Source organism: Zingiber officinale, chromosome 10A (genome assembly GCF_018446385.1).
Source record: "Zingiber officinale cultivar Zhangliang chromosome 10A, Zo_v1.1, whole genome shotgun sequence".
Lineage (NCBI taxonomy): Eukaryota > Viridiplantae > Streptophyta > Magnoliopsida > Zingiberales > Zingiberaceae > Zingiber > Zingiber officinale.
The window spans coordinates 96,158,370-96,219,317 of record NC_056004.1 but is presented as its reverse complement, the minus strand read 5'-3'; the positions used below and the strand labels follow the sequence as shown (position 1 = coordinate 96,219,317).

The 60,948-nt window shown below is 39.0% G+C and overlaps 6 protein-coding genes across 12 annotated transcripts in view; 4 read left to right on the top strand and 2 right to left on the bottom strand.

Moving 5' to 3' along the window:
- Positions 1–435: 435 nt before the first annotated feature.
- On the bottom strand, positions 436–2,486 carry LOC122028235 (transmembrane protein 230-like). 2 transcript variants are annotated; one of them, XM_042587262.1, is made up of 3 exons: positions 2,136–2,486; positions 1,877–2,047; positions 436–1,393 (listed from the first exon to the last, which is right to left on the bottom strand). In XM_042587262.1, the coding sequence occupies exons 1-2, from the start codon at positions 2,326–2,328 to the stop codon at positions 1,926–1,928; spliced, it is 315 nt and encodes a 104-aa protein (XP_042443196.1). In that variant the 5' UTR covers positions 2,329–2,486; the 3' UTR covers positions 436–1,393; positions 1,877–1,925. The 2 variants fall into 2 exon arrangements, with proteins under 2 accessions (XP_042443196.1, XP_042443195.1); XM_042587261.1 differs by lacking the exon at positions 436–1,393 and having other exon boundaries at positions 1,644–2,047; positions 2,136–2,485.
- A 2,955-nt stretch (positions 2,487–5,441) lies between these two features.
- LOC122026430 (B-box zinc finger protein 32-like) lies at positions 5,442–6,385 on the top strand. The gene has a single exon (XM_042585169.1). It carries the CDS (start codon positions 5,579–5,581, stop codon positions 6,278–6,280), a length of 702 nt encoding a protein of 233 aa, XP_042441103.1. The 5' UTR covers positions 5,442–5,578; the 3' UTR covers positions 6,281–6,385.
- On the bottom strand, positions 6,282–14,040 carry LOC122026429 (F-box/kelch-repeat protein At1g51550-like). Of its 2 annotated transcripts, XR_006124145.1 has the most exons (3): positions 13,502–14,040; positions 9,897–11,825; positions 6,282–6,333 (listed from the first exon to the last, which is right to left on the bottom strand). XR_006124145.1 is itself a non-coding variant. In XM_042585167.1 (2 exons), exons 1-2 carry the CDS (start codon positions 13,995–13,997, stop codon positions 10,867–10,869), a joined length of 1,455 nt encoding a protein of 484 aa, XP_042441101.1. In that variant the 5' UTR covers positions 13,998–14,040; the 3' UTR covers positions 9,792–10,866. The 2 variants fall into 2 exon arrangements, 1 of the variants encoding a protein (XP_042441101.1); XM_042585167.1 differs by lacking the exon at positions 6,282–6,333 and having other exon boundaries at positions 9,792–11,825.
- On the top strand, positions 6,724–8,214 carry LOC122026431 (probable plastid-lipid-associated protein 8, chloroplastic). Its single transcript, XM_042585170.1, has 4 exons — positions 6,724–6,969; positions 7,291–7,414; positions 7,585–7,764; positions 7,850–8,214. The coding sequence occupies exons 1-4, from the start codon at positions 6,802–6,804 to the stop codon at positions 8,038–8,040; spliced, it is 663 nt and encodes a 220-aa protein (XP_042441104.1). The 5' UTR covers positions 6,724–6,801; the 3' UTR covers positions 8,041–8,214.
- Positions 14,041–41,191: 27,151 nt separating the features above from the next.
- On the top strand, positions 41,192–42,310 carry LOC122027854 (proteasome subunit alpha type-5-like). The gene is made up of 3 exons (XM_042586865.1): positions 41,192–41,332; positions 41,495–41,560; positions 41,934–42,310. Exons 1-3 carry the CDS (start codon positions 41,207–41,209, stop codon positions 42,024–42,026), a joined length of 285 nt encoding a protein of 94 aa, XP_042442799.1. The 5' UTR covers positions 41,192–41,206; the 3' UTR covers positions 42,027–42,310.
- Positions 42,311–60,430: 18,120 nt separating this feature from the next.
- Positions 60,431–60,948, top strand: part of LOC122026242 (pumilio homolog 5-like) — a 9,919-nt gene continuing 9,401 nt past the window's right edge. For 3 of the 5 annotated variants that reach the window (XM_042584901.1, XM_042584904.1, XM_042584902.1), the window contains exon 1: positions 60,431–60,646. The gene's annotated coding sequence lies outside the window, so the exon portion shown is untranslated. Of the gene's footprint in view, positions 60,647–60,914 lie in introns of all 5 variants that reach the window. The other 2 variants (XM_042584903.1, XM_042584905.1) reach the window with 2 other exon arrangements.

Below are 60,948 nucleotides of genomic sequence, written 5' to 3'. Positions count from 1 at the left end.
TTTATGTGAGATCGGACAGGCCAATTAAAAATAATAATAATAAATAAATAAATAAACCCACAGAGTTATACTAGTTATTGACTTATCGTATGAAATTCCTCAAACAGATTCAATTACAAGGTTCAAAAAAGAATGTACATGTTTGAATCTCTCAATGAATATTCGGTGGGTTAACTTTTGAGTGTCCATAAATTATAATTCAAATTTATTCGATAAACGAACTAAGAAAAGATTATCTACCTGGAGAATTAGTTGGACAAAGCCTGGTGTACACTTAGATTACTAAAAAAACACGAGTGTCGATTCTCTGACCAAACTTTTTGCATACTAACAATTGCATTGTAAAGTTGCATAAACTCAATCCATTCATAAGACATGAATGTGTACCATGGATAATGGATGCAAACAGGAATAGCAATTTCAAGAGAGAGAAAAAGAAAAAAAAAACCATCAACAATGATTTGCAATTTTGCATACAAGTTGAGATGAAGAGGTTGATTGACAATTATACAGAATCATAAAGCCTAATGACTGATGTCTTTTAACAAGTGACTTGTATGAACTCTGTCCAAGTTTGCTAGATGTTGAAACCCACGTAGAAGTAATGCAACAGTCATCAAAATATGTTTAGCTTGATATCATAGAACCACTTTAAAGTAACACAGTTTAACATAGAAGAAGCATGAAGTTGAAAAAAAAATCATAAATACATAAATAAAAATGAAAATAAGGACAAACACAATCGAATATGTACTCTGAAGTTGGAACCATGGATCAATTCTACTATGTTGTTCTTAAGCAACATTATATAGGCTGTGTGGGTGACAGACAATACAAAAAATTTTGGAACTGAAGCATTTAAGTCATATTGATTGGCAACAATGAGAATGAGAAACCATTTGTTGGTAGGCATACAAGGTTGTTTTGATTCATCGAATGAACATTATATGCCTAAGAATAATGTGGAAGTTTATTGATATATCCACCAAAATGGTCTGGTCTGATTAAACACAAAAATCCAAGGTGTGAAAAAACTAAAAGTGGAAATAAGTCCGGAAAAAAACATGTTAAAACCAGGACCCATGAGAAATTTCAGTGTTTGTTAGTGTGATTCAGAAAAACGCAAAGAAAATGATGAATTAGATCAGTAATTGGCTATGATGAAACAACTCAAACAGTTCAAATTTGTGCGAGAAATAAGAATGAACCCAAATACGTTAAAAAAGTGTTATCTCTGCTAAAATACTGTGAAAACGTAAAATGATCGGCATTAATGCAGTGAAGCACATTCTTTAATCTTGGATGTTCATTTACAGTAGTTAAATCTCAGCAAGTACTGAGAATATATCTACTAGATTACCATAAGATTGAACCTCATATATATGCCAGTTTCCTGAAAAAAAATACAAACTATTTGAGAGATGCAAAATCAAGCAACGAGCTAAAAATGAGATTAACAAGGGGGCATCTCTTAGATATCTGGAAAAAAAAGGTAACTGTAAACACAGAACAGTTTGTCAACAAACAACAGAAATAATGCAGTTTGCGAGGTTCTTCTAAACTCAATTGTGTGATGTATGTTATACTACTTGTTCTATTTAGGGGGAAAGGGTAATTCTAACAAAAAAATATATATAGAACAGTTTGTCAAACAACAGAATAATGCAGTTCGTGAGGTTCTTCTAAACTCAATTGTTCACAATGTATATTACACTAATTTATCAACTAGCAAGCACACGTAGACAATTTAACTTCAAGACTTCACATAACACAGTTTATTATCATTATTTCAACGAGAAATTACATGCAAGTTGTCCAAGAAGAAGAAAGAGACCAAGAGATAAAGAAACCCTAGTAAAGTGTTGTCGAAGCATACTATACAGAAGGGATCATCCATGGCGAGCCAAGAAATGCATCCATAGTTCTCAGACAGCAGGAATATTGTCAAAGGAAAAGCCTTTATACCCCTTGTACGCATAATAAGCTATCCTCGTGTAGTAGAACCCTGGCAGGAAAAGCACGGACCCCAAAATCGCGAAGAAAATCCCTAATTCGTAAAATCCCAACAATAGGGTGTGAAGAAGGACCGGCATAAAGAGTTGGGACTGGACTAAATTGAGAGGGAAATCAGGTACCGTGGGCGCGGTCGCCGCCGACGCGGTTGGCGGCCATGATGGAGCCGACGACGATGGCGAGGGAGCCGAATACGAGGAGGGCGACGGCGAAGGCGATCTCTTTGATGGGGGGCCGGCTGCGGATGGCGTAGCTGGAGTCGCCCATCATGATGTCCTCGTCGGAGATGGAGAAGGCGTGGTCGACGTACGCCATCGGAGGGCGAAAGAGGGAGATCTGCAGCCCGACGAGAGAGGGATGTGGAAGGACAAGGTAAAAAGAGATCGAAGAAGAAACCCTAGACAGGAAGGAAGGAAGGAGCACGCTGCTCGGCGTTGGTTCGCGGTCTCTTTTCCCAGCTGACACGCTACTTATGTCGCGAACGACAACTGATGCACGAGGAACAACTTTTGTCGCGAATTGGTTTACGAGATGTCGAATCCTTGGTCGTGCTTTGAGTCGTGACTTTAAAAACTATGTACGAAATTTCATTTTAGTCCTCCAAAATTTCATTATTGGATAACTTATATATGAATGTTGAGATGCAACAGTTGAATGAGGCTTGTCTTGCTGCACTTGGGACCATATGGATATTTTTTCCAATACATTGTAAAATTAATTTTTAACTGGTATAAAATATCATATTAGTTATCTGATGTTACTAAGTACAAAGATCATTATATTAAGATAAAAAATATTTTTTTATGATTTATTTATCTATATTTTATTATAGGACTGATAATATTAAATCGTTTGAGATGAGTAATATCTTTTTTTATTCAATTAAATAGATTTCTAGTCACTTTTAATTTCATATTATTCTAGTCGATTGAAACAATTGGTCAACACTCTAACTCACCTTATGTTCACCAATAAACTTGATTCGGTTGACAAATATGATTTGGATAGCTTTGGAAGCTATTAAGATTTTAATAATCAAACCTCAACCTTCAATTCTATCAAACTTTCTCAATTAAATAAAGTAAAAAAAGGTAATTTTTATCACCCGAGTGTCCATGGTCAGCCCCACAATGAAATAAATAAAAATAAATCAGCTATTAAATGGCCTCTTCAGTGGGAAAATATTTAATCCTTAAGGAAATATACTTTGTGAAAATCAATCCTTATCCAATGAAATAATTCTACCACTCGAATACTTAGTTATACGCAGAGACAACTCTTTATCAATTAAAGCTTCTAGGACTCAAGTACTTCGAAAATACCCAAACACTAAACACGTATGTCCAAGTAAAATCCCTATTCTACGTATAACTTAAATATAATCTTAAATTGTAAACTATTTTACAAATCAAAATGTTATTTAAAATAAAGCTATAAATGAATCAAACGTCCGTGAATAAATTTGGTGTTAGACTCGATAAGAACTTGTTTATGTTCGTTCAATATACACAAGATTAATTAAACAAACAAGCTTGAACAGCTAGTTAAACTAAATAAATAAGTTTGAACACATATGTATTCAGTTCGTTAATATTTACGAACAATGTTCATGAACAACATTCACAAATCATATTCATTAATAAAACTCTTTTCAATATACTAAATAAATAGTAAAATAAAATAAAATATATTTAAATTATAAAGTTCAACAACCAATCAAATAACTAAAAGTTCTAAATAATCAAACTTGAATTATAATAACTATGGACTCATAATTGTTACGATATACACACTTCAATTATATCATTTATAACATTATAATATAGATATTTAATTTCTTATATTGAGATTATCTTATAGAAGCTACAAACTTATAATAATTAAGTGAACATAACAATCAGCAGAACAAATAGTATTAAAATAAAAAATAAATTAAGATATGAGAAGAGGTTATTTTAATATAATAATATTCAAATTTTATCTCATTAGCTTAGATCGATTATATAGATCATTTCACGTCACGATTTTATTTTTTATTATATTATCATTTATATTTAAATAAATTTTATCTTATTTTATCATTATTATTATATTTTTATTTCTCTTTCTTAAGGTATACATTTGTTAGAGCGTCCACAATAAGAGATATTTAGAAGGAATATTTCTCTAAATATCTCCATCTCAAATATCTTTCATTGGAAGGGAATAGTAAGAAGGAAATTTGAAATCACCAGCATAGTTATGCTCGTTGTTTTTAACAATTTGAGATGTGATATATATTTAATGGTGGAGTGTAGAATATTTGATAGTGGGTATTTAATAGATGGAACCCATAAATAATATTTAATTATAGAATTTGAAATATTTAAGAAATGAGATATTTGATTGATGATGTAGATGTGAGAACATAAATATTTTGAAGAAATATTCTATCTTATAATGGATGCTCTTATAATTTAAGATCGTTTAATTGTAACATTTAATAGTCGTTTATGTACATATTTATACCATTTAGAATTATCTCTTAAAAACATGTAGATCCGTTATTTTAATTGTCCCCCTAGTACCGACCTCACGGATATAGTTAGAAGTGTCTTTTAAAAATTTCTTTTAGTAGGTATAAATCCAACTATTTCTCTAATATTTTTATTTTTTATTATATTATCCTTATATATTCACATATCCCTCTTAAAAGTTTCTCTTAATGGGTATAACTCCAGGGCTATGATACAACAAAAAATATCAAATTATCATTCAGGTACCAACGATTTAATCATCAACTATGATATATTTATAATTTATTTTCTAAAAAAAATATATAATCATAAAATGCTGAAGGTTTGAACTATTCACTATAAATATTTTTTAATTTACGTAGACAGTCAATAAAAAAAAACTTCCATTCTACGAAATCAATCATCTCAAATTCAATATTATCCGTTCATCAATTTTTTTTCTTTATTTTCTTTAAATTCTTAAATTTGACTATTTCCATTCCTTCGACCAAACGACGACCAAAACATCTTCGGCTGCAAATCGTCGAGTTAACGCAACTGCCAACAAGTTAACAACCCCCATTAATGGCGCATTCCCATGCCCGAAACTGACACGTGTCCCTGCTCATTACCGAGGCGAATGGTTCAGGACTTGCTTACGCGCCCAAATTACACGACGCCGGCGAGTCGATTTAGACGTGGTCGTCCAATCACTCGATGGTCCACGTCATCGGCCATCCCTTGGACCGCCCTCCATAGAATTAAACTCCCTTTCCGTCGACCAGGTCAATTCAACCGAACCGGGTCCAACCGGCATCGACCACGACAGCGAGGTGCGCGTCCTCCGTTACTCCACGTCTCTCGACTGCACACTCTTTTAAATTCTTATTAAAAATTCTGGCCTTAAATTAATAATTAAATAAAAGAAAAAACTAATTAAATAATTTTGACCATCTTCTTCCTCTTCCGACCACAAAACCAGACCCGATTTACCTAAACCGGCAGCAGGTTTCTTCCGGTTCGCCGCCTTAAAAAGGAAGGCGCAACGGCGTATCCTTCCGACGGCACCGATGGAGAAGCAATGCGAGCTGTGCGGCGGCGGGGCCTCCCTCTATTGCGACTCCGACGACGCCTTCCTCTGCTGGTCCTGCGACGCCTCCGTCCACGGCGCTAACTTTCTCGTTGCCCGGCACGTCCGCCGCGTGGCCTGCGCGGAGTGCCGCGCCGTCGACGGTGGAGCCTGCGTCGTCTCCGGAGCCGTGGTTCGGCCCTTTCGCTCCCTCTGCAGCCACTGCGATGGAGCCGAGCACTCGAGCTCGTCTTGCCTGTCCGCCGCCGAGTCGAGGACTGCGTCTCGGCCGGAGAAGCAGCGAGGACCGTCGAAGCGGCGGGGTCGGCGGCGCCAGTTTGGAGACGAGAGGGCGGAGCGGGTGTTGAGTGTTTGGAGTGGCAAATTGGGGCTGAGGATCGCGCGCCGATGCGCGACCGCAGCAGCGCGATTACTCTCTTCTCGTTCGGTGGTCGTCGGCGCGAAGCCAGGACGGGTGGCTCTCGCGGCCGCGCTCTGGTTCGCCGTCAAGATCTTCGCACGGCATGACAAGGGCGACGACGGCGTCGAGAATGAGGATGGCAACGAGGAGCCTTCCAGTTCCGGAGATTTGGGGTGCGGCATGGGCGCGGTGCTCCGGCGTCTCGAAGCGTGCTCGGGGGTGCCGGCGAGGTTCATCGAGGTCGCCGAGTCCCGATTCCCCCGCGTCGCGTCCTGTCGCTGAGTCACTGAACTCGCTTCCAGAACGCTTACCCCCACGCACGTGAGCGACACATGCTGTCCATAATTTTTTTAAGGAAATTAATAAACTTTTAATTTTTTTTTTTCACTGAGTATTTTGAGTTATATACAAGTTTTTCATGACAACCAACCAGAATAATTAAAAATTTTAATAAGTTAGCGGTGAAATTTGCCCAGAAAAATCGATAATAATAATAATAATAATTATTATTATTGAACTCGTCCTTTTGACTCGGTGGCAGTGAGTTGAATCGGTGGTCGATCAATTTGGATTTCGGAAAACGGCCATTGGCCATAGCAATTCGCCACGTAGCCAGTGGGCCCACTATCTTTCCTCTTATCCGAAATCAAGAACCATCCAATCAAAAACGAGAAAATAGTTTCCAATAAATAAAATAAATAAATAAATACTTGAAAAAAAGATATAGTGAGGCGTAAGGCAAAGTTAGAAGGGAGGCACAGCCAAAGAAAACGTCGAGAACCTTCTTCCGCCGCCGGCCGGCCATGGCGTCCTCCGTAGGCCTTCCTCTCTTCTCCCCTACGGTCTCGCCGCCTCCCTCCTCTATCCCGCTGCCACGCCGCTGGAAAATCCCCACCGTCCGCGCCACCGTCTCGTCGCAGCCGCTCGTAGCGGCGGCGCCGGACGACCTCGTCGCCTCCATCCTATCCAAGGTTCTATCTTTTACACATCTAAAGAACAATAAATCGATGTAATCACACTGCTCCTAGGGTTTCTACAATTTATCAAAATTTGAATTTCTTTTCTTGGGAACTGGATTTCAACTTTATTTGGGAATTTTCCAATTTATCCTCTAGAATTAAAATAGTATATTTTACCCTTCCCTCCATTTTAACAATTCGAAGTTCCTCTTCTTCAACAACTTCTGTAAAAGCAAATTTTTGGGGGGGAGTTGGAATTCAAATTGCCTGTAGTTTTAGGGTTAGTTGCAAATAGATGGCTAACTGTGGCAGTAAGATTGGTTGGTGCTGTAGGTCAAAGGAACTGATGGAGGGATCGCGCTTAGTAGCGATGGACACAAAGAGGTGTCGAATGTGGCTGATCAGCTCGCGGGATATTGTGTCGATGAGCCGGTCAAGTCCCCTCTCATCTTTGGAGGTATGTTTCAAGCTTTGCCTATGAACAAATTCTCGATAACATACCTCACACAATTCTTATTAGTTTTCTCTACCAAATTTACCTATCACTAGTTTAGGAAACTATGAACATCCAGGATTGTTTGTGCTAACTATTAGTCTAACAAGCTCATGCCTGGATATGCACCTCAGAATGGGATGTAGTGTATTGTTCGAGGCCAACATCGCCGGGAGGAGGCTATAGAAGCGTAATTGGACGACTCATCTTCAAGACAAGCGAAATGGTACAGGCATTGGAAGCTCCTGATATCGTGAGGAACAAAGTTACTTTTTCTATTTTGGGGGTCCTCAATGGAGAAGTATCCTTGAAAGGTTAAACACCCGACACACGATGAACATGTTCGGAAATTCTTTGCGAGGATCATCTTCAGTTCTTTAACCTAAGAGCTATTTTCAGGTAAACTGATTGTGCTGGACAGTAAATGGGTCCAAGTCATATTCGAACCTCCGGTGCTGAAGGTGGGGCCGCTCGAGTTCCCGTACGGCCTTCAGAGTGAGGTCAAGCTACAAATCACATACATTGACGAGAAAATAAGGCTCGGGGTGGGATCCAAGGGTTCACTCTTTGTCTTTCTACGGCGAGGCTGAATGTGAAACTGAAGCTCTATCCTTCGTCAAAGGTGGAAAAGTTTCGCATAGCAATCGGTCGGGTGTTTAGGGTTGTAGGTCGGAAGAATGTGGAGAGTGTCGTTGTTGTTTGTAGAGTTTTGTATCTAGTTCCTTTAGAAATTGTTTAATCTTGAAACTAAGTTTGCTTCGTAATCCCTTTTTCCCTTTCCTAAATGAGAATTAAAATTAGGAACATTATCATTTATTTTGATATTTAACTCGATTACACCACATTTATATTTGTTTAATACTAAGAATATACAAATTAACAAGTTTAAAATGCATTTTAAAGACTTATGAAAAAGCTCAAAGTAAGGGAGTTTTGCCTTTATTCATGTTTATAAATAATTCATAAATAAATTACTTTAAATAAGTTTTATGATATCATTTTTTGTTTTTAAAATATATTAAAGGTATTACACATTTAGGCTCTCTACAAAATAATTTATTTGTAAAAATATATTTTTTAAAAATAAATTATTTGTTTTAAAAAATAACTTTTTCTATATTTTGCACATGTATAGAAATAGATTATTTTTTTATTGTTAGGATATGATACTAAAATTTATCTTAAAATTATTTTTATATATTTGGTATATATTGAGCAGGCTAGTTCGGTCATTACGTCTCAACTAGTGTGTCCATGTCAGTCATGATGCCTCCATGAGTACAGTGGAACAAATAAGAGAATCAAAATTTGAATCCCGATAAAAATGAATATTCTAAAGATCGATCTCTAAGTGTACATAAATTGTGCAAATTTATCTAATAGATAAACCATAGAGGAAGACCGTCTATTAGTGCCAAATTATTATGCCCTAATGTTAGCCCGCTGACTTGATTGCAAGGTTGGGCATAAAGATTGGTATGTTGCTCCTTTGATCTAGCTTATTGGATATATGCGCAAGGCATGCCAAGTAGCGATAGGATTTGCGACAGTGTGCGGAGGTTGTCCAAGTACAAGTCAAGCGGGAAGCCGACTTTGATTGTGATGAACAGATGCGAAGATTGAACTTGCAGAGTTTGAGCATTTAGTCAAGCAAGGCTAGTAGGAAATGTGCGACATGGCATGCGGCAAGCACATGCAATGCAACACGACGAATGGAGGAACAAGGGGGCTGTTCTGCCTAAGTTCATGGAACCAAGCTTAGGCCAAGCACAAGGATGTAGGCTGACCTTTGCATGGTATCAAAACAACAAATGATGTAGACAAACAGTTTGAGACATGTAGAATGATAGTTGACAAAACAGTCATGCAACCATTTATAACTGCCAAACCAACTTCTGCTTATGCATTATAAATAGGCAGCATTGGAGCAATGGCAAGGCAGAGAGAAAAGAATGTGTGAGCAAATACTAAAGAGTCCACTTTGTAGTCCTTTATCATTGTGAATATAAAGGTTGAGAGTTTTTCTACATTGTGTGTTTCTTGCTTATGACTTTGTTGTGCCTTTGGCTTGTGTATTCTCTTGCACTTTGGAGGTGCATTTATGGGTTGAATCAAGTGCGAAACTTGGTGTCAGCGCATGAAAATTTCCAAGGTAGAAATTGACTCTGTGACACCTAGCATAGTGCCGAATTCGAAGGACACATGCTATTTTATAAATGATTTTGTGTAGGCATGTAAAAATGAATTCAATCATCTACTATATAATTATCTATATTTAAATAAATTGTATATCGTTGTTAACAATCTACATTTTTATATTCATTGAGAATGAAAAACAAAATGAAGCCAAGAGAACTGACACAATGCATTAGAACATCAAGCTGAGACAATGAAGGCATGCAATTTTGTCCAGAGAGATATTTAACAGAGGGTTTAGTATTCTTACTTGAAGAGAACAACATTACTTCCTAGAGTTGGCACGCGCCCATGAGCCATGTCCCCTACATCACAAGGTGCTCAGTGGATTGAGATTGCAACCCTCCAGATGCAATATAATCAGCTGCAGGACCAGATTGTCTTGGCAAATTGTCGGTCCCCTCTTCTTGCTTAACCAGTGACCACAACATATGAGAGTCCAGACATAAAGACAAGCCGACTGGTGAAGCTCCATGCTCTATTATTGTCTGCAAGATCCATGTTTTGTGGCTTGGCAACGTCACAACTACTTCCAGATCTATCCATCATCTATCGCAAAAGAATAGAATCTACAGCATCCTCACTGGTTACAAACAACTACTTCCAGATCTTTATCGATAACCCTGTCACTTAAAAGTGGCCCGCGGCTGGAGAACAATAGACCTGGGTGAATGGTACCAGCTATTCTGTCAAGGACATGGATTAAGGTCAATCTCGGTTTCAAAATTGAAAGTTGGGACCATGAAAATCGCCTCTTCGAGACAGAAGAACCTGGTCATGCTACACTGTCAGAGTTGCGAGTATGGAGAATGTGTTCTTCCACAAACACTCTTTGGAGACAAAAATATCTTCTGGAAATCCAATATGAAGCACTGCAGTATTAATTGCTAAATTGAGCCTTCCAGCACAAACCCTAGCCCGTGGAAAATTCGGAAAAAATGCATCGGTGTTCAAAGTTCCTTACGTAACTTACCGGAACCTCCTGGTAGCCTTCATTTCGAGACTAGATCCTTAACAAATATCAGAAAGTCCTGAACTCTGTACAAACATGTGGTCGACAAACCAATATTACTATGGACTCTTACTTTCAAGGAGCATTATTCTTACAAGCAGGTCCATGTGTGAAGATTAATCATCAGACAGGTTTTTACAAGGTGCACCTGATTTTGTATCATATTACTTGTACGTGTGCTCCATATAGTGTCTAAAGCTTCACATGGCTATAACTGGAGAAGAAGCTCTATCTGATGCAATTCCGCGTTAAAAGTCAATCCAGAGGGCTCAGCAGGTTGAATGATGCTATCGACCATACCTCCAAAGATATAGACATAGCGTCCAGACTTGTCAGTGCAGGCGCCATGGAAAGACCTGTACAACGGGTGGTGACCTTCAACTTGCAGCTTTTTCCAAAAGTTTCTTGGCGATTTCTTTAATCCTACTGTTTGGAACCTCGGAAGAGCACCTACATCTAACACCCAAAAGTCGTCCTTCCTATGCCTCTGTGAATCTTCACCACCATATACGAGAATCTTTCTCCCTAATACAAGTGTTGCTGAATGTCCAACTCGTGGAAGGGGCATTTCACTTGGTAAACCATATAGCTCGTACTTGAGTTCCTTCCATTCGGAATTAGCGATACCGATGTCCAAGAGCCAAACATCATTAAGAACTTCATATCCTGATCCCCTCCCACCAAACAGAACCATATATGTTCCACCAATCCAAGTTAATGTGTGACCTGAGCGTGGCGGAGGTAGCGACTGAACATTATTTATCTGATGCCATCTGCCAGATCTGAAGTCGTCTGACAAATTCAGAATCCACGTATCATTAAGTCTGAGGCCGTGCAACCCAATTCCTCCATGCACCACCATCCTACAATCTGCAACACAACATGCAGCATGAGCTCCACGAGGAGATGGAACTACAGAATTCACATCCAGCAGCCTCCATGCAATTCTCATATCTTGTCCCTCATAAAAGGTCTCTCCGATCCATGTATCATTCAAACGGTCTCCATTATCACTGATGCCACCAAAAAGAACTAGATAGTTGCCGAGGACAGTGCATGTCTGTCCAAATCGTCCACTCGGGATGCCTGAATTAATGTGTTGCCAATTTAGTGCCCTGTTGCATCCATTTCCAACGTATGCTATCCATGTATCATCGAGATGGCGCCCTAATAATTAGAGGGAAAAAACACCTTAGCAACAAAAAGAATGGCATATTATTTAAGCAAAAACTATTTTTGCTAAGTTTCATGGTATCTGTTAATCTTGACGAATGGTTGTTCAATAGTTCTATAAATCAGACTAAATGATTATAAGACTTCGCAAATATTTGATGTAGGAACTTGTTAAAAAAATTTATTAGAACTACCTTAAATATTAACCCCGATGCAAATAGAAGATTCTGTCTGAAGAACATTGAATTTCTAGCATACGTTCTAGAATATTTTGGACTAATTCGAATAGGTATCTCGTAACTGACAAAGTTAGATGATATGGATCTACTCTTCTTAATTTGTTCAGATAATACAAGAATAGAACGAGATGAAGTTCAAAAAGTAAACAAAATAATATTCTCATGCTGACGAATTTTGATGAATTTTTTACTTTGGAGATCAATATCCAGGAGTGAAAATTCATGGTAAAGCTGCAAAGGGATAGTTTAAAATTTCAGAGCTACTCATTTTGTTAAACTATCTATACAGTTGTTCTAACATAATACTTCAAAATTTTCTATCTAATGTCCATCAAAACATGCAGTTGATACATTAACCACGATAACTACAATGAGGAAGAACACATTTCAATTTATGTATAGAAAATATTTAAAAAATTTTAAGTTGTATTACATAAAGTTTCATCCAATGATAGCAGTGAACAGTGAGCTTTCCTTAGATTTTGGCAGTGTATATCAAGTAACAAGGAAGTCGAAGTAAATAAGATCTGCTTATTTTTCAATAACAAGAATGTCAAACGATGAAATCTAAAAGAGAAAGATCTTCCTTGCAAACCATCATCTAAACATTCTGAAGTACAGAATGAGAAATAGGATCGACAACAGAGCATATCCTTCTGAACATGGATTGAAGGAAAAACAGTCGATTGCCATCTTTATTTACTTTGAGAAAGAATGCTAGCAGAGAATCTGTCAGGTTTCAGAATGCTAGGAATAGCAAGACTTGAGTTCATTTCCTAGAAACTTGCTAGGTTGCATTTAAGTGGCAAGACTGGTTACACTTTAAACTTAATTGGCTATTCCACCCTCATGTGATTGCTTCAATTTTTGAGATTTTCTAAAAAATAAGTCTTCCTAACTAGATCACCAATAATAGCAGGATTATCTAAGATCCATGAACTAAGCTGGCAAAGTAATGGAGGTCGGGGCCGTTCATATAAACCTTGTTGACTGCCAAGTGCTTATGCATACGTTTTTTATGAGTCAAATATGTAGAAACCCAACAATTGAAGGTGTGTGGTTTAGATTCCTCTTCGTAACTTATTTAGCAGCTAATGCAAATCCAATTGTAGAACAAGCATCATCTACAACTTTGTACTTTTGCATCTTCAATTGAAAAACAATCAATAGAACGGGAAACAAGAAAAATTAAATCGAAAGTGGATGATATGTTGCAGCATACTATCTATACAAAAAAAAAAAAAAATCTCTATGAATTTGATCTGACAAACTAGAAGCAAAAATTAGATGCTAATAGTCAATGATTAATCAGAATCAATCAGGGCACTGAAAGCTAAACCAGCAAAATTCTTAGATAACTGTAGTCAAACTCCAGCATTTCGGCACTCAATATGATAGAAACCAAAGAAAAGTACAAACAAGGGTGCAAACCTCCTTCAGATCCACCGCCAAAGAGCACGAGCCAATCGGAGACGAAGGCCAGGGAGTGAGAAGCCCTGGGAGAGGGAAAGGCGCCACTTTTGCAAGACAATCGGCGGCAAGAAAGGGAACTGAGATGGGAAACTTGAGCATAAAGCCGTCTCCAGGAAATCCGCAGCCTTTCTTGCGGGGAGAAGGAAGCGACGAGCGCGTCGACGGCGCCGCCGCCGCCCCAGTCCCGCCGGCATATGGGTTCCCACAGGGCGTCCGAGGAGGCGAGGGATCTGAACCTTCTGCAGGCCATCGAGAAGGAGAGCACGGATTCGATGGGGAGGAGGAGGAGTACGGAGATGATGTGATCGTTGCTCAACTGGGCTATACTTGACCGGGAACTGGAGGAGGAGGAGGAGGAGGTGGAAAACGGAGGATTCGACGCCATGAGATGGCCCTTCTTTGAGATGGCGATGGAGAAGGAATCGAGGTGCTCTGTTTCAGCCACAGGCTTCATGGAAGAAGAAAGGAGGAAGGAGGAAGAAAGAAAGGCACGCGAAAGGAACACGACGGAAGCGTTTCTAGCAACGAGGGCAGTTTCGACCTTTCACTGTTTTTGTTTACTTGTGAGGGAAGAAGAAGATGGATAAAAGATAGGATAAAACATTGTGTTGTTTATTCGGAAAAAAAGGATATAAAAAAAAATAAAAATAATAAAATTTGTAGCCAAAATTACAGTCATGAACATGAAAAAAAAGACAAAGATATAAACTAATTTTTTCCTTTTATTTCATATATAAATTTATCGACCGCATATTAAATTAATAAATATATTTTTCTTAATAAACGATTGATGTCAGAATACTACTCTTCAATTTATTCTAATACCTGATAACATATCCATTTCTAACAAAATTTAACTATTTATTTCAAATTATTATTTCCTTCCTACTTTCCTGGCAAATAAACAAGCAAAATTCCCCCACATTAGTCCTAGCAATTATGTTAATTAAAACATCATCCATTGTTTTTGTATTTTTATTAAAAAAACAAAAAAAAAGAGCAAATATCACCAAATTTAATGGTGTTTTTAAAAATTAGTATGACATTCTTTTAGATAAGATTAAGAGCTCCACCGATTTGGATGGCATTTGAGTCCCACCATGTTTGTCTTTATCGTATGTTTCTATATCAAAAACCAATTCGATAACATTACTAGGATATAGCTTAGGACTATGGTGTAACATCGAGTAACAATTTGGTAAATTGATGAAAGCAATTTTTTTTTTTTTTTTAATAAATGATTGATCTAAAAATCTTAGATTGATAAATTATTTATTATGATTATTTTTAAATTTATCTTAATAAAAAATTTCTATAAAATCAAATTCATCACTGATTAATTGTAGAGTAAATTAAATATATAATATCAATTAAAAACATAAAACAAACATACCCACTTCGATTATAAACTCATTATAAATAATTTGAAATTATATAACAATAACAATTAAGTAACTATATCATCTTTCCACCTGCTCTGAAATCATAAATAATATTTCATATGTTCCTTCGAGATGATGCGATAGTTGAGACATGAAATATTGTCACATTAAGTCATGAAGTCAAAATTCGACACGTTTGAGTATGTCTTCCCCCATGCCTTGGATATTACACTAATAGCTAATAGCTACCTGTGATTTACCTCTTCTGTTTTGACCTAGGGACGGGTTGACGGGGGCGTTAGGGCGAGTGAATCACCTTTTACCACATAAATAATGTTCCATATGATTTTCATGATAAATGAGGTCTAGTCTAACCTAATACAAGTACAATAGGCAAGGGTTTAATTCTCGATAGGTACATATCCTCGGGGAAAAAAATTCTTCGCACCCTCTAGCCACTTGGTAGTTAGTTATAAGTTGATCTCATAATTTATACGCCTTTACGTAACATGGGGATGAACTATAAGGGATATCTGGGGTGAGCGTAATCACCTTTTGCTATAATAGTCTAATCCAATACAACAATTACAATTAAACTTTATTCTACTAGGTAGGATTGAATACATGGATCCTTTTATGTCATTAGGCTATATCTCCTATTGTATTATCATTTATATTTAAATAAGTTTTATCTTAATTTATTATTGCTAAATAAGTATTCATTGCCTAATTAAAATTATACATATCATCTTAAACATGTCTTCAATAATTTTTCTTTAATAATTATTGGGTTCATCCTTATATGTTCACATATCTATTTTAGCATCCCGATCTCTATAATTTTCATCTTCTGCTCATGTTTTTAGTCATAATCTAATATTTAATTTCATATAACATAGGTCTAAGTCGTTGGTTTATAAAGTTTTTCTCCAATTTAATATATTATAAAAATTGGTGGACTAAGCTTGAGTTTATGGCTCAATCGATTTGTTTTAACATCTATATGCTTTGTGATCAAAGTTTAGTTTTCAATGTGGTTAACTAAATTTAAAATGAACCCAAAGTTAAAGGGGGCAGTCGCGGTGCCGTACCTGAGATTTTCTTGGCCTGAATTGAATTTTAAAAATGACCCCTTAAATGGAATAACAATTGTTTTCAATCTAACTTATAAAATATAAGTTAAATGACATATAATATTCAAAGTATAAATGATGTAATCAAATCATAAGTAAAAAATTACCAACAATCACTTAAATGTCACACATCTTGCTATTTTTGATGTAAAAATATCAATCAAACTTGAATAATCGAGATGTTTGATAATTTTTTTCTCAATTTATAACATAGTCAATTTATTCAATCTTTCTTATAACATTATTGATTGAAGATAAGTTTTGATCAATTTTAACTTGAAGAAATATTTTTTTGCACTTACAATTGTGACTAGTCAACAAAATTTTATAGCAACATATACATTAGGGTAACAACCATCCATTTTCATTAAATAATTCAACACATCAATTACTTTTTTTGCATCAAAGGGTAAAGAATGATTTAAGATCTTCAACACCATAAATAAATCATGCCCATCAATATTAGAAGTGTCATTATGCCTCAAATAACATTTAAGATTTTTTACAATATCTCAATAGATTGTTATCTGATGATCCCGGTAGGCCGGCTAGAGGAGGTGAATAATCCTCTAAAGGAGTTAGAAAAATCTCTTATTTTCCAACTTCTTAAGGATATAATATTAAGTAAAACAAATAAAGCAAGAAAGTTAACGAATTTTACTTAGTTACAACCTACGTGATTGTTAATCCAAGGTAGTTGAAAGCTTCATTAAAAATCTCCTTCATGAAGGCAGAGTAGCCTCTTACAGTCTCTAAAAGCTTAAAAATAGTTAGAAAGATTATTACAATGATTGATTTTTAATTCCTAGCTCCATAGAGACTTTTTATAGCCCCCTGGGATAAATTATCATTGCTTAGAGGCACCTCCAAAGCCATCCAGGGCGCCTCCAAGTGGATAAAGTTTTATCCACTTTTCAACGATCAGCTACTGGCTACTGTTCACAAGAGGCACCTCTATGGAAGCTCCAAGGCACCTCTTAGAGATGCGCGAGGGTGCCTCCAATAAAGATGTGAGGGCATCTCTAAGAGAGGCGCGAGGGCGCCTCTAACCATCTTGGAGGCTCCTCGAGCACCGTTCAACCGAGAATGAACAACTCCAATCGTTTGGGCGATGCTCTGACCATCCAAAATGAAGCTCACCTGAATTTAACTTTGGCCTTTTTCTTGAGTAGACTTCCTCCCGCGCTTCTCATGTTGATAGTTTTAAAGCATGAAAAATATATAAATATAAAAACTGTAGAACTCACGGTGATCTCCTATAGTAGATCTTGATCTTCGCTTTTCATACAAAATAAGAAAATTCATACTGATGCTCAGAGAAGAAGATCGAAGAAGACATCAAAGAAGATTGAAGAAGATACCGAAGAATAACTTATCGTAGGAAGAACGATAACGAACGAATCGGAAATCTCTTCATGATTCCACGAACCAAATCCCAAGCCTCGAATGTTCTTCTTCTCTACAAGACACGCAGTCTTGGAAGAATTCTGACAGCACTTATGTTGTGCTTCGATCTCATCTACGTACACAACGCAACAACCTTTTCCTGATGCATGCACCCCACTTTTTCTCTTGCACCAATTGCCTTGGACGCTTTTTTATAGAGGAAGATGACTCTTCCTCCACCTCTATTAATGGAGGAAGGTGAAAGGGTTGTAAGATGTGTTGGTTAGTCCTAGGAAAACGTATCGGTTCTACTGTATAAAAATTTTTGTACAAGTGTCGAATCTTTCCTTAAATAACTTATTGTGTTCTTTAGAAGTTAAATAAGAAATCGCAGACGGAACTTAACATCATTGATTCCAAATTTAACTTATCTGTTCTTAATGGTTTAGATTTGAATCGTAAGCGGAACTTAACACTATTGATTCAAATCTACCTAGATTATTAATTCTATAAATATTAATTTCCAAAATTGGCTTCCAGGACTGCATGGCGAGGCACATGGCCTTCTTGGATATGGGAGCAACCACCACCGCCTAGGCAAAGCCTTTTAAGGAAAGCTAATATTTATTTCCTTAAATAACTCTAGGTTAACCAAAAAGAACAATCGAATCACAAGTTCGAAAAAAAAAACACAAACTCAAAAAACTATTTCGAAAAACTAGATCTAATTGCCTCTTGTATTTAGAATTCTTACAAAGAGAAAAACTAGCATGATGCGGAAAACAATTGATAATTATACCTTCTCTTTGTATGCTAATGACCTCGAGATCTTCTGCCGTATTCCTCGCCTCGCCTTGGACGTCGTGTGGGCGACGATCCTCCAAGATGAACACCACCCAAAAGCTTCCTCCTTCTTCTTCTAAAATTCAGCAACCACCACCACCAAGGAGAAGAGAGCAAAGGGAGAGGAAGAAGGGAGAGGGCCGACCACACCAAGAGATCACCCAAGCAAAAGAATAAGAGTTGTGTCACATGAAGCCCCCTCACCCCTTATTTTATATTACTTGCCCAAGACAAATAAGGAAAAACCTTTTACAAAAAAATAAAATCATCCAAGAGTTTTTCCTTTTCTCTTTTTATTTTTCCTTTTCTTTCCTCTTGATTGAATCAATCACCAATCAATGGTTGAGATCAATCCTATTTGGTTTAGGATTGGGATTGGCCAGCCCCTTACTTGGACACCAAGCAAGGTGGCCGACCACCATATTTAGGAAAGAAAAATAATAATTTTTATAAAATTTTACAAGAAGAAAACTCTTATAAAATTTTACAAGCTCTCTTTCCTAGAGTTAAAAAAAAGGAAAGTTTCTAAAAATTAAAACCATGTTTTAAAATTTAAAAACTCTCTTATAAAATTTCCTTTTTTAACATGATGATAGAAAATTTTAATTTTAAAACTTATCTCCCTTTTTTTCCTTAAACCATGAGGATGGTTAAAAAAGGAAAGTTTTAAAACTTTTAAAACTCTCTATTAAAACATGTGGCCTAATTCAAAATAAGGAAAGTTTTAAAAATTAAAATCTCTCTTTTAAAACTTATAGTTTTCTATAAAGAGAAGATTTTAAAAATTCAAAACAACCCTCCTATTTGAATTAATGTTGGTCGACCCCTACAAGCTTGGTCACCAAGTTATAGGGCCGACCCCTATAAGAGGATGTGGCCGGCCATTGCTTGGTCACCAAGCAATGGTCCAGCCCCCTTCTTGGACACCAAGAAGAGCCTTACATTTGGATGGACTTGAGACTATAATGAGGCTACGACAGGGACCTAGAGGAGAAATTGGTTTTGGCCTTCCGATGAGCTTGAGTATCCCGTGTTCGCCCCGAACACACAACTCAAGTTCATCAATAATAACTCATTCCACTAGAGAGTTATTACCGCACTACCGCACCAATCCCAAATTACATTATGGGCTCCTTCTTATCATGAGTGTGTTAGTCTCCCTGTGTTTAAGATTACGAATGTCCACTAATTAAGTAAGTTACTGACAACTCACTTAATTAATATCTAGCTCCAAGAGTTGTACCACTCAACTTTATTGTCATGTCGGACTATGTCCACCTGCAGGGTTTAACATGGCAATCCTTATGAGCTCCTCTTGGGGACATTCTTAACCTAGATAACTAGGACACAGATTCTTTCTATAATCAACAACACACACTATAAGTAATATCATTTCCCAACTTTTCGGGCATATTGATTTATCGAGCTAAACCTCACCCTTTGATAAGTCAAAAAAATAAATATTAAATATATGTGTTTGTTATTATATTAGGATTAAGAGTACACACTTCCATAATATTTAAGGTCTAGTTCTTTTATTAAGTCAGTACAAAAAGAACTTACCTAAATGATCCTACTCAATACACTTAAAGTGTATCAGTGTAATTTATTAATCAAGATAAACTAATACTTAATTACACTACGACTATTCTGATGGTTTGTTCCTTTCCATTTTAGTCGTGAGCAACTTGTTTATAATTTATAGAGAATCGACAACATGATCTTCTGAGTGTGACACCACACTCCATGTTGTCTACTATATAAATTAATTGAACAATTGCATTTAACAAATAAATGCAGATATTGACCAATGCGATTCTTTTATTTCAACAAATAAATGTTTACAAAAGTTAGGCTTTCAGTATACACTCTAACAAGATGAAGAGGAAGAGGCACCCTTTCACATTCTTAACACCAACATCTCCACTCGTTCAAGTTAATCCTTAAATGTCAACTAGTCACAAAGACCATGAAAGCCACATAGACTATAATGTAATCAAGTCACAAAGACCAAAGTAAAATACTAGTTAGTCACAAATACCAAATAATTAAAAACATCCAATCCATACTTTAGGGAAAATGGTTCGTGCGATAGCAAACACACTGAGTAATTATTGCTAAAAAAATTACTACACCTTACATATCTGTTCTATAGAATAAATCAGAAACATTCTTATAATGGCATATAGTCTCTCTCCTGGTGGTACATATTCGTTATCTAGGAAACATCCAATCTCCCAGTGGTACACGACCATTATCTTGGAGATATCCATGTCTTGTTATTTACCCAGATTAAATAATCCTCATTTACATAAATATAAAATATCTCTAATCCCTTATAATGACTATTCCATAGATTAAATAATCATTTCTATATTCAATGTTCCAAGATTAAATAATCCCTTATAATATGTCAAGAGCATATTCCATATTCAATATTCACAATCATTTCTATACATAACAGAAATGGATCACCAGTGAATAACATCAAAAGATATAAATCTATTTAATCTTTCTTTTTAGCTAGAATCTATTCATTCTAATCAGTCACTTTTCTAGTTATGCTCCATAGACTGAATCATCCATAACCAATAGGAAACATGTTAAAGTAGCAAACACTGATTATAACTTCAAGTAGACAGCTAAATAGTCACTTAGGGTAAAATTGAGATTAACTCATAATCTCAAGGGTCTCATATAGTAGAGAAACAGAGATTTATTCTCCTACTACCCTTCTTATCGCTAGTACATATGGTATGAATCACATACTACGATGTTATTTTTTTTACTAAAAAGAGCGCATATTTTTCTCAAATTTTAACATCGTACAAATTTCAATCTAGACATACCTAATGTCTAATCCTGAATTCAACATATGAATTCCAATATAGCCTTAAGCAGATTCAGTAAATGGTGGGTACATTTACTCTGATCATTACATAAATGATCTCATCTTGACATAATTATCAAGACGGTCATTGCTTATAGGTATATCTCTATCCACAACTACATAAGCTATCCCATAAGTAACGGTCTTACCTCTATTTATACTTAACAAATAGAGATGATTATCCATGTGAGTGGACCAATCTCAACCTGCCAATATGTTTATCAAAATTTTAATCCAAAATATAATAATATATACATTGAATAGATCATAACATTTTACAACGTGTTATATTTTATAAAGTCACAAAAACTTTTCATATCCTTGAAATGACTCTTTAGTTAATGACTTAATAAAAGGATCTACAAGCATAGTACGTGTAGGGATATACTCAAGAATTATCATTTTCTTGCCTATAATATCCCTTATAAAATTATATTTAATTCTATATGCTTGCCTTTGCTGTGATATTTAGGATCCTCAGCTTGACTATCACAGTACACTGTAATAGGACTCCCACTGTCTCCGGTAATTTTCAAATGCTTCAAGAACCTTTTTAACCAGAAAAATTGTTGCACAACTGATGTGCAAGTCACATAGCTTCCATTGTCAACAAGGCTACATAAGTCTAGCCATATACCTTTGCTACACAAGCCAAGCACAGCTTCCATTGTCGACAAGGCTACATAAGCCTGACCACACAACTTCCATTGTCGACAAGGCTACATAAGCCTGTTTCTTGCTATTCTATGAGATAACGCCACCATTTAGCAAGAAGGTATAGTCAGATGTGGATTTTCTATCATCAAGGTCTCCTACCCAATCTGTATCTGTACAAACCTTCAGGCTCATCATATATCCTTGGAAACAGATACAATAATATGTTGCCCTTTTGAGGTATTTTAATATCCTTTTTCATCGCTTTCCAGCGTCTCGATCCTGGGTTTAACTGTAAACTGTTGGAACCCCAAGGTTATTTTTGGTGTGATCAACCAAGTTAGGTTAGGTTTTGTTTGGGTTTGATCCCTGTGTCTAAGTGTGCAGGAGCTTAGGAGCACAGGAAGTTTAGCAAAAGACGCGGCTAATGAGAAGGACGACACGGGAGAGAGTCGACAGGCTCGGTGCGTCCGAGGGACGAGGTGTCGTGAAAGAGTACACCGGTGGACGAGAATAACGTACGTGACGTTCGAGGGACGAGAAGTCGGAGCGGAAGCCTGCTCGAGGAGAAGACTAGAAATTGGGTTCGAGTGAGCCCTATTATGATGGACGAAATCACCCAAGCGAGCTGAGCTGAAGTAGAAGATTCAGACCGAAGCGAGCAGAACCGGAGCAAAGGGCCAGGACCAAAAAAAGTCAACCATGTTGACTTTGGTGGTCCGGGCGCCCAGAACCCTTCCAGACACCCGAAACTCAACTTTTATCAAGATCGATGTGTACGTTGACCGACGCATCGGGGATAGAATTCTATCCCACTCTAAGGGCTCGAAACCCTTTTAGGCGCCCCGGAACAGAGCTATAAATATAGCCCTGATTTCAGTAGTTCAGACAATAACTTATAAATCATTCTCTTTCTATTCTACTTTTGATTATAAGCTATTAACGTTGTAAGAGGCTACTCTGCCTGAAGGAAATCTTCTTAAGTGCGCTTCATTTTCCTTGGTTTAGCAATCTTCTGATTGCAAACCAAGTAATTCTCTTTATGTCTCTATCTTTTTAATTAGTCTCTTATTTTTTAATACAAGTGTTCATAATTAAGCTATAAGTCGAGAAAAGGTTGAGTTTGTTTTTGCAGGATAATTTCCCCCCCCCCCCCCCCCCCTCTTGTTGACCATCAAGGGACCAACATAAACAACTAACTAAGCCAATACTATACCTTAAAGCAGGATGAGTACACAACATAGTGCATATCAAACTACCAATAGTATCGACGTAGGATTTTTTGGTTATTTCTTCAGATGTTTTAGGATACAATGTTGTAATTCGACATATTGAAGTATTGTAATATTTTAGTGATATAAGCATCTTAAGACAAACTTAAAAGCCTTTTTAATCAATCTTTCATGATCTTCACTCCTAAGATGAACTCCGCTTCTCTTCAAAAATAATATGCTATATTTGGGTATATCCTTTTGCAACTAGTCAAGCTTTGTATCGATTAATCGATCCATCCTCTTTCCTCTTGATTTTGAGAACCAACTTATTCCTAATAGCCTTTCGACCTAGAAGAAGATCGACTAAATTTCAAACTTGATTCTTTCTTATTGACTTCATTTCCTTATCCATTGTAACTTACCTTTTTTTTCTCTAACTGAGCATCTTAATACTTCCTCAACCGTTCAAGGTTCATTGCGTCAACTAAGAGTGTTATTAATGTCTTATTCTCAATATCAAACCATTTCTGAGGTTTAATCTTATGAACACTTCTTCATAAGTTGAATAATTGAGAAGTCAACTTATGATTTGGCAAATCACTCCCACTAGGTTGACCAGACTCAGACATCTCTTTTAACACATCTCTTGTTGATAATATCTCATCCTCCAAAAAAAAGAGGAACATTTTTATCAACATCATTTCTGGTTGAGAACTCTATTTCGAGAAAAGCTACATCTCTTGAATCTATTTCAGAGATGATTCCATCTAGTTGCTCACCTATGAAAACATAATCTTTTGAGGTCTCATGATATCTAATAAAGATACATTTCTTACCCCTAGGTCCCAATTTCCATACTTGTGAGAATTATCATGAACATAAGTAGCTGACCCCCAGGATCTCAGATTACTTAATTCGATTTTCTACCTGTTTAACGTTCATATGAGGTGGATGGAACTGATTTTGAAGGTACTTTGTTAAGTATATAGATCGCAACTAATAATGCATCTCCTTAATAAGAGATCGGTAAATTACCCCGCGCTATCATAGACCTAGCCATATCTAGAAGAGTTATATTTCTTTTTTTAGCAACCTCATTTTGTTGTGGAATTCCTGGAATTGTTAGCTGTCTAATAATTCCTCTATCATTACATATTGTCTTGAACTGATCAGACAAATATTCTCCACCACGGTCAGTACGTAAGATTTTAACCTTACGTACCAATTGATTCTCAACTTTATTCAAATAACGATTAAAGCAATATAATGCTTCTGATTTATGAGAAATCAAATACACATGACCAAAAAAAGAAAAATTATCAATAAATGTAATGAAACAAAAGCTCCATTTCTAGCCTTCACATTTATTGGACCACAAATATCCTAATGAATTAATTACAATGATGATTTAGCTCTTATAGTCTTACCAAATGATTTCCTAGTTGATTTTCCAATAAGACAATACTCACATATAGACAAGTAATCTTAGCCAAGTGGCCAATAGACTCTCTCTAGCCAACCAATTCATACGTTCTTGTCCTATGTGTTATAATCTAGCATGTCAAACCTCATTAGTTATATTTACATCACTAGTTAGAGCACTATTTAAAAAACAACCCTAAATAACACAATTGACATCTGGTTCTACATTAAGAACCATAAAACTATTTGTTACATAATCATGCCCAATTAACATAAAGTTAATGCGAAGTTTCACACAATGACTATAAAAATTTACATAATAACCTAAATCAAGAAGACTTATAACGGAAACAAGATTTCGTCAAATTTTAGGAGCATATAGGATATCATGTAGAAACAAAACATTACCACCATGGAGGTTGAGTTTGTAAGTATTGACCCTTTGACTTTAACTCTTGTGTTGTTTCCTACATAGATCCATTTGTTGCCAGCTGGTACCTGTCGGTACTCTACAAATGCAACTCACTCCCGAGCTACATGGTTGGTTGCTCCCAAATTTATAATTCACAAAGGATAAGAATCAGCTAACAAATTGAACTAGCAACAAAATGCTCAGGAAAAGAAGACACACTTGCATTGTTTTAATATGGTCTTCTTTCCTTTATTCTTGATTGGGTCATGCCCCACAATAGCAACTTCTTTCTTCTCTCCCTTCCCCTTCTTGAACCATTTCTTTTTCTTGGATCCAGATGATCCTGTTGGTGCAACATCCCTCAGGTCAAGGTCGACCTGGTTGACCAAGCTGAGTCTTGGTTTGGATTTAGATGTTTGACAATAAGAAATTGATTGAAGAAGAGTCAAGTAGGTCAAGGGAGTGACCGGATACTTGACTGGGAAGTCCTAACTGGGATGTTAGGCAGAATGGAAGTCCTGGTGAGTGAAACCAGGTAGAAGGAAAGTCCTGATGAGTGAAGCCAGGTGGAAATCCTGGCGAGTGAAGCCAGGTGAAAGTCCTGGTGAGTGAAGCCAGGCAAGGGAAAATCCAGATGGATCAAGGATGATCAGACATCTGGTGGAAGTCCAAGTAGGTCAAGGGAGTGACCGGATACTTGGCACGACGAGTAAAGTCCAAGTGGGTCAAAGGGATTGACCAGACAGTTGGTGGGAAGTCCTAGCAGGTCAAAGGAGTTATCAGATGCTAGGCATGATGAACTAACAGGTCAAGGTTGACCGGATGTTGGTTTGAGAGGCTTGGGAGTTGGTTTTGGGCAAAAACCAAGTGCTGGATCGATCCAGGAGCTGGACCGATCAATGGATCGATCCAGGCCTTTCCTAGCGAACAGAGAGCTTCTGGATCGATCCGTGGATCGATCCAGATGTCCCAATCGATCAGTGGATCGATTGGGACGCGGCTGCTTCGCGCGATAAGCGCTGGATCGATCCGTGGATCGATCCAGGCGTTTTTCCCAGAGCACAGAGGTGCTCTGGATCGATCCGTGGATCGATCCAAAGCCTCCCCGATCGATTGGGAACATTCGAATCGATCGGGATCCGACCGTTGCGTCGTGTTTATAGCCGCAGGCGAGCGTTGTCTTCGGCATCTCTTCACAGATTCATTTCAGATCTTTCGCCAGCTCCTCCACAGCACTCACAAAGCTCAGATCGCCAGTTCTTGAAGGATCTTGGAAGCTCTCCAAGTCAAGAGGCGGATCAAAGCCAAGAAGAGAAGCTAGGGTTAGAGTTTTGTACTCATTGTAAGCTTGTAAGCTTGTATTTCTTGTATCCTTTCCCTCTCTTTTTGTATTGAGTCTTGTAGGGCTTCTCCGCTCTTGGTAGTAACAATAAAGGAGAGTTTTATTAGTGGAGGGTGTGTGTGTTGGTGTGGATCCTTGGATTAGTCACCTCTTGTGAGGTGGATACCATGTAAACCAACCGTGTTAGCGTTGTGTGATTGTTTCTGTATTTTCCGCTGCCATATCCTTGAAGAAACAAGCAACGAAGCACACCGAGCGAGAGCGACGAGCTATTCCCCCCCCCCCCCCTCTAGCTACTTTTGGTCCTAACAGATCCAATAGGACCAATAGCCACATAGGCTGGTCTAGAAATCCTTGCAGATTCAAGTCTCTCCGCCTCCAATTCTACATGGCGTGAGATGTTAATGAAAGTCTTTGTACTCTCACTGTAAGTTAAGGTCTACTTCATGGTCTCCTAAGAATCTGGAAGGGAACGAATAACTATTTATATATATTGTTGATTGGTCAACTCATGACCAATAGTTTTAAGCTCCTGAATTATGTTCGATATTTCCCTGAGGTGTTGAACTATTGAAAGATTCAGACGCTTCTTGTAGCTATCAAATTTAATCGTCAGCTGTCGAAGCTTGCTCAGACTTACTCCACTATATTTCTCCTTAAGGGCTACCCAAACTGTATGAGTCATAAGAAATGACTCATATTCAAAAATAGGTCATCAATTATTAAACTAATCAATATTCCCTAGCAGTGGAGTTCTTCTTCTTCCATGCCTTATAGGCATCAAAGTCTCATCTGTTCTATGCAGTGGGACTATCTACAGGTTCTTCCATAACTTATTTTATAGCCTTAAGAACTTCTTTTTCCTCAAGAAAATATTGTAGCTTGAGCTGTCTGATTTTGTAGTTATCCTCATATAATTTCTCTCTATTATTGAGTTTAGCTATGATATTCTTATTTACCATGATCTAACATAAATAAACATATTATTTAGTATTCAGTGTAATTCATATGCATGCAATTTATAATGAACTCAATATTAATTTGAGTTAGTTTACAAAATCAAGTGATAACTACGTTTTCACTAATCATTCGTATGACCAATCAAATCAATATTGATCAATACTATTACACACATCCCATCTGATCCTGTCCGAATCGATGAATCAACAGAAGCTGGGCATGTGGCGCTCTCCTTCTCGCTGACGTAGATCCCCGGCCGGACGTACGGAGCTCCAGCAAACCTGCACAGAAGTCGGACCGGGAAGGGGTTCCCGGCGACGACCCTCCGACGCTCAAGTCAGGCAAGTGGACAACAAAGAGGTGACTTCGAATATGTGAGAATGCGTACCTCCAGTGAAGTGCGAGGCTCCTTATATAGAGCTGGGAAGGAGCTCATGCACACATACACTACAAGAATTTTTGCATTCAACAACACCCAATAGACAACGCTTTTTAATAAAAACGTTGTCGTTCTTTGTTTTACAATGCTTTTAGTGAAAAGCGTTGTCTATGGTATTTACTTTTTACTAAAGACAACGGTTTTTAATGAAGTGTTGTCTTTAGTGTTGTTGTTTATGGTCAAAGACAACATTTTTTTAAAAAACGTTTTTTAAAGTGTTGTGTATGTTTCCCCTAAACTCACTTAAAATAAATTCGCAGCCCTCGCTTTGCTAAACTCTAAACCCTCAACGCGCGCGCGCCTTCTCCTCACCACTCCTCTCCACGAGTTCTCCTCTCCACTCCTCTCCACGAGTGCCTTCTCCTCTCCTTCTCCTCTCCACGAGTGCCTTCTCCTCTCCTTCTCCTCTCCACGAGCGCCTTCTCCTCTCCACTCCTCTCCACGAGCGCCTTCTCCTCTCCACGAGCGCCTTCTCCTCTCCTTGCCGCGTGATCTCCTCTGAACCCTAATCTCGACCCAAACTCCTCACGCAAAACTCCTCACGCCGGCCCAACTCCTCCAAGTCGAGATCCCTAATCTCGCATTTCCCCATCTCCTCAATCAAAGTCAGCTTACCCTTCCTAATCTTCTCACGGCTCCTCAACTCCTCTGAACCCTTCGATCTTAGTTCCTTCCTCGCAGAGCAGATTCGAGAGTAGGAGGAACGGAAGAAAGAAAGGTAAAATTTCTTCCATCCCTCTAGAATAAGATTTTGTTTATTTTTGATTATTTTCCGAACTAGCCATTTTGCCGGATTCATACTGCATCAATTTTCCCCCTCCCTTGATTGTATTTTCTCATGATTTAATCTGGAATTTTTAAACGTTTAGCTATAGACTTTGGCAGTAGGTATTAATCCTTAAAAATAGCATGAAGCATATAACATGCTATCCTTTTTTCTCAAATTCAGTGTGAAGTTGTTGGCCAAGTTGCAGATATTATTCACATTCCAGCCTTTCTTTGTCGTCAGGTATAATGTGCAGCTTGAAATTAATCAATCTCTAGTGTTATTCTACTATTATTTTTATTGTGTACCCTTAATGCGCAGAGAATATCTCTCATTTTTATTGTATCTAAAACTTGTGTTCTGCATTATCTCATCTTAATTCTGGGTAGTGACTTGTGCCTACTCAGTTTGTTGAATTTATATCAACTACTATTGTTATATTTATGTCACTTGCCTTCTAAGAGCTTAATGGCTTAAGTATGATTTAATACATCATGCACTATTGCATTGAGTTGCTTATGTTGATGTCCCTTTGAGGAAGTTGCAGATTCTCAAGTGCTAAAGAAACAAAGTTGCTTATTATAAGTTATAATTCAAGCATTTTCCTGGAATGGTTTCATTTTTCAACTAAAGGTTAACATGTTTCAATAGAGAATATGTTTTGGTGAATGCTCCAATATTATATGACTCTACAATTTATACCAAGGCAAAAGTACCTAACTACCTATACGTAGACTCTAACAAACATGTACATATGGATAATATAGATAACTAGGTTATCTCCCCAAGTGAGAAATTTGCTATTGGGATTGCATTTTGATGAGAAACCTGTATGGTCAAAAATTTTCAGGTAGAAATACAATTTTGATTAATTGTTTAAATATTTTGTTATAGTTTCACACTATTGTTTGTGTTAATATTTTTAGGTATTAGCTCATTGTTGATTGATTAGTTATAAAGAATGGACAAAGATTGGATGTCAAAGGATAGACTATCACGTGAATATGAGAATGGAGTTGAGTCTTTCTTGCAATTTGCAATGGAAAACACTAATGATCCGAATATGGGAATATCTTGCCCATGTGCAAAATGTGGCAATCTAAAGAAGAAAAATATACAAACTATCAGGGCACATCTGTATTGTAACGGTATAGATATGACATATCATACATGGATATGGCACGGCAAAAGATCTACGATAGGGATTTCACAAAATGAAAGTGACCAAGTAGGGCCAAATGAATATGTTCGTGAGGAACCAATAAATATGGTTCATGATGCATATGATAGTTATGCTGAGAATCCAACCCAATTCAATAAGCTTCTTGAAGATGCCGAGACACCTTTATATCCGGGATGCACTAAATTTACAAGGTTATCTGCAATTGTGAAATTATTCAACTTGAAGGCCAAATATAGTTGGAGTGATAAAAGTTTCACTGACCTACTCAGTTTGTTAGGAGAAATACTTCCAGATGACAATAAATTGCCTTTATCTCTGTATGATGCAAAGAAAAGCTTATCTGCATTAGGGATGGATTATGTAAAAATTCACGCTTGTCCTAATGATTGTATCTTATACCGGAAGGAGTATGAGGATTTAACTAATTGCCCTACTTGCGGGATGTCAAGGTGGAAGTTGGGAAAAAAAATATGATAAATGAAGGAATTCCTGCCAAGGTTTTGTGGTACTTCCCCCCTATTCCAAGATTTCAAAGAATGTTTCGGAATAAAGAGATATCTAAGGAGTTGACTTGGCATGCCGAAAAAAGACTTTGTGATGGATATTTACGCCATCCAGCTGATACACCTTCTTGGAAAATAGTTGATCGCAAATGGCCAGATTTTGGTATTGAGGCAAGAAATCTCAGATTGGCTATATCAGCTGATGGGATGAATCCTCATGGTTTAATGAGTTCTGCATATAGTTGTTGGCCAGTTTTAATGATTACTTATAATCTTCCTCCATGGTTGTGTATGAAGAGAAAATTTATGATGCTCACATTGTTAATTTCTGGTCCCAAACAGCCGGGAAATGATATTGATGTTTACTTAGCACCTCTAATTGATGACTTAAAATGCTTATGGGATATAGGTGTCGAAGCATATGATGCATATCGCCAAGAAACTTTTATGCTTAGGGCTATCTTATTATGGACGATCAATGATTTTTCTGCATATGGGAACATGTTGTTGGTGCAACATCCCTCAGGTCAAGGTTGACCTGGTTAACCAAGCTGAGTCTTGGTTTGGGTTTAGATGTTTGACAATAAGATATTGATCGAAGAAGAGTCAAGTAGGTCAAGGTTGACCGGATACTTGATTGGGAAGTCCTAACTGGCAAGTTAGGCAGAATGAAGTCCTAGTGAGTGAAGCTAGGCAGAAGGAAATCCTAGTGAGTGAAGCTAGGTGAAAGTCCTGGTGAGTGAAGCCAGGTGAAAGTCCTAGTGAGTGAAGCTAGGCAGATGGAAAGTCCTAGTGAGTGAAGCTAGGCAGATGGAAAACCCTAGTGAGTGAAGCTAGGTGAAAGTCCTGGTGAGTGAAGCCAGGCAAGGAAGGAAATCCAGATGGATCAAGGATGATCGGACATCTGGTTTTGGTGGAAGTCCAAGTAGGTCAAAGGATTGACTGGATACTTGGCAAGGAAGGAAGTCCAGATGGGTCAAGGTTGACCAGACATCTGGTGGAAGTCCAAGTAGGTCAATGGAGTGACCGGATACTTGGCACGACGAGTAAAAGTCCAAGTGGGTCAAAGGGATTGACCGGACACTTGGTGGGGAGTCCTAGCAGGTCAAGGGAGTGACCAGATGCGAGGCATGATGTACCAACAGGTCAAGGTTGACCGGATGTTGGTTAGGGAGGTTTGGGACTTGGTTTTGGGCAAAAACCAAGTGCTGGATCGATCCGTGGATCGATCCAGGCTGTGGATCGATCAGTGGATCGATCCAGATTCTTCCCAGCGAACAGAAAGCTTCTGGATCGATCCGTGGATCGATCCAGAGGTCCCGATCGATCAGCCGATCGATCGGGACGATGCTGCTTCGCGCCCGATCGATCGGGACGATGCTGCTTCGCGCGATAAGCGCTGGATCGATCCGTGGATCGATCCAAAGCCTCCCCGATCGATTCAGAACATTCGAATCGATCGGGATCCGACCGTTGCGTCGGGTTTAAAGCCGCAGGCGAGCGTGGTCTTCGGCATTGCTTTACGAGCTCTTCTCAGATTCATTCCAGCTCCTCCACAGCTCTCTACAAGCACGTGATCGCCAGTTCTTGAAGGTTCTTGGAGGCTTTCCAAGTCAAGAGGCGGATCTATTGCAAGAGGAAGAAGTTAGGGTTAGGGTTTTTACTGCACATCTTGTAAGCTTTTGCTTAACTTGTATTTCCCTTTCTTCTTCTTGTACTGAGAGTCTTGTAGGACTTCTCCGCCCTCGGTAGTTACCGAAAAGGAGTGTTTCATAGTGGAGGGTGCGTGCGTGGTGTGGATCCTTGGACTAGTCACCTCTTGTGAGGTGGATACCAAGTAAACCAACCTTGTTAGCGTTGTGTGATTTGTTTCTGTATTTTCCGCTGCATATCCTTGAAGAAACAAGCAACGCCAAGCGACGAGCACGCGACGAGCTATTCACCCCCCCCCCTCTAGCTACTTTTGGTCCTAACACATGTCAGGATGCATTGTGAAAGGATATCATGCATGTCCTATTTGTGGTGAAGATACCTATTCAACAAGGTTGAAGCATAGTAGGAAAATGTCTTATACAGGTCATAGAAGGTTTCTACCTGCAACTCATCCTTATCGAAGGCAACGGAAGGCATTTAATGGGAACCAAGAATTTAACCCTGCTCCAAAACCATTAAGTGGCGATGAAGTTTTTGAAAGAGTTGAAAGAATTAATTGTCATTGGGGAAAAATGAGTAGAAAGTCTCAGTCGAATGATGATGTAAAATCATGCTGGAAAAAAAAAATCAATTTTCTTTGAACTTCAGTATTGGAAACATCTATACATTCGACATGTTCTTGATGTGATGCACATTGAAAAGAATATTTGTGAAAGTCTTATCGGAACGTTACTTGATATTCCAGGAAAAACAAAGGATGGAGTAGCAATGAGATTAGACCTTTTGGAAATGAATGTCGGGACAGATTTGGCACCAAGGATGGGGGAGAAGAAAACATTTTTGCCAGTAGACTGTTATACACTTAGTAAGGATGAGAAAAGGAAAATTTTGAATTCTTTGTTTGGAATACAACTTCCATCATGTTACTCATCTAATGTTAAAAACCTCGTGTCGTTGAAGGACTTAAAACTTATTGGCCTTAAGTCACACGACTACCACGCTTTAATGCAACAATTGCTTCCTGTGGCGATACGTGATGTTTTGCCCAAACATGTTAGAGACACTATCACTCGCTTGTGTTTCTTCTTCAATGTGTTATGTAATAAAGTGATAGATGTTTCAAGGATGGATGATATGCAAAGAGAGATTGTGACAATATTGTGTTTACTTGAAAAGTATTTCCCCCCTTCATTTTTTGATATAATGATTCATTTAAGTGTTCATCTTGTGCGGGAGGTGAAACTGTGTGGACCGGTTTGGTATAGGTATATGTATCTATTTGAAAGATACATGAAGATTTTGAAAGGTTATGTGCGAAATCGCAATCGACCTGAAGGGTGTATGGCTGAATCTTATATTGCTGAAGAGGCTGTTGAATTTTGCTCAGACTATTTGTCTAGTGTGCACACAATTGGGATCCCATCAAGTCATCGACAAATAGAACTTACTAAGCCTTTATCAGGTGCAGTAGTCTACTCCACTACTCACGATGAGTTGACGCAAGCACATCGTTATGTATTGACAAATGATGCTGAGATTGATCTCTATATCGAGTAATGTATCTAACTTATTAATATTTTAATGTGGTTTGCTTACATTCTGTTGGTTTATTTATACCAAATAATTTGATTAGGGAACACATGACGTATTTGAATGCAAGATTTCCTCGTAAGGCTAAGTCCAAGAAGTGGTTACAAGATGAGCATAATCGAACGTTTATTACTTGGTTGCGTGATCGTGTAAGTTTCTTTAGTATTACATATTGGCATACATTCATTTTCATATTTATGCATAATTAAAAATTTATTGCATAAAAAATTTAGGTTGCTGATGTAGTTGACCATTCCACTCATCAAGTTTCAGAAAGATTGATGTGGATAGCTCATGGGCCTAACAAGCAAGTACTAAAATACTCTAGCTATTTGATTGATGGGGTTACTTATGCTACAAAAGAGCGTGATGCTATACGAGTTGTTCAAAACTCCGAAGTCAGCTTAGTTGCAAAGACAATGCAAGTTGCAAGTGCAAAGGATAAAAATCCTATTGTGTCAGATATGGTTTTTTATGGAGTTATAGAAGAAATATGGGTAGTTGATTACCATAAATTTCAACTTCCAATGTTTAAATGTAATTGGGTGGAGCATAATAACGGCATTAAAGTAGATGATCTTGGTTTCACATTGGTAAACCTCAATAGACTTGGATTCAAATCTGACGCTTTTATCCTGGCAAGCCAAGCAAAGCAAGTATTTTACATTGAAGATCCTGAAGATCCTTTATGGAGTGTTGTACTTGCAACACCAAACAGAGACTACTTTGAATACCTAAAGGGCGAAGAGTTAGAGGACACTGCTATCCACTATCAATGTTTTAGTAGGGGGTTACCATCAATGGATATTGACGGAGAAGATGATAATGAACCACCATGTATTCGTGAAGACTGTGATGGAAGTTGGATTGACAATATTTAATTGCTGAATTTTTGCTTTTGAATATAAGTGTGTAAACAATTTACCTATGAGGATGAATTTGTGGACAATATTAATATGTTATATTCCTCACTTTAATTCGAATCAGATATGTTGTGATGTTGCTGCAAGTTTCTGCTTTTATCTTTTATTTTTTTCATACTGTTGTGAATTTGTTGGTGTAAATATATCATCTTGCTGTGAGTTTATGCATGTTTCTAACTAAACTTATGTTGATCAGTCTAAGTTGTTACAGATCAATGGATTCTACTAGAAAGAGTAAGAGAATAGGGCAACTTGCAAAGTTGGACAAGGGTAAAGAAGTCATTACAGCTGCCCGTGAAGAGAGTTGCGAGGGTGATAAAGTGTTGGATTCCAAAGACACTATCTCCTCAAGAACTTCTAGAGGTCGCACACAGTTGGATAAGATTACAAAGCAAAGAATGCAAGGTATTAGAAATGAGGTGTCATTCAATAATTTTGGACAACCGATAGGACCAACTGTTGTAGCCATGCAAAGTTACATTGGTGTCTTGGCTCGGCAAAAGGTTAATATTAAATACAAGACATGGAAGCAAGTCCCAATTGCTGTCAAAGAATTAATATGGGAATCAGTCAATGTAAGCAAGTTAGCATGTTTTAACAATTATAATATTTCACTACTAATGATAGATATATTTTATGTTTGTCTTAATTAATCTTATTAATGTTTTCCACTTATTTGATGTACAGTTGATTTATAATGTTGACTCAAAGTGGAAAAAGGGATGTTTGAGGTCTGCAAACAGTAAGTGGAGGCAATACAAGACCCATCTCACCCAAAAATTTATTTTAAGCAGGTGTGACAAACCTGAGGAGTTGAATGAGCCACCTGTTGGCTTTGAAATTACAAGAGAAGATTGGCGTGCGTTTGTCATTAGTCGCATTTCTGAAGATTTCATTGTAAGATTCTAAATTTTTTCTTTTGAAACTATTCGATCATAATTCATTATGTATTATTCAAATTTGATATGTCGCCTGTTTGAAATAACTAGAAACTCAGTGATCAACAAAAAGAGCGAAGGAAAAAAAAATAGATATCCTCATCGACTCTCACGCAAAGGGTATGCACGCTTTGCTGAAGAAATTGTAAGTATTTTTAAAATATATTTCCTCTAAGAACCCTCTAATTGATTCACATTAAATTATTTCACATTTGTTATTTGATTTTTCTTTGTTGTAGGGGACTGAATTATGTGATGATAATGACATCAATAGAGCTATTATGTGGAAGAAAGGACGCGCCAACAAAGGAGGAGAGTTTGAAGGTGAAGATTTGGTGGACACAGTACACAAGATTGTAAGTAAATTTTCATGTTCTTCTGATAATGACTTCAATATATCTTCTAGTTTTCGAGAGTAAAGTTGCATGCATGCATACCCTTTGCGTGAGGAAGCCAAGGCAAGCAGTGCAATGAGGAGTTTAACAACCATTCCTTGCATAGCTTGAATTCTCAGTACTAGAGCATGTATTGAGGAAGTAAATGGTGAATGAATGCATTGAGAGCTTAGAGGTGACGGGTTTATATAGAACAGATGTGGATTTACTAGGTATCTAGGTTTGAAATGTTCTTACTTGGAGAAGAGATCAAGTCGAAAAGTCTATTACATGCAGTGGTTTCCTTTTGCTGCAATCAATTAATGGTGAATGCATTGAGAACTTAGAGGTGATAGCTAGAGTTTCTATAGAACAGATGCAGATAAATCAACCAGGTTTGAAACGTTCTTGGCAGTAAGCAATTTGTAAGCTTCAGTAACCCAAGGGCCAGTAAAGTTGTTCCCCAGACCACTGCTCTGAAGCTTCTATTATGTTTTCCCACTTGATTGGTGACAAATAAAGCTCCTTGTCTCCTTGAGCATTCTCTTTGTGCTGTTTTAGTTTGAATTAAAGCATAAGATTCATGATTCGGAACTTGAGAGGTTGGGAACAACTTTACTTTTGATTATTCTTTCCTGCAACTCCAGACAATTAGCTTCAATTATGTGGTGGTCCTCTCTTTATGGGTTTGTGTAGTGAAAATTTATTAAAATTTTGTCATTTTATTAAACTTGTAGTCAATTGCTCAATCAAATATGTGCCTTTTTTAGAACTGTGCAGAAGTAAATATATGATTGAATGCCAAAAAAGGAAAAAATATTTCAAAGTCAACTTCATATTTGTTCAATATGACTTACTAAGCACTTGACTTGAGCTATCACGGGAAGAACCGGCCTGGACATCAGTATTTTTTAAACCAATATTGCATATCCTTGGTAATTATCCTTGGTAAAGTACTGATAATTCTTTTTAATGTTGCATTACAGGATGAATATATACAACAAAAGAGGGAGGGTAAGCTGCAATGCGAAGGAGCAAAAGAGGATATTCTTACCAAGGCACTTGAAACTCAGGAATATTCTGGGCGTGTCCGGGGTATCGGAGGTCATATCAACCCAACAATCTATTTCAATGTTGGTAGAACAAGGAAGAAATATGATGTTACCCTAGATATAATCGCTGAGCATAAAAGGGAGCTGAAGGAGGCGAAGATGCAAATTTTAGAACAAGATGTACGCATCCAAAAACTTGAAGCATTAATGCATAAAAGGGGTGCATGGGACAATTCAATTGATGACAAAGGTAGTTGCTCGGTGAAGTTTCATCAGAAGAATATTGAAGAAGATGACGTACAGATTGTGGGTAAAGACGAAGTTTTACAGGTAAAATACAAGTTATAGTGATATTCATTATTATTATAGCATTATAAACTAAATATAATCAACATGTTTTTTTTAATATTTTAGGGTCAATCAGTTGCATTGACATTGGAATCTTGCTCAAATATTGCTGCATATGGTACAATTGTTTGTTTCAATGGCATGGAAAAAATGCTTCATGGTATTCCATTTCCCAAGAATTGCATTCGAGTCTCCATTGATCAAGCAGTGGACAAATCCGCTCCTTTGCCATATCCAATTCCAAGTGAATGTGAAGTAATTGGTGATGTCATAGGAACTGTTGTGGCTTGGCCTGAACAGCAGATTGTGAAGCAAGATGAGGTATATGAGATATTATATTTCTAATTATATTGTCACTTTATTATTATATTTCTAATTATATTGCCACTTTATTATTATTCAACCTAGCTATCTAACTTGTTTATATTTGAAATTATTAGAAGCCTAGAAGGAAGAAGTTTGAACGAAAAAAATCAAAACCTACTTTGTCAACAAGTGTCCCAAGAGCATTACATATGTTATATTGTTACAGTAAGCATGCTCTAGATGGAGGAAAATGTATATCAATGTGCTTAGATAATGAAGTGTTTGATGAAGATTGTGAACTTTTTCTTGACCTTGAGGACATCAATTCTTTGTATCATTTGGAGTCAATTTCAGGAAATTTGATCGTTGCCTACATATGGTAAGTAAGTTTATTTAAGCAATTTCAGCAACTTTTTCATCACATGTTTGCTTCCCAATTTTAGCAACTTATTATGGTTTATTGTTACAATTTCACCAACTTATTATGAGTGATCATTATTTTTTAATCCACATGATTGTTTTGTATCTAAATTTTATTATTTAGTATCTAAATATTATTTTCTCAGTTGCAACTGCATTGCTTTACTTATGCTAGGAAATTACTGCATTGCTTTATGTTTGCTGGGAAATTCTAATATCTAGCAAGACAGAAAATCCCTGATTTGAACTGCAAGAAGTTTACTAATATTGTTGTGTGAACAAGTTTACTCTTGAAAAATTCAACTTCTAGTAATTTTCTCATACCATGTTATTCTCATTAAGTTAATAGTTCATCATTTCTATTGAGAGGTTTACTAATATCAATTGATGTGGTACACTTTACATAAATATAGCTCATTCATTTTCAACCGGCCCTTAATGTTTGCCTTATGCCATTTGTTCTTCTAGACAGGAAGTACTTTGCTCATATCTTTTTTCTTGTATATTTTTAAGTATCTTAAATGTGCTTGTCCTCAAGAAATAAAAGAATTTGCATGTATACATTTCTGGTATGTTTAATATGCAAGACTGTTCATAGTAAGTTCTCATGTATGGATGTTACTATCATCAGCCATAACTTAGTGTTATGAGTGATCATTATTTTTCCAACTTATTATGAGTGTTTTGTATCTAAATTTTATTATTTAGTATCTAAATATTTTTTTCTTTGCAATGATAGGTGTCTGTATAAAAAGATGGTGAAAGATACCAAGACAAAGAAATTCAGATTTATGAATCCTCACAAACTCCCATATCTGGCAAAAACGGCACAAGACAAATCAGTTAAGCTTGAAACCCTGAATCAAAGGGCAACTCTTTTAGCAGATAAGCTGACAAGTGCATCAACAGATCAACTAGTGTTAGTGCCATGTAATGTCGGGTAAGCAAGAAGTAAAACATCACTTTCAATTGCTTCCTTTCGATAATTTATTCAATTTTATGATCTAATCCTATGTATTTGCCTAGTTTCCATTGGAATCTTAGTGTTATTGAACCTTACAAGGATGCTATTTACCTGTTGGATTCCCTAAGTTGCCGCATTCGCGATGATGATTCAAAATACGTAATGGAAATGTGAGTTCAGATTTCTTTTAGTAAATATTTATTATAATAAAAATCTTATTTAACAAATATTCTTAACGTATGAAGGGCCTTAAAATTGTTTAATTCAACCAAGGGAAGGAAAGGTAGGAAAAATGTTAAGTGGGAAGTAGTTAAGGTATGTGTACTTTTGTTTAACATATATTGTAATGTGTATAATTTTCATTAACAATTTGACTCTAATTACTATATATAGGCTCCTCAACAACCGGATGCGAAACAATGTGGTTTTTTTGTGATGCGATTTATGAGAGAAATTATTGAAGAAGTTGAGACTATTGAGAGAGATTCACTGCAATCAATAGTAACATTATTTAGCTTATCTCAAATTATTTGACATAAACTATTTAAAATTGCAAAGTGATCAGTGTTGATTATTTTTCCATTAACATAAATTGTGTATGCTCACAGTTCACAAAAATAGGGTACTCTCGTGAACAAATTGATGAGGTTCGGTCCGAGTTGGCGGAGTGCATACAAGATCATATTTATGAATAGGTATGGAATGATAGTTGCCATAATTCTATTTAGATTTAAGTTCATGGAATGGTGGTTTGTTTGGTGGAATCATAGTTAATGCCAATTTTTGATGCAGTGCATAGTTACCAGATCGACCTTGAGCAATTGACCCCAAAGAAAAGTTGTCACTGAAGTTTAAAAACTTGTGAAAATTTTTAGTGAATGATGATGTTTTGTGAATGATGATGTTTTGGAAAAATTGTCACTTAGGTGAAAGGATGTTTTCTGGATTAATATGCAAGTACAAAGCACTGTATTATATGTTATTCTGTAAAGTTCTCCGTGTAAATTATCTAGTTTCTTTATCTAGCTTTTGTTCCACTATTGGGTTTGTTTTTCTAATAATTACTCGTGCAGCAAAATATTGAGCAAGAAGCTGTAGATCTTATAATCAGGTAAAGTAGAAAAAGTTAACTACTTCATTATGCTTTCATCTTAGTATTTGTATATTTGATTTGTCTTCTTTGAACCAACTTCAAGTCAAAAAGCCGATCCTCTAGATAGTGTTAAAAATAAGGTATTATTTGGTTTGTCGGTGATCTTAATATTTGGTAATATTTGGTCTTTGATGCTCACGACAGAGTTCCAACGCTGCATGATTACCTTGTTCAAGCAGTTGCTCATTGCCTCAATAGCTCGCATTTTCAGGTTTGTTTCATCATTGATATTCCTTCTTTTTAGTGTTCTATATTAAAAGGAAATACTAACTGTCGATGAGATTGTTATCCTCTTGCTTGAACATGAACCAAAGTATATAAATTTGACCTTTTGATCCGAAAGTATAAAAAAAGTTAATTGGATACTAGTTTTTTTTTTTTTTGCAGTTGCATTTGTTGTATTTTCATATGTTTCTCAGTGAACTTCTAAACAATTCTTTTTTCATTAATTTATTAAGGCTTATTATAAGTTTCAGTTTGATGGTGCAAATTGTTTTCTTTTGTAATCCATCTGTTTCTTCTTTGGTTTAGGAAAGTTGAAGTGAATCCCTTGATAGTTGTTTCATAGGTTTGTTCCATTATTTTCCAATACGCACTGGAATCACTATCAATAGCCCTCAAGGACTGTTTACAACCTTGCAATCAAATTAATTGGACTTATAATCTAATGTATGGTCATCTGGAGCATGAATATTGGAGGATTCATGAATGACTCTTCGGATGATGAATGTATGTCATTTAATATTGGTTCATGTATTTATTTAGATACATCTTGAGTATTCCTATAAATACCCTATGTATTTAACAATTCAAAGATGAAGAAAATCAGAAGTAGTTGAACACTAACACTTGGACGCCAACATTTTGAGTTGGCGCCTAGATTTGACCATCTAATAGACACGGCTAAAGGATCAACTTCTATGAACACCCTTAATAACTTATACAGATATTTGTGAACAATTAGGTTGGTGGCTATCATTTATCCTCCCTTTTTGTTGTTTTTTCCATGTACCCAATGCAGCTTTCATTTCAAAGGTTCCAAGCTGATGAACAAGGATGGGTGGACACAATCCTTTTGATAATATTTTATTTCCTCAATAAGCTACAGTGTCTGAAGTGCTAAAATGTATAAAATTTTCACGTTAAACCCTCCTATTAGGGAACTGATTTTATTGTCCTAGTGGGTTGTTTACTACTATTAACATAATCTTCCTGTGTCCTAAACGATTCTTCCCAGAGATCACTCTTTAGGAGATACAAATATTCTAGTGCATATGTATTATTGTGCTGGACCTTTTCGTATGTTAATGTTTCTGCTCGATATTACAAATGTCAGAAGTTATCTGGTAAAATCTGAAGTCTCTCCTACACAGTCTCTGCTATGTAGTCCTGTATTTCAATGTTTTGCTTCAAATGTTACATGCTATAAATTGCAGGTACTATACCGATCCATCTGGCACATTCTGGCAATGCAATGCAAAAGCAATAGGATCTGGATCCGAAGGAGCTGATAGTTCTCTTCAAGAGCAATACAACAAGGTAGCTACTATGGCAATTTTAGATATACATGGCTGTGCAAGGCAAATTTGCTTTGACGGCAGCCTTCTCTATTGTGGCTACTTAGATCTATAGTAATTTTCTGTTTGTGGTATTGTGGTGGCGGTGATGAGAATAATTTCATGAGGGCGCTTGTTTATCCAGGACCTGTCCCTTCTGGAAGCTGAAACTATAGCTCTTTCCATCCTGAAACAAGTCATGGAAGAAAAGGTATATTTCTTGTGGTTTTTCTGTATCTACCTGCTTTAGAAGATAGATAAAGCATCCCTGTTATCAAACCTGGATTAGGTTCATTCAGGCTCCTGGTTAATGAATTATTACTTGGTCTATTTGGATAAACTAATCGGGTGTGCTTAGATGTTTACTTCTAAATCATATAAACACTGCATTTAAATATGATAAAGAGAGAATACACTATTCAATCTGGTACCAGCTGACCTGAATGTATGTTTTGGGTACTTTTGTATTAGACGGGTAAATTGGACTGATGCTTAAGGATCCAGTTCTAGGGTTTCATTTTGTTTTACATAAATTGCAGAGTATTGCAACTTTTACATTGCTAATTACTCATTTGCATTAACAGGTAACCCCTAATAATGTTGACATTGCAAAGGTGGCTCCTACTTACCATCTATATACACCTGCCGAGGTTAAAGATGTCATTTCTCGCCTTTGATCGGCAAGGCCATTTATCTTGTTATCTGCGTTTCTTCGTACTTCATACTACTTGCTAGATTGCTGTTTAATTGTGCTGGATGCTGTGACCTTATTGTGTTCTGGTTGCTTATCCACTGAACCATATTCCGTTCAAAGAAGTTTAGTAATGTCATCTGCAATTTCTCTAAAAGTTTTATTCCCTTGGAGTCTATGCTGTGAAATTATAATATGTCATCTCTCATTTTTCACATTCGCAGTGAAACAATTAATAGCTCACAAAAAATAGCTGAAGGTTGAATTTTAGTTTGCAAGTGTCTTGTACTTTGACTGGTTCCAGAATTTTGCTCTCAGGGTAGTTCACATTTTTATTGTTTTTTAAAGAAATTTGATATGGACAACTTTCTTGGGGGCCTTTGCTAATATTTTACCTCATTTACTGGATGTTTTTCAATTTTCACCAATGTAACCAATGTAACAGGAGACTTGGAGAAGAAATACTACAAGTGTTCAAGTCAATGTCACATTTAAATGCGGTATTGTTGGATATTGTTGGAGAATTGCTAGTCCAGTTTATGCGGAGAACATTGTGAACGAGGAAGTGGACTGTTTAACTAGCCCTTTTTGGTTCTCATACCTCAAAGAGGTTGAGGGTATTAGGGTTTAGGGTTATGTTAGGTTGTTGATTGTGTTATGCGAATATTCTATGAATCTATCTATTAAATTATTATGCTACAGAAAGAACAACCTGAAACTATTGCCGAAATTATGCCCATTAATAATTAATCTATGCAATACTGCATACAAGATGATATTATCTTGGTCTAAGAGCTGTGCACTTCTTCAGCTGACTGAAATGAGATGCAAGGATGTGATGGTGAAGGTAGATATAGACGGAAAAGCTCATGCTAAGTTGAATTTGTACTTCATCTAAGATACTTCAAATGAGGCTGGGATACTAGAGATTTGAGCAACTGCTCATGGGTTCCATCACGTAGGCTTTGTTCCAAATATTTATGGAATGGCAAATGGACTTTTAGCTTTCCAGCTTCTAGGGTCCTATAGGAAGCCTTTGAACCCAAGATCTGGAAAACTCCTGTTTCTGTCGATCCTTATGGACCGAGCAGAGTATAGAATTAAGGAAGATTTTGCTTGTAGAATTGGAATGGAGAAAGGCGCTCTTTCACCGATTACAAAATGATCGGTTAGTAACACATTGATGTGGGCAATCAACTTAATAGGAGTGTTGCTCAACACATCGATAATGATAAGTGGAGGTACGCCATACAACCTTTTGCTTCCCATTTGTCATTGCCATTATAGGCCTTCCACACGAAGTAACATTTGGACAACTTTACAATCTCATGCGAATTACTAGACGCAATGACTCATTGTTCCTTCGGCTGCGAAGTCTACTAGTCGTAGCATAAACAAAAGGGTTACGACAAATGTAGAATGAATAAAAAAAAACAACATCAAGTATTACATTGTGCCTGGCTACAAGAAGACCGGGGCCGCAAAATCCAATAAAGACAGGTCAAACATCAAGTAGCATTTTGTAACTTATTCCTCTTAGGTTATATGCTTGGTTAATATATATGCTTAGAACTTGTAAAGACAGGTCAAACATTAATATGCTTGGTTAATATATCCATCTATAGCACTCCCGCTTTTTCCTCTAAATATGATTTTCATTTAGCACGGAACTAATGCCAATTTTTTATTTTGATGCAGTGTTTAAAGAGCTTGAGTAGAAGTTGGCCCTAAAGAAAACTTGTCAGTTCGATATATAAACACACTTACGGTATGAATTACATGTATATATAACATTGACATATTATTTAGTACGAGATTTACATGTATGAAAGTTTTCATACAAAATTTCTTGATTGCCTACAACCCAGGTGTGCTGATGACAAGTTGAAGAAGATGGCTCTAAGAGTGATAGCTGAAAGCCTTTCAGAAGAAGAGATTGCTGGACTTAAAGAAGCAATTCCATGCGATGGACACCAACAACAACGATTAGTCAATGATGAGGTTTTGTAAAACTTGTGTGTTTGAAAAATTATTGTCATGAAGTTAAGGATAACTTGTATGATACAAATTTAATTTGTGGATCAATATGTATACATTTTGTTTGTATAATATAAAGTTTTATTTATTTGTTAAATAGTCTTATTATAAAAATGATTGTGGTTGTGGATATTCAATTATATGTAAATTTTGAGTATTTTTATAATTTTGCTATTTAGAGAAAACACTATTTTTTATAAATTTAAAAAGACAACGTTTTTAAGTAATAAAAGACAACGCTTAAAAAACAATGTCTTTGAGACCAACCACAACGCTTTTAAAGCGTTGTCTTTGATATGTGCATTTTTACAACAGCATCTTTAACAACGCTTTTTAAGAACGAATAGACAACGCTTAAAAAGCGTTGTCTTTGTGACCAACCACAACGCTTTTAAAGCGTTGTCTTTGATATGTGCATTTTTACAACAGCATCTATAACAACGCTTTTTAAGAACGAAAAGACAACGCTTAAAAAGCGTTGTCTTTGTGACCAACCACAACGCTTTTAAAGCGTTGTCTTTGATATGACTTTCTACAACACCATCTACAACATCACTTTTTAAGTACATACGACAACGCCAAAAAAGCGTTGTTGTTTAGCTTTTTTCTTGTAGTGATATCGAGGTGAATACGTGTCCTCAGCCCATACCTCAGTAAGGGCTTGTCAGAAAGCTTACCTGACACCATACTGCTACAGTCCAAACACGTTTTCGATGGGACAGCGGAACCCTCTGGTCGTAAGGTTTGGAGTATGGCCTGGTCATAGAGTATGCCCGCTGTCAGAAGATGTTCCTTGTCCTTTTCTCCTTACTCCATGCCGGGCGTCCGGCCGGCCAACACTCACCTCACGTCCGACCGGTCATATGTACTGGTTTACTTAGGAGATTCTCGGTAATGTGCTCTGTGGAGACTGTTCGCAGTATGCTACTTTATATCTTCGGCCGAACGGTCTATCCGCTCGGCCATATGATTCTGTCCAACCCGAGCGTCGGAATCCCTAGTCGGGTCGTCTTTGGTTTAGCTAGGACCCCGTTCAGCCGACCGATCTACCCTTCTCCGGTCAGACGTCTGGTATTTTAACCTCCACGTGGCCTTGACTCCCCAGAAAGGGGGGTCCCCCGTTCTTACCTCCGGATCACTTGCCTCCCCTTCAAGTCTAGTCGAAGGAGGCGATTAGTCCGACTGACTGGACCATTAGTTTGGGGGTTACAAGAGATGATAAACAACATCCCAAGCCGCTTCACTCCCCGACGAGTCCAGCGTTCAACCATCTTATCCCAATTCTCGGCACCGGCCTCTGATCCTTCTCCGACTTCTGCTCAGTCAACTCCCGGTCGGCGCCGAACCATCCGGGTCTCCCTACATCTCCCGACTGAGGAATTAATGCCTGAAACCGATCGGCCAACAGCGCCCGAGCACCTGATTACCATGAAAGGGCCCTTAGCCGAAATGTGGGCCGACGCTCGGGCGCGCGTCGCCCTGATCCCCCTTAGTAATCTGGCCAACAACCATATGCAACAAGCCACGGGGGTAAGTTTATTTCATATAGTCCGTTACGCATTATTTCCAATCGGCTTCTAACACCTTGCTCGTGACAGAGATGGGTGGAGGAAATCGCCGTTTGCAATCATCTGGCGATGGTGGACGCATAATTGAGACAACTGAAGGCTGCAAGCGGTCCGTCCGGCTCTCAAGACCCATCATATGCCGAGCTGAAGAAAGAGATTAAAAAGGCTCAGGATTTACTGGCGACCGAGCAGAAGAAGACAGTCGACCAGGCTCACAATCTGACCGAGCTCGAGCGAGTGAAAAAAATCTCTGGATCATAAGATAAGCTTGCCGACCGAGCGGAAGAACACGGCTATCTCCGACTTGGAGAAAAAGAATGTGGAGGCTCGGGGCCTAGAGCAGAAAGTAAAGGAGCTGATAAAGCAGCTCGATGGCGAGAAAGCGGGCCGCTCGGCTGATGCACTCAAGCATATAGACGAGCTGAAAACTCTACAGGAGTCCCTCGCCGCGTCCCAATTGGCCTTCAAAGAATACCAAGAGGTTGAGCCAAGCCGGGTCGCCGCCCTGAGACAGAATTACATCCGCTCGCCCGAATTTTCGGAGAAAGTTTGCGAGCGGATGTACACTGCTTTCGACCTTGCCATGACCGCCACCACCACATACTTGAAGTCCAAGGGGCAACTTCCCGAGTCCGCCGTCATCTCGGCCGCAGATCAGGTGGCGCTCCTCGACAACATCCCGAAGGACCTCTATGATTACCTAGAGTAGAAGTTTTACATGTAATTTGGCCGCTCGGCAAAAGACACTCCTCTTTTGTAATTTGGCCACTCGGCCAGTCTTTTTTAATATGCTATCCTTTCGCTTGTTTTGTCCTTTTGCTAGTTAATATGTGTGTTGTCCGCTCGCCTCTTATCGCACCTCTCGTGCTCGAAAGGTATTTTTACGAAGTATTTTGCGCTACATTTCCGCTCGGACGAACATATTCTGCTTCAACAGAAGAGGTTATTCACTGGATATTGATGATGTACCTTTGGGTACTGGGCCGAGCGGAACGCATAGGTGGTCAAACGATATTGACAACGAGTACAAGTCCTTTTGATCGCCTTCTTCCGCTCGGAGGGTTTATAGACGCCGGCTCGTCTCTCGATTTTTAACATCGGAGCTCGACGGTCTTCCGCTCGGAGGGTTTATAGACGCCGGCTCGTCTCTCGATTTTTAACGTCGGAGCTCGACGGTCTTCCGCTCGGAGGGTTTATAGACGCCGGCTCGTCTCTCGATTTTTAACGTCGGAGCTCGACGGTCTTCCGCTCGGAGGGTTTATAGACGCCGGCTCGTCTCTCGATTTTTAACGTCGGAGCTCGACGGCCTTTCGCTCGGAGGATTTATAGACATCGGCTCGTCTCTCGATTTTTAACGTCGGAGCTCGACGGTCTTCCGCTCGGAGGGTTTATAGACGCCGGCTCGTCTCTCGATTTTTAACGTCGGAGCTCGACGGTCTTCCGCTCGGAGGGTTTATAGACGCCGGCTCGTCTCTCGATTTTTAACGTCGGAGCTCGACGGTCTTCCGCTCGGAGGGTTTATAGACGCCGGCTCGTCTCTCGATTTTTAACGTCGGAGCTCGACGGTCTTTAAGGCTAATTTTGACACTGCCGTTCGGCTAAGCTATTTGCCATCCTTTTATCATTTCTGCTTCCTACATTACAAGGACATAGGCAACCAAAACATATATAAAATTACATCAGCGCACCTCTCACCCAGCTCGATACGGCTGGAGATGATTCACGCTCCATGGTCGATCTAGCCGCCGCCCATCTTCATCCTCCAGATAATAAGCACCCGAGCGAAGCTTTTCGATGACTCTAAAGAGGCTCGTCCAAGGAGCCTCCAGCTTGCCGACGTCGCCGACCGGCTTTACTTTCTTTCAGACAAGGTCGCCAACTTGGAATGCCCTAGGGATCACGCGCTGGTTGTAGTTCTGCTTCATTCTTTGCCGATACGCCATCAGCCGGACGGACGCCTGGGCTCACTCCTCGTCGACCAAATCCAGCTCCATGTTCCTCCGCTCGGCATTGTCATCATCATAGTTCTGGATCCGGACGGACTCGACGCTGACTTCAACCGGAATAACCACTTCGCCGCCATACACCAGATGGAAAGGCGTGACGCCCGTTCCTTCCTTTGGGGTCGTTCGGATGGCCCATAGGACGCCCGACACTTCATCCACCCAGCTTCCTCCCAAATGGTCGAGCCGAGCGCGCAGAATGCGAAGAATTTCCCGATTGGCTACTTCGGCTTGACCATTGCTTTGGGGGTACGCCACGGACGTGAAGTGTTGCTCGATGTCATAACTTTTGCACCAATCTTCGAGCAACTTTCCCGCAAACTGCCGCCCGTTATTGGAAACAAGTCGACGAGGGATGCCGAACCGGTAGATGATGTGCTGCCAGATAAACTTCTTGACCATCTGCTCGGTGATCTTGGCTAGCGGCTCGGCCTCCACCCATTTGGAAAAGTAATCGACCGCCACTAGTAGAAATTTTCGCTGCCCGGTCGCCATAGGAAACAGACCCACAATATCCATTCCCTATTGGTCGAACGGACAGGACACGGTAGTTGCTTTCATTTCCTCCGCCGGTCGGTGGGAGAAGTTATGGTACTTTTGGCAAGAAAGGCACGTCGCAACGGTCCGAGCGGCGTCTGCTTGTAGGGTTGGCCAAAAGTATCCGGCCAGCAGGATCTTCTTTGCCTGTGATCGTCCGCCCGGATGTCCTCCGCACGATCCTTGATGCACTTTTTGGAGAATGTACGTTGCGTCTTCCGAGCTCACACATTTCAAGAGCGGGCGGGAGAAAGCCTTCTTGTAGAGTTGATCTCCAATAAGTGTGAACCGACCAGCTCTCCTCCTCAGAAGCTGGGCTTCATCTCGATCGGACGGGGTAGTACCCGAGCGGAGAAACTCTATGATGGATGTCTGCCAATCACTCGGAAACGAGAGGCCCTCCATCCGGTCAACGTGTGCCACCAAAGATACTTGTTCAATTGGCTGCTGGATGGCGACCGACATTATTGAACTTGCGAGTTTGGCTAACTCATCGGCCGCTTGGTTTTTCGCTCGGGGTATCTTCTGGATAATGACTTCTCTGAAATTGGCTTTAAGCTTCTCAAAGGCTTCAGCGTAGAGTTTGAGCCGAGCATTGTTAATCTCAAAAGTACCAGAGAGCTGCTGAGCGGCCAATTGGGAGTTTAAATGCAACGTCACCCGTTCGGCCCCCACATGCCGGGCGGCCTGTAAGCCGGCTATAAGGGCCTCATACTCTGCTTCATTATTTGTAGCTCTATAATCCAGCCGGACGGATAAGTGCATCTTTTCTTCTTGAGGAGAGAATAATAGTACGTCAATCCCGCTTCCGAGCCGATTGGACGATCCGTCCACGAATATTTTCCACATGGCTTCGGGTTCTGGCCTTTGCACTTCGGTGATAAAATCTGCCAAAGACTGAGCCTTTATCGCCGAACGGGGCTGGTATTGAATGTCAAATTCGCTCAACTCCGTTATCCATTTGATGAGCTGCCCGGACGCTTCGGGATTCAGCAGCACTCTTCCCAATGGGCTATTCGTCCGGACAATGATAGTATGGGCCAAGAAATAGGGACGGAGGCGCCGAGCGGCGAGGACTAAAGCGAAGGCCAGCTTCTCGAGCCCAGTGTAGCGAGATTCAGCATCTTTTAAAATATGGCTTAGGAAATATACAGGTTCTTCTCCGCTCGCCCTTACTAGTGCCGAGCCGACTGCCTGCTCAGTTAAAGATAAATAGATACAAAGTGGCTCTCCCATAGTTGGCTTGGCTAGCACAGGCAGAGAGTTCAAGTATGCCTTCAGATCTTCGAACGTCCGATCGCATTCTTCGTCCCAGTGAAACTTAGTGGCTTTGCGCAAGATTTTGAAAAAAGGTAAGCTCCGGTCGGCAGTCTTGGAGATGAATCTGGACAACGCAGTTATCCGACCGGTCAAGCGCTGCACTTCCCTCAGATTTCTTGGGGGCGACATATCTTGTAACGCTTTCTCTTTGTTGGGATTTGCTTCGATGCCCCGCTCGGTCACTATGTATCCCAAGAAACGCCCGCCTTTTGCTCCGAACAGGCACTTCTGAGAGTTTAGCTTAACTCCATATTTCCGTAGCGTTTGGAAAGTCTCCTCCATGTCTTCAAAGAGATCGGCCGCTCGGACTGACTTGATGAGAATGTCATCCACATATACTTCGAGGTTTCGCCCGATCTGCTCCTTGAACACTTTGTTCATCAAGCGCTGATAAGTGGCTCCCGCGTTCTTCAGTCCGAACAGCATCACATTATAGCAATAGGTGCCGTCGGCTGTAACGAAGCTGACTTTTTCTTGATCTTCTCGGGCGAGCGGCACTTGATGATAGCTTTGATAAGCGTCGAGCATGCATATCAACTCCCAGCTGGCCATGGAGTCCACCAGTTGATCGATCCGGGGCAGGGGATAAAAATCCTTTGGGCACGCCTTGTTAAGGTCCTAGAAATCGATGCACACTCTCCACTTGTTGCCCAGCTTGGAGACTAGTACCACGTTCTCCAACCAGCTAGGGAACTGGACCTCGCGTATGTGGCCGGCCTCCAGGAGTTTCTCGACCTTCGCTCGGATGATTACATTTTGTTCGGCGCTGAAGTCCCTCTTTCTCTGCTTCACCAGCCGAGCGTCCGGTCGGACGTGGAGCTCATGCTGTGCTATACTCGGTGAAATTTCGGGCAGCTCATGCGTCGACCAGACGAAGACATCACAGTTTCTCTGGAGGCATTTGATCACTTTCTCTTTCTGGCTTGCCTCCAGATCAGTCGCAATGAACGTAGTGGCCTCCGATCAGGTCGGGTGAATCTGCACTTCCTCTTTTTCTTCATAAACCAAAGAGGGAGGTTTTTCAGTTATAGCGTTCACCTCGATCCGTGGCGTCTTTCGAGCGGAATTGGCTTCTGCTCGGACCATCTCGACGTAGCATCGCCGAGCTGCTAGTTGATCTCCTCGTACTTCTCCCACTTTGTCCTCGACCGGGAACTTGATTTTCTGGTGGAAGGTGGAGAAGGCCGCTCGGAATTCACTGAGAGCAGGTCGTCCCAATATGACATTGTATGCCGATGGAGAGTCCACCACGATGAAGTTTGCAGTCCGCGTCCTTTTGAGCGGCTCATCTCCCAGCGAAATAGCCAGTCGGATCTGTCCGAACGGCAGGACTTCATTGCCCGTAAACCCGTAGAGGGGGGGTTGTCATGGGCAGCAGTTTGGCTCGATCAATTTGTAGTTGATCGAAGGCCTTTTTGAATATGATATAGACCGAGCTTCCTGTGTCAATAAAAACGCGGTGAATAGTGTAGTTAGCTATTACCGCTTTGATGAGGAGAGCATCGTCATGCGGCACTTCGACTCCCTCCAAGTCCTTGGGCCCGAAGCTGATTTCGGGTCCCCTCGCCCGTTCCTGGCTGCAGCCGACCGCATGGATCTAGAGCTGCCGAACGCTCGCCTTTCTTGCTCGGTTAGAATCACCTCCGGTCGTCCCGCCAGCTATAATGTTGATTTCGCCTCGGGAAGTGTTACTTTTATTTTCTTCTTCCCGAGCGGACGGTCGGGGCCGCTCCCTAGACATCCGGGGATTCTCACGCCTCGGAGTGTGATGTCGCTCGGGAGTCTGTTGTTGTCGCCTGTCGGCTACCATCCGATCGGCTTCACGAGGCCTCTGTCGCCTGTTGGATGATGGCGATCGGTGGTGGCCACCCCGGGGCACGGGATGAGCGATCAAGGGAAGACTCCGACAATCTCTTGTGTTGTGCGTGTCCGTCCGGTGGAATGAGCAAAACATAGGGGTCCATACCTTTTTCTTCGGTCTGGGCCGCTCTGCAGCCATTTCTTGTACATGGGACCTGGCATGGGGGGAGCGGATTGCTTCGGCACTCGGTCCTCTGGGCGGCTGATGAGCAGTGTGCGGCTTCCGCTCGGCAGGGGGAGCCCGCTCGGTTGGAGTTTCCTTTGTTCGGGCCGCTTGGGCTTCCTCCACGTTGATGTATTCGTTGGCCCGGTGTAGCATATGGTCGTAGTCTCGGGGCGGCTTCCGAATGAGCGATCGGAAGAAATCTCCGTCCACGAGGCCTTGGGTGAAGGCATTCATCATAGTCTTCGAGGTGGCCGTAATGATATCCATGGCCACCCTGTTGAACCGCTGGATATAGGCTCGGAGCGATTCGCGGGCTTCTTGTTTGATGGCAAACAGACTGACACTAGTCTTCTGATAGCGCCGACTGCTTGCAAAGTGGTGAAGGAAGGGCGTGCGGAAGTCCTTGAAACTTGAGATAGATCCGTCCGACAATCTCCGAAACCACCGTTGAGCCGATCCCGAGAGGGTGGTTAGAAAAACTCGACACTTCACCCCATCTGTGTATTGATGAAGGGTAGCCGTGTTGTCGAACTTACCCAAATGATCATCCAGGTCGGTAGTTCCATTGTATTCACCGATCGCCGGGGGCACATAGTGCTTTGGCAGAGGGTCTTGTAGAATAGCCTCTGAGAATTGACGGTTGATCCGTTCGGGTGAGGCGTCCGCTCGGGGGGCTTTGCCTTTTCTGCTGTCTCGTCTTGGTACTTCATCTGAAGAAGATCCTCGATCACGATTAACTGCTGCGGCTTCAGGAGTGCGGAATAGAGCCCGATGGAATGGAACTGTGGCCGGCGGTGCTTCCGCTCAGCCACCTGATGCTGATGTTGCTTGCTGCTCAATCCGCTCGGCTTGCGACTTTTGTCTTTGTTCCACAAGCTTAGCGGCTCTTGTCTCGATCAAAGCGTCGAGCTCCTCTGTGGAGAGCATCACCGAGTGCGGTCGTCCAGCCTCGTCCATTGATTCCGATCGGATTCAGGAGCGTTCCCACAGACGACGCCAAATTGATCCTGTCCGAATCGATGAATCAACGACGCTGGGCACGTGGCGCTCTCCTTCTCACTGACGTAGATCCCCGGCCGGATGTACGGAGCTCCGGCGAACCTGCACAGAAGTCGGACCGGGAAGGGGTTCCCGGCGACGACCCTCCGACGCTCAAGTCAGGCAAGTGGACAACAAAGAGGTGACTTCGAATATGCGAGAATGCGTACCTCCGGTGAAGTGCGAGGCTCCTTATATAGAGCTGGGAAGGAGCTCATGCACACATATCGAGGCGAATACGTGTCCTCAGCCCATACCTCAGTAATGGCTTGTCAGAAAGCTTACCTGACACCATACTGCTACAGTCCAAACACGTCTTCGATGGGACAGCGGAACCCCCTGGTTGTAAGGTTTGGAGTATGGCCTGGTCATAGAGCATGCCCGCTGTCAGAAGATGTTCCTTGTCCTTTTCTCCTTACTCCATGCTGGGCGTCCGGCCGGCCGGCACTCACCTCACGTCCGCCGGTCATATGTACTGGTCTACTTAGGAGATTCTCGGTAATGTGCTCCGTGGAGAATGTTCGCAGTATGCTACTTTATATCTTCGGCCGAACGGTCTATCTGCTCGGCCATATGATTCTGTTCAACCCGAGCATCGGAATCCCTAGTCGGGTCGTCTTTGGTTCAGCTAGGACCCCGTTCAGCCGACCGGTCTACCCTTCTCCGGTCGGACGTCTGGTATTTTGACCTCCACGTGGCCTTGACTCCCCAGAAAGGGGGTCCCCCGTTCTTACCTCCGGATCACCATCTAATGAACTTAATCATTATTCTATCATAATTTCTTTAATTAAATTAACTAATCATTTAATGTATGAACTAATCATTTATTATGTATCATGAAGAGTAATCAACATATGAATGAACATATCATTCACATAAATATGATGCATATTGTTAACATATAACAAACTAACATGAACTAAATAGACTACTACTGTTCATATATAATGACAGTAACAATAACAGAACTCTAACAAACTAGATAGGCTAACACCACTCTCACTAAAACAAACACTAGTGTAGTGGCCAACATAATCCCCTTCAAACTGAACTCATTTGAGATAATCTCAGATAGACCAACTTCAAGTTTTTTAATTCGATCTATCATTGAAACTTCTTCAAAATCCTTCTCAGATTCTTCAGGATCCTCCTCTGTATCATTCTCAAATTCTTTAGGATCTTTCTCTAGGAACTCATGGTGAAGTAGTTCCACACACAACTATGCATATAAGATTCTCCCTTCAGAGAGCCTCCATATTTGGTGTGCTACCACCTTTGGATTCTCCGACAGTGAACGAATCGACGCTCATGCCCTGTAATTATCCAAGATTGGAAACTCTTCTTGTTCGAGTTTCCAGGACTAGTAATCATCCGTGCCATCTATAAATTGAAATTAAATAAGTTAGTTCAAAACCAACTAACAAGTATAAAACTAACTTAATTTAATTTATACAGACATTGAACCAACATTATTAATCAAGAAAAATAAATCTCCTTGATTTTCAATAGTCTAAATCAACTGACCCATTTGATCGATCGATTGGGAATCCAAATCTTGAGCTCTGTCCAATATCCTCATTAGAACTAATTTAATTGGATAGGGATCTTTTGTACCTATTCCTGTTATTGTTTAATCTAAATCCATTTAAGTCAGTCTTAGACTTATTGATCAAACTCTGGTTCATTTGATCAAATCAATGCCCATTGGTTTAAGTCTAACCCATTAGAACAAATATAATCTATTTGATCAAATCTGACCTAATAGAACTAATCTGGTCATATGATTATATTTGGCTCAAGTGCAATTCATTCTGGTTTGGATCAAACTGGTTTGGTTAAATCAACTAGACCGAGATCTAATTGAATCAAAATAATCTGATCAAATCAACCAATGATTTAAATCAATTTAGGTTTGATTGGACCAAAACTAGTCTGGTTAAATCAACTAATGACTTAAACCAGACATGGATCAAAAACCTAATCCGATGGTATGATTTAGATCAAAAACAGATCTAGTTCAATGAACCATTAAATAATATATATCATATATATATTTTTTTTTTGTTTTCTTATGTTTTGATTTTATAAAGAAAATGTGCTTTCCCTCCTTTTTTTTTATTTAAAAAAATTTAATTACTATGCAAGCACAAAGAAACCATTTGTCTTCTTCGTTGCTTTCGCCACATGCCTTCACGCCTCACAAACCGCGACAAACGTAGTTGTCGACAACATCAGCCAACTGTTGGCATCCTGGGGTAGTTGTCGACCCTTTTCGAAGTCGGACGTCGGTCACTCTTGGCCCAATGTAGTCGTCGGCATATACTTGCACAGAAACAATGAGAGGTGGCCCATAGCTGCATCGGTGGCAACGGGTGCATCCCCATCCAACCAGATACACACGCAGGTCCTAGAAAAAACGTCGCTAGTGGCCTTCAACCATGCGAAGTCCGACTTTGATGGAAATCGCGATGCTGTCGCATATTTTTTCCTTCCCGATACAACATTGTTCACAACAACAATGTTTCTACCGGCGAGCTACACTGTCGCTGACTGCATCCCTCTTTCGAGATGTTGTCCCCGGTAAGCAATGTTCTCTCGACATGGGGGTAAGTTTCATGAATATTTAGAATTAATGCTCTGATACCATCGTTGATAGTTCTAAAACATGACAAATAAATAAATACAAAAACTATAAAATTCACAGTGATCTCCTATAGTAGATCTTGATCTTTGCTTTTTGTACAAAATGGAAAAACTCACAGTGATGCTCGGAGAAATATCGAAGAATAACTTGCCATAGGAAGAACGATCACGAATGAATCAGAAAGCTCTTCATGATTCCACGAACCAAATTCCAAGCCTCGGATGTTCTTCTTCTTTGCAAGACACACCGTCTCGATAGAATTCTAACAATACTTCTATTGTGCTTCGATCTCATCTGTGTACACAACGCAACAACATTTTCCTGATGCATGCACCCCTCTTTTTCTCTTGCACTAATTGCCTTGGACGCTCTTTTATAGAAGAAGATGACTCTTCCTCTACCTCCATTAATAGAGGAAGGTGAAATGGTTGGAAGATGAAAGGGAAGAGGTACCCTTTCACCTTCTTAACACCAAACATCTCGTCATTTAAAGGCATCGCACGCGTCCTCATCCACCGATGTACTATTTTGCATCTTCTCATCCTTTGGATGCATTTTGCCCGTTAACTCACTTCCCATGTATTTATTTTCATCTATTGTGTCTTCCGCTCGACTTCTTGTATTCCTAAGTTTCTACATACTTAAACACAAGACATCAAAATCATAAAATCTAACTTAACTTGATTGATCACATCAAAACTAACCTGGAGTATTTACAATATCCTTCTTTAATTCTTTAAAAAATTATATAAGGGTCAAAGAAAAATTTCAAATTTTTTTCTATAAACGTACAACATCTTAGTTTACCATTGAAAAAATTGGAACAAAAAATCATCAAATATAAAGTTAAAAAATAAAATAATTTTACCGATGTATTTAACAATTCAACTAAGCTAATTTCTAGCATGCATATAAAACCAATTTAATGTGTTAGAATAGATAGAGGTACCCAAATTAAATTTCTACCTACTGGATTAATTAAGTATTTTTTTAAATAATATTTCATGGCACTTTTACAATTTGCCCCTTATAGTTTCTTAAATACCAATTAATTCCATTATTATAATTTCTAAAATTTAAAACTCGTAAAAGATTTAAATTTGAACCTGTAGAATTCTTTTTTTTTTTAATGTTTCTATTTCATTATTTAATTTTGCATTTCTAATTTTGGTTTTATTAAAATTTTCTAACAAACGTGCATAGTCGTTCTTCAATTTTAAATATTTAAACCTTTTTTGCAAAGGCTTCTAGATAACATCTTAATTGTATCAAAAAGATGATATGGAGGTAAGAAACATACATCATTTAACATGTCAGACTCGTAGTTCAAAGCTCCCCCTTCACCATTGCTCTCAATGCTCATATCGGATGTGCTTTCATCGTTTTATTCTTTTTGGTGACTTGTCATTAATGTAAATTCAACGTATGCCTCAATCTCAGACTCCGATGATGATTCATCCCAAGTAGCTTTTAAGTTCATGTACTTCAATCATATTGGCCCTTTCTCCTTGTCCTTCAATCTAGGACAATTGTCCTTGATGTGCTCCTCCTGATCGTAGTTATAGCATCATACTTTTCATTTATTCCATAGAAGCTTCTTAGCATGAGACTTATCAAAATTGTTAGATTTAAAAAATCTTTTGAATTTCCTTTTCATGTATGCTTATTCATTTTTGTCGAGTGAGAAATCTAAATTTGGGTTGTTCTTCTTTGTTTGTAGTGTTAAGTTCTAACTTGGTTCTTTTTTTTCTTATGCTTACACATCTCGACTCATGTAATTCGAAAATAAAAAATAAATTTTCTAAATTACTTATCTTGAAGTCCTTAGAGATATAGTAGGAGTCCACTATAGACGTCCATTCAGGTGTTATAGGAAAAACATTTAAAGCATACCTTTGCGAATCCCAATTCATTGCCATTTCTCCTAGGTTTGTGAGTCTGGTGATCAACTCTTTAATCCTTGTGTGTAGATGAGCTACCTGTTGGTGCAGGTTGCACTAACGGTCGAACTCGGGTTTTGATAAATGATAAAGTAAGTTAAGTTAGGTTAGTTATAATCTAACGATGTAACTAAGTGTGTAGGAGAAGTCCAAATAGGTCGACGGGCTGAACAGATATCTGGTAAGAAATCCAGCTAGGTCGACGGGCTGACCGGATAGCTGGTAAGAAGTCCAGATACGTCGACGGATTGACCAGATATCTGGCACGAAGTCCAGCTAGGTCGACGGGCCGACCGGATAGCTGGTACAAAGTCTAGTTAAGTTGACGGATCGACCGGATAGCTGACACGAAACCCAAACAGGTTGACGGGTTGACCGAATGTCTGACAAAATGGTAAGTTAATGTAAGTCACTAGAGGGGAGTGACTTGGTGAGGACACGTTCCCCGTTTGAGGGAACAGTATGCGTCGATCAAACTTAGATCCATTTCAGAAATCTAAGTTGAGATCTTGACTAGAATCTGGTATCAAGGAGACATAATCTAATTACTACTCTATTTTTCTAAATTGTGCTAACTTTTGTTTTGCAGGGTAGTATAATGTTTATTGTCTCGGACTAATCTTTTTCTTGTAGGAAAAAGCACGTTGGAAAAAGGGGTTCGGGCGTCCGGAATGCAAAACTCTATCTCGTCACAAATGTGGAGCACGCTGATTAGCTGAGCCGACGTCATAGTCCAGGCACTCGGAAGGGATCCGAGCACCCGAAACTGCTTATATAAGCAGTCTTCCACCAAGAGCCAAAAATAACTTTTTTTTACAACTGCTCTATTGCGCGCTGCTCCAAAGACGCTCTTGCGACTCAGTTTCATTTTCCTTGTTGTCAGTATTTTTTATAGTTCTTGTACTAAATTATATAATACTTTTGCAAATTATTAGTAATTGCCCAACGAAAGCACTCTCACGCGTAGACCTTGGTGTAGGAGTCGACGAAGGCTTCGAACCAAGTAAAATTGGTTTGTTAGCGTTGCTTTAATTCTTCTATTTTCGCTGCTTACTCGATTAAGTTTTAAAGATCGCTATTCACCCCTCCTCTAGCAAACTTTATGATCCAACACTACCATTTCTTTCTTTTCGATTTAGTGGTTACTGAGTTGGTTCTAGAGTAGGTCTCGTCTTGCGAGTTTTATCTGCGAGATTCCTTCATGTAGTTCCAGAAACTTCTCCCAAAGCACTTTAGCGGAGTGATAGACGCTAATCTGGTTGACTTCTATGGATGAAAGTAAGGTTTACAAATAGAATTATGATTTTACGTTGGCCACGAAGTTGCCATACTTTTTTTTTCTCGACAAATGTTCTTCGTTTTCCTCTCCATGCTGATTTCTGGGTATTACAAAGTCATATTTTATAGTTAACAAAATTTTAAAAGCAGTTTTAAAAAATACTTGTACAACAAAATTCGAACTTAGATAAAGTCTAACTCTACTTTTAAATCATTTCTAACCTTAACTCAAAATAAAAAACTAACTAAACCTTTAAATCATTTCTAACCTTAACTCAAAATAAAAAAATTAACTAAAAATTGGATTCCTAAAACTTATTTAACAAATCAGGTAGGATAAAATTAATATTATGTACCAAAAGATAAAATTCATATGATTATAAATAAATCCCAAAATAATTTAAATTAATCAAGAAAATATATAAAATCAAAATATAAATCCAATAAAAATTACAAAACCCACAAATAAAACTATAAAATAAATAGATACAAATCTAAAATTTAAATCCAAGTTTAATAATTTAGGAGGAGACATCAAATTAATTGACATCTCCAAAATAATAGTTATCTGGTTGTTAATTAGAACTAGTTTAATTAGAGATAAAGTTTGACTTGATAATAATACTGGAAAAGTTTTAGATGATGATAATAGATTAGGGATGCTCTATGCATATCTAGGAAGATATGATTTCGATCTTATACATTTGACTTAGTGAAACTAATTGAAGCTACTACTTATTTGAAAAATTTCAAAATATGTGATTACTCTAATGATGTTCAAATGACTCACCACAGCATAGATGTTTATATAAAAAATATTTTTTTATTGGACCTAAAATTAAACTTAAATTTAATATAAATTAAATTAAATTCTGAAATTTAAGTTAACCCCTCTTATAAAATTATATGATTTTTAATTAAAAATATAAATTTAAAAAATCCTTTTATAAAATTATAAGATTTTTTAATTAAAAATATAAATTAAGCCTCTTATAATATTTTATATATGATTTAAGCCGGCTGGGAGGTTGACTCATTACGTTGCTCATGTTCATGACACGTGCCTATCTGCGGGCACGTGCTCTGGTGTCCGAAGCCAGGGACGTGCAACGCGGATGCCTGGCGACCTTCCACGTGTACTGCGGTCCCCGCTCCACGTGCTTTCTACGGGTCGCTGGCTCGCTTCAGTTAGAAAACAGGAAAAAGGAAAAATAAAAAAGCGAGAAAATAAAGCGGCGGCACCGCAGCAGGTGGGTCCCACCTCACCGCTTTCGGTTAGAATTCAGCCATGTCATCGACGCGGCGGGATCGACGGTCACGGAATCACCCCTCAACTTTTTCCTTCCGTCTCCGAGGAAACGTTCCGCGGGCCCCGCCACCCAAAACCCAATAACTCCGAAGCCTTTAACTTTTGTTTTCTTAAAAAAATATTTTTTTAATTATAAACAATAAAATTAAATCTGAATTTAAAATTTTGCTAACCGTAATTTATGGTAAAAGCTGGTGTTTATTCACTAATTAATTACCTGATAGGTAGTTTTGCGTGGAAAGGGCATACTTTGTTCTATCCCGAAACTGCCCTTTGACATGGAACTCGGAGTCAGCACACCGCTAATCTTGAAGTTCTAGCGTTCAGATCCTTTTTATTCCTAATCTCTGATGTTTTTTCACATCCCTTCTACAATTTTCACACGTTAGATCGTAGAGATTAATCTCGATTTAAATTATAATCTAAATGATTTAGAAGAGATTGTAATTAATTTTATACAATGATTCGAAGTGTAAATTAAAAAAGCGACGGTCAAAGATCTGAACTCATAAACCTGTGTTCTGGAGTCTGAGCGGCGCAATTGAGATACAGCAATTAGCTGACGTGTTGCACAATGGCTGCGTCGTTAAGTTTGCTCTGGTTGTTACCGAGGTGCAACTTAACGATGCTAGGCCCATTTTGGTCATTTCATCCGTTATCGGCCACGAGAAATTTCCAAAGCCCGGCGATCGAGGCTTTTAGAAGCGACACCTTGAGCTGTGGAGCGGAGCGGAGAGAGAGAGAGAAGGGGCGGGCGACTGGGCGAGGGAAGCTAGTGAGGGGACCTGGTTCGCCATCACCTTGTTTGGTTTCTCCTTCGTAATGGACTAGAGCAGCTAACGGATTGCTGTCTGACGATATGGATTGGGGGCTCGGGAAGTCAATGTCTCGTGACCTGGGAAACAGGTGAGAGACTTCCGTCTTCTTCTTCCGGGTCTAGGCTTAGGGTTGATAACCAGCTGATGATTGCTTTTGGCTTGCGGTTTTGCGCTACTCGAGGACATTTCTAGTGGTATGGTATTGGGCTGAGAGGTTTTTGGACCTGGATTATTTTTAAGACGGCAGGGTTCAAGTTCGAGTTTTCTAGATCTTATGCTGGCCACAGATTTAGGATTTTCTTTATTTAGAATTTAGTTGTGAAAATTTTGTTTTTGTTTTTTTTTTACTTATAAAGGTTGGGCATTATGATTACGATGCTTTATATGGCT

Bases quoted from the DNA above. Each gene is read 5' to 3' on its own strand.
- LOC122028235 (XM_042587262.1), bottom strand. From the start codon at position 2,328: ATGGCGTACGTCGACCACGCCTTCTCCATCTCCGACGAGGACATCATG. The intron at 2,048-2,135 runs GTACCTGATTTC...TTTACGAATTAG, and splicing joins CGGCGGCGACCGCGCCCACG to GGATTTTCTTCGCGATTTTG.
- LOC122026430 (XM_042585169.1), top strand. From the start codon at position 5,579: ATGGAGAAGCAATGCGAGCTGTGCGGCGGCGGGGCCTCCCTCTATTGC.
- LOC122026431 (XM_042585170.1), top strand. From the start codon at position 6,802: ATGGCGTCCTCCGTAGGCCTTCCTCTCTTCTCCCCTACGGTCTCGCCG. The intron at 6,970-7,290 runs GTTCTATCTTTT...TTGGTGCTGTAG, and splicing joins TCGCCTCCATCCTATCCAAG to GTCAAAGGAACTGATGGAGG. The intron at 7,765-7,849 runs GTTAAACACCCG...AGCTATTTTCAG, and splicing joins TGGAGAAGTATCCTTGAAAG to GTAAACTGATTGTGCTGGAC.
- LOC122026429 (XM_042585167.1), bottom strand. From the start codon at position 13,997: ATGAAGCCTGTGGCTGAAACAGAGCACCTCGATTCCTTCTCCATCGCC. The intron at 11,826-13,501 runs GTTTGCACCCTT...TCTAATTATTAG, and splicing joins TGGCGGTGGATCTGAAGGAG to GGCGCCATCTCGATGATACA.
- LOC122027854 (XM_042586865.1), top strand. From the start codon at position 41,207: ATGTTACATGCTATAAATTGCAGGTACTATACCGATCCATCTGGCACA. The intron at 41,333-41,494 runs GTAGCTACTATG...TTGTTTATCCAG, and splicing joins TTCAAGAGCAATACAACAAG to GACCTGTCCCTTCTGGAAGC. The intron at 41,561-41,933 runs GTATATTTCTTG...TTGCATTAACAG, and splicing joins AACAAGTCATGGAAGAAAAG to GTAACCCCTAATAATGTTGA.